Here is a 72089-nt window from a genome sequence, read left to right on the forward strand (position 1 = left end):
TTTATTTTCAAAGTAAAAAGAAGTCGAGTGGAGGGGACTGCTTCTGCTTGGTGCACTACGAGGATCAACACTCCACTAGAGCAACTGTTTATTTCAAATCTGAGGATGGTAAGCAGATCACCACGGATGAATATAGTACGGATGAATATAGTATAGTTGTCATTTTATAGCCTACTGTAGGATATCATAATAGTGAAATAGTGTTAACCATACAAATGTAAATATGTACAAGTGACTTCCAGTAAAGTGACGTGTGCATGATGTCGCATTTGTCTCCACAGTCAGGGAAAGGGTTCTATCGAGAGATAACCATGAAATGACTGTAGACAATGAAACTGTGAAGTTGCGTTTGTCATCATCATCGGGGGAAAATCTGAAAGAGGCTTGCTCTCCGTCGGTGAGTAGTTCATGTCAGTGGTTCACAAACCTTTTATAGTCCCGTACCCCTTCAAACATTCAACCTCCAGCTGAAGACCCCCTCTAGCACCAGGGTCAGCGCAATCTCAAATGCTGTTTTTTTGTAAGCCTGCCACACAGGCTTTTGTAAGCCTGCCATTTATTAAACATAAGAATAGGTGTGAGTTTTTTGTCACAACCCTGCTCGTGGGAAGTGACAAAGAGCTCTTAAAGGACCAGGGCACAAATAATAATACAATAATCAATAATTTTGCTCTTTATTTAACCATCTTAAAACCTTATTTGTTCATTGAAAATTCTGAATAACTCACCACAGGTTAATGAGAGGGGTGTGCTTGAAAAGATGCACATAACTCTACAATGTTGGGTTGTATTGGAGTGAGTCTGTCTTAAATAATTTTCCGCTCACAGTCTGTGCATGTATTTAGTTTTCATGCTACTGAGGGCCGAGAATCAACTCTCACATAGGTACATGGTTGCAAAGGGCATCAGTGTCTTAACAGCACGATTTGCCAAGGCAGGATACTCTGAGCGCAGCCCAATCCAGAAATCTGGCAGTGGCTTCTGATTAAATAACATTTTCACAAAACCGCTTGTTGCAATTTCAATTAGGCTCTCAGTTGTTTGTGTCATCAGTTTCGGGAAAGTACCTGCGTAATTGCACACCCAACTCACTCAGTTGCTTCGCTATATCACATTTGACATTGTACGTAAACTTGAGTTAATTTGCACACAAAAAAATCATACAATGATGGAAAGACCTGTGTGTTGTCCTTGTTAATGCAGACAGAGAAGAGCTCCAACTTCTTAATCATAGCCTCAATTTTGTCCCGCACATTGAATATAGTTGCGGAGAGTCCCTGTAATCCTAGATTCATATCATTCAGGCGAGAACAAACATCACCCAGAATGGCCAGTCGAATGAGAAATTCGTTATCATGCCAGCGGTCAGACAAGTGAAAATTATGGTTAGTAAAGAACATTTTAAGCTCGTCTCTCAATTTTAAAAAAACTTGTCAATACTTTGCCACTTGATAACCAGCGCACTTCTGTATGTTGTAAAAGTGTTACATGGTGTAATGTTGTTCGTCTGAGGAAGAAGGAGTAGACCAAAGCGCAGCACGTGTTCATGATGTTTATTATAACCTGAACACTGAAACAAAAACAAAAGTGGAACAAAACACAACAGTTCTGTCAGGTACTCACACAAAACAGAAAACAACTACCCACAAAACCAACATGGTAAATGGCAACCTAAATAGGCTCCCCAATCAGAGACAACGAGAAACAGCTGTCTCTGATTGGGAACCAATTCAAGCCACCATAAACCTACAAACCGCTAGACCACAAAAAAATCCCCATAGATTTTCAAAATCCCTAGACAACACAAAAACCCTAGAAAATCCCCATAGATAAACAAAAACCCTAGACAAGACAAAAAACCCTAGACAATACAAAAACTAAACAAACCACCCTTGTCACACCCTGACCTAACCAAAAAATAAAGAAAACAAATATAACTAAAGTCAGGGCGTGACACATGGTCGTTGCCCATATCATTGTGTAATGCAGAAAATAGACGAGAGTTCAGGGGCCTTGCTTTAACAAAGTTAAACATTTTCACTGTAGTGTCCAAAACGTTTCAAGCTGTCAGGCATTCCCTTCTCGGTGGATTCTGCAGTGTACCCAAGTGGCGTTGGGAGCAACTGCTTGCACGCGCATTACCACTCCACTATGTCTCCCTGTCATGGCTTTTGCACCAATAGTACAGATACCAACATGAGCAGCAGCTTCGTTTGGCTCCATATGGACCGTGAGTGGAATTCCCGCGAGAGAGTAACGGTTAATGTGATTGAATGTTAGTTATTTGACTAGGCTACCTGTATTTGACATTGTGTTGTTATTTCGCTGAACAGTAGACGGTTTAATTTTATTTTTGGCAGTGAAACGAGTCTACTTAGGCGAGAGAACTCGCCCAAATGTATAGCCCCATTGGAAAATATAAATGGACTGTTTGAAAATGTGAAAAAAGTTAAAAATAAATAAATATATATATTATTATTTTTAAGTGTGTGTGTATATATATTGTTTCATGTGAATCACATTTTTATTTGGCATATTCCCGACAACATTTGTAACGGTTGTCGAAGTCGTTCTCCTCCTCAGACGAGGAGGAGCATGGATCGGACCAACACGCAGAGTGGAAAGTGGTCATATTTTAATGAACGTAGACTGAACACTTACACATACAAAAACAACAAACGTGACAAAACCGAGAACAGTCCCGTGTGGCACGAACACTGACACGAGATACATCACCCACAAACAAACAGTGAGAACAGCCTACCTTAATATGGTTTTCAATCAGAGGAAACGTCAAACACCTGCCTCTAATTGAGAACCATATCAGGCAACACATTAAACCCAACATAGAAACACAATACATAGAATGCCCACCCCAACTCACGCCCTGACCAACTAAACACATACAAAAACAAGGAAAACAGGTCAGGAACGTGACAACATTGCCGGGTACCTCAGTTTGGTAATACCAGGTCTATATGAATTGCTACATTTTAAAACACTAGCTTCAACTGTTGGCAGTGGTGGAAAAAGTACCCAATTTTCATACTTGAAAAAAAGTAAATATACTTTATTAATATAAAATGACTCAAGTAAAAGTGAGTCACCCAGAAAAATTCTACTTGAGTAAAATTCAAAAAGTATTTGGTTTTAAATATACTTAAGTATCAAAAGTAAAAGTACAAATTCCTTATATTAAGCGAACCAAGCAGCATGATTTTCTTGTTTTTTATTATTATTTACGGATAGCCAGGGACCCACTCAAACACTCAGATATAATTTATAAACAAAACATTTGTGTTAAGTGAGTCTGGCAGTTTAGATGCAGTAGGGATGACCAGGGATTTTCTCTTTAAGTGCGTGAATTAGACCATTTTTAAATAAGGATTGTTGTAACAGACTGCTATCTTTAGTTGTAAGCAGTGTTAAAGTAAAGTTTCCACATGAATGTCAACTAACATCATAATTAGGCCTACATGTACTCAGTGGTGTTGTAGTGCTATTCTTTTAGGTGCGGGAGCCAAATATTTTTAAATGATGTCATCATTTCTCAATCAACGTTTCTACCGACAGATGTAGCCCATTGAATATCATTATAGAATTTGGATAAAATGCATCCTCCTCTAAAATAGAAAAAGAAGAATAGCTAAAATAATAAATTTCACTGCACATATCCGGTGTATGTGACAATAAAAACATGTTATCTTACCTGAACTCAGCAAAAAAAGAAAGGTCCCTTTTTCAGGACCCTGTCTTTCAAAGATCATTCGTAAAAATCCAAATAACTTCACAGATCTTCATCGTAAAGTGTTTAAACACCATTTCCCATGCTTGTTCAATGACCCATAAACAATTAATGAACATGCACCTGTGGAACGGTCGTTAAGACACTAACAGCTTACAGACGGTAGGCAATTAAGGTCACAGTTATGACAACTTAGGACACTAAAGAGGCCTTTCTACTGACTCTGAAAAACACCAAAAGAAAGATGCCCAGGGTCCCTGCTCATCTACGTGAACGTGCCTTAGCATGCTGCAAGGAGGCATGAGGACTGCAGATGTGGCCAGGGCAATAAATTGCAATGTCCGTACTGTGAGACGCCTAAGACAGCGCTACAGGGAGACAGGACAGACAGCTGATCGTCCTCGCAGTGGCAGACCACATGTAACAACACCTGCACAGGATCAGTACATCCAAACATCACACCTGCGGGACAGGTACAGGATGGCAACAACAACTGCCCGAGTTACACCAGGAACGCACATTCCCTCCATCAGTGCTCAGACTGTCCGCAATAGGCTGAGAGAGGCTGGACTGAAGGGCTTGTAGGTCTGTTGTAAGGCAGGTCATCACCAGACATCACCGGCAACAACAACGTCGCCTATGGGCACAAACCCACCGTCGCTGGACCAGACAGGACTGGCAAAAAGTGAGGAGTCGCGGTTTTGTCTCAACAGGGGTGATGGTCAGGTTCGCGTTTATCGTCAAAGGAATGAGCGTTACACTGATGCCTGTACTCTGGAGCGGGATACGATTTGGAGGTGGAGTGTCGTCAAGGTCTGGGGCGGTGTGTCACACCATCATCGGACTGAGCTTGTTGTCATTGCAGGCAATCTCAATGCTGTGCGTTACAGGGAAGACATCCTCCTCCCTCATGTGGTACCCTTCCTGCAGGCTCATCCTGACATAACCCTCCAGCATGACAATGTCACCAGCCATTCTGCTCATTCTGTGCTTGATTTCCTGCAAGACAGGAATGTCAGTGTTCTGCCATGGCCAGCGAAGAGCCCGGATCTCAATCCCATTGAGCATGTCTGGGACCTGTTGGATCGGAGGGTAAGGGCTAGTGCTTTTCCCTCCCCAGAAATGTCCGTTAACTTGCAGGTGCCTTGATGGAAGAGTGGGGTAACATCTCACAGCAAGAACTGGCTAATCTGGTGCAGTCCATGAGGAAGAGATGCACTGCAGTACTTAATGCAGCTGGTGGCCACACCAGATACTGACTGTTACTTATGATTTTCACCGCCTCTTTGTTCAGGGACACATTATTAAATTTCTGTTAGTCACATGTCTGTGGAACTTGTTCAGTTCATGTCTCAGTTGTTGAATCTTATGTTCATACAAATATTTACACATGTTAAGTTTGCTGAAAACAAACGCAGTTGACAGTGAAAGGACGTTTCTTTTTTTGCTGAGTTTATTTCAAAATAGTCCGTCATCACTGTCAAGAGTGAAGTCTATTTTTTCACGTTTTCCGGAAAAATGTCCAAACTCCAAACTGCATTTCAATCATTTTATCTCAATCAGTTTCATGGGAATATGCATTAAGATCTTCTTGAATTACTGTTTCATGAGCAAATTAGAAACGATGATGTTACATACTATTTGCCTTGTATTTTGTTTCAATCAAAACATAGGCTGTATCCTGCTTGGTGGCGTGAGCTGTTGAGTTTTGGCCTCATCAGAACTAAAAACATTGACATTTAGCTTCACTGAGCATCCTAAAAGAATTGACAGGTGTTTTTTGTGTAACAGTAATTTAGGCCTACTACTAATCCAAGAGTACAACCAATCCCCCAAAATGGAGGAGGCAGGTGGCAGCGGGAGGAGGTAGGGAACTGGTCTGTCTGCCCAATATAAAGGATCAAAACTGGCGGAGGAATAAAAATACCATAAATAGGAAAGTATACCAGTTTCATTTGAGAACCAGAATGTTGACAACTGTGCCATACAGGTTGCAAAATAGTTGGAAAGAGATTTTTGATGTACCGATTCCATGGTATATGAGTTGATATAAAAAACAACGCAAGATTCAAGACTTCGTGCTTTTCAGCTAAAATTATTATAGAGAATTTTTGCCACCATGAAAATGTAGAAAAATTGGGGCATAAAATCAATGAAGCTCTGCAGATTTTGTTGTGAGGATACAGAATCAATAGACCATTTATTTTGGTATTGCCCTCAGGTAGCCTGTTTCTGGTCTCGGGTTCAGGAATGGCTGAAAATGCATACTGTAGCATTGATCTAAAATTGACCCTAGCAATAGTACTGTTAGGAGATCTGGAGAGACCGGGTCAGTCAATTACTAATATACTAACACTCTTAGTAAAAGTATTTATCTTCAACTCGCAATCTGTGGATTCTATTTGATTAGATAGATTGAAATTGTACATTAAACATCACAGCACAGTTGAAAGATAGTCAAAATAAAACATAATAAAAAGTACGTTTGTATGACACTGAGGGGCAATGTTTTTACAGCTAATGCCGGTTTGCCTGAGGCTGATGCCGTGCAGGTGTTTGTTCACATGCAAATACACACATTCTCATTCAAATAAACGCATACAAGAACACGCACATACATGTAATAGTGCCAGATGGAGCATGAAAATTTTATTGGAAAAAAACGATATATATATATTTTTTTTTATTTATTTGGCGTATCCCTGACGGCATTGCACGTACCTCTGGGGGTAAAAAGTTAATTTGAGTTGCCTCTTCGTTAATTCATCTGCCTTCCCCCTTCATAAAAAACATAATGTAAAAAAATAGATTTTCAGCCCAGGCCTGATATTCTAACATGCTGACCAGTCTGACTGCCCGTCCGCATGTTGATTTTGTCCACCCACACCAGACGCGATCAGGACACACAGGTTGAAATATCAAAACGAACTCTGAACCAACAATATTAATTTGAGGACAGGTCGAAAAGCATTAAACATTTATGACAATTTAGCTAGCTAACTTGCTGTTGCTAGCTAATTTGCCATAAATAAATTATAAAATGGTAAACTGAGTTTGTTTCTAGTAATCTCTCCTCCTTCTTCTTCTTTGGACTTTATATGGCAGTTGGCAACCAACTTTAATGTAGGAGAATATAACACATTGAATCTGGTAAAAGATAATACAAACAAAAAAACATACATTTTATTTCCCCCCCCATCTTTGAAATGCAAGAGAAAGGTCATACATTCAAATATAATTTTAGGTGTAACTTAGATGTTGTCCACAAGATGGCAGCAGTGTGTGTGCAAAGTTTCAGACTGATCCAGTGAAGAATTACATTACTACAAAACATTTTGTATGAAGTCTGCCAGGAGTTTGCCCAAATGTGCCGAATTGGTACGTTTATACATTTTCAAGTAGATAACTATAGAGAACATGCAAAAATGCTATTGTAATAAAAAGTTTACACACTCCCAGGAATGTCATACATTATGGATCATTAGCTTCCCTACAGAAAATACACTAAGCTTCCCACATCTAGATGGCCGGGCGGGGGATGTGGAGCCAGAGACAGCAGTGGGGTCAAACTGGGAGAGGCGGGACGTCCAGCACGTCAAGCTTCACAAATAGAACCAAGTTATATTTTAGCGCCTGACTACGCAGCCGCTTGTGAGTAGTGTGGGTGCAATGATTGAATAACATGTATGTGTACATTTATTTTGCAAAGCTTGCGCATGCTACTCGAGCGGAGTGGTCCACCCACAAAGCTCGCGCACATGTTGATTTTGTCCACCCACACCAGAAGCGATCAGGACACGCAGGTTGAAATATCAAAACGAACTCTGAACCAAATAAAATAAAATAAAAAAAGTATATTTTCCCTGTTATTGTGGGTGTAGTGAAATGCTCCAAGAGTGCAGTAGTATCTAACAGTGCAGTAGTATCTAAAAACGATTCACAACAATACACATCAATCTAAAAGTAAAAGAATCGAATTAAGAAATATATAAATACTAGCTTGAGCAATGTCGGAGTGGCATTGACTAAAATACAGTAGAATAGAATACAGTATATACCAGAGGTGTGGACTCGAGTCACATGACTTGGACTCGAGTCACAAATATGATGACTTGCAACTCGACTTTGACACCAATGAGTCGTGACTTAACTTGGACTTGAGCCTTTTGACTCGAACTGACTTGATACCCTCCCCAAGCCCAAATATTTAAGAAAGTGTGCAGCGCATCAACTCTTAATTTAACGGATTACAGTTTGAATCGGACAGCAGCCAATCAAATTGTCCCAGCTGAGAAAAAGTTGCGCGTGTCAGTGCAGAGGAACGTCGGCGACTGAATTCAGATGGAGCCCTTGGAAAGATGATACCCCCGAAAAAATTGGATATAAAGACTACACTGTATCAACAAAAAACGGATTGCTACTTGCAAAACATGCGGGAAGATAATGACAGACGGAGGCGCAACAACTTCCAACTTTGTTCGACATTTGAAGCTGCACAAAGAACGGTAAGTCGTGGCGAATATAGCCAACAGCTATATCATTCATAACTTTGCCAGTGTAGCATGTTGGCTAACGTAACGTTAAATCAATGAGGCTCCACACAGTCAGTCAGTGCGGGAACGTGATAATTGCACCCAAGATTGAGCTACAACTGGCAAGGCAGTTGGTAGCCTAAATCCTGCCAGATGTTACTGCTGTTCCTAAAGCCATTGACATATGTTAGTCTATTGTAACCGCACACACACATTGTGTGTGTATGTGTGTTAAGGTTGGGCGATTGTGTACAAGCCTACATCGCCCGATTGCACCCCATAGCGATCCTCGATAGTCGATCGCTATTGAGGGGGGTCTTTCTTATGGCTACCCATGTATTTCCATGGAAATATAACGTTTATTTGGAAAGTAATAAATATATTTTTAAAGCATTCATGATTTGCGTAAATGTAATATACTAACTATTAGTCTTGTTAAAAATCTGAAATGGTATTACATTTGGTGAAGAGCACATTATGACTTGTTTAGGACTCAAAACTCAAAGTTTAGGACTTGAGACTTGAGTTGATACTTCTCGGTCTTGACTTGATACTTGACTCGTAGTTGCCTGTCTTGACTTGGGACTTGACTTGGGACTTGAGTGCTAAGACTTGAGACTTACTTGTGACTTGTAAAACAATGACTTGGTCCCACCTCTGGTATATACACATATGAGATGAGTAAAGCAGTATGTAAACATTATTTCAACTCAAAACAAATTTTATTAGTCACATGCGCTGAATACAACAGGTGTAGACCTTACAGTGAAATGCTTACTTACGAGCCCCTAACCAACAATGCAATTTAAAAAAATACTGATAAGAATAAGAGATAAAAGTAACAAGTAAGAGCAGCAGTGAAATAAGAATAGCAAGACTATATACAGGGGAGTACTGATACAGAGTCAACGTGCGGGGGCACCGGTTATTTGAGGTAGTATGTACATGTAGGTAGAGGTAATAAAGTGACTATCCATAGATGACAACAGAGAGTAGCAGTGGTGTGGGGGGAGGGGGGGGGGGCAATGCAAATAGTCTGGGTAGCCATTTGACTAGATCTTCAGGAGTCTTATGGCTTGGAGGTAGAAGATGTTTAGAAGCCTCTTGGACCTAGACTTGGTGCTCCGGTACCGCTTGCCGTGCGGTAGCAGAGAGAACAGTCTATGACTAGGGTGGCTGGAGTCTTTGAAAATGTTTAGGGCCTTCCTCTGACACCGTCTGGTATAGAGGTCCTGGGTGGCAGGAAGCTTGGCCCCAGTGATGTACTGGGCCGTTCGTACTACCCTCTGTAGTGCTTTGTGGTCGGAGGCCGAGCAGTTGCCATACCAGGCGGTGATGCAACCAGTCAGGATGCTCTTGATGGTGCAGCTGTAGAACCAGTTTCCTGACTGGGAATAGGTTTTGTCGTGCCCTCTTCACGACTGTCTTGGTGTGCTTGGACCATGTTAGTTTGTTGGTGATGTGGACACCAAGGAACTTGAAGTTCTCAACCTGCTCCACTACAGCCCCGTCGATGAGAATGGGGGTGTGCTCGGTCCTCTTTTTCCTGTAGTCCACAATCATCTCCTTTGTCTTGGTCACGTTGAGGGAGAGGTTGTAGTTCTGGTACCACACAGCCAGGTCTCTGACCTGCTCCCTATAGGCTGTCTCGTCGTTGTCGGTGATCCGGCCTACCACTGTTGTGTCATCGGCAAATTCAATATTGTTGGAGTTGTGCCTGGCCGTGTAGTCATGAGTGAACAGGGAGTATAGGAAGGGACTGAGAACGCACCCATGAGGGGCCCCTATGTTCAGGATCAGCGTAGCGGATGTGTTGTTACCTACCCTTACCACCTGGGGGGTGGCCCGTCAGGAAGTCCAGGATCCAGTTGCAGAGGGAGGTATTTGGTCCCGGGGTCCTTAACTTATTGATGAGCTTTTAGGCCTAAACAGTCATTTAAACATTATTAAAGTGACTAGTGTTGCATTATTAAAGAGGCCAGTGATTCCAAGTGTATGTATATAGGGCAGCAGCCTTCAAGGTGCATGGTTGCCTAACCGAGTGGAAGCCGGCTAGTAATGGCTATTTAACAGTCTGATGGCCTTAAGATAGAAGCTGTTTTTCAGTCTCTCGGTCCCAACGTTGATGCACCTGTACTGACCTCACCTTCTGGATGATAGCGGGCTGAACAGGCAGTGACTCAGGTGGTTGATGTACTTGATGATCTTTTTGGCCTTCCTGTGACATCGGGTGCTGTAGGTGTCCTGGAGGGCAGGTAGTTTGCCCCCGGTGATGCGTTGGGCAGACCAGACCATACCATCTTCTGGAGAGCCTTGCGGTTGAGGGTGGGGCAGTTGCCGTACCAGGCGGTGATACAGCCCGACAGGATGCTCTCAATTGTGCATCTGTAAAAGTTTGAGGGTTTTAGGTGACAAACCAAATTTCTTCAGCCTCCTGAGGTTGAAGAGACGCTGTTGCACCTTCTTCACCACCACTGTCTTTTTAGGTGGACCATTTCAGATCGTCAGTGATGTGTACGCCGAGAAACTTGACGTTTTCCACCTTCTGCACTGCGGTCCCGTCAATGTGGATAGGGGCATGCTCCCTCTGCTGTTTTCTGAAATCCACGATTAGCTCCTTTGTTTTGTTTGCGTTGAGTGAGAGGTTATTTTCCTGGCACCACTCTCCCAGGGCCCTCACCTCCTCCCTGTAGGCTGTCTCGTTATTGTTGGTAACTATATTAATTTGGGGTCAGGTCGAAAAGCATTAAACATTTATGGCAATTTAGCTAGCTAGCTTCCTGTTGCTAGCTCATTTGTCCTGGGATATAAACATCGGGTTATTATTTTACCTGAAATGTACAAGGTCCTCTACTCCGACAATGAATCCACAGATAAAAGGGTTAACCGAGTTTGTTTCTAGTAATATCTCCTCCAGGCTTCTTCTTTTTCTGACTTTATATGGCGGTTGGCAACCAACTTTAAGGTGCATTACCACTACCAACTGGACTGGAGTGTGGACCTCAGTTCATCTTTCAATCACCCACGTGGGTATATGCTCCTAAAAGCCAATGAGGAGATGGAACATGGGTATATGCTCCTAAAAACCAAGGAGGAGATGGGAGAGGCAGGACTTGCCGTGTGTCAAGCGTCACAAATAGAACCAAGTTCTATTTTAGCGCCTGGCTACACAGACGCTCGTTGATGTGCGAGCAGTGTGGGTGCAATGATTGAATAACATGTATGTGTAAGTTTATTTTGCAACGCCATGCGAGCGGTGTGGTCAGCATGTAAGAGTTGTTTCGGGTTGGGCCGGCCTGAGTTTATGGTTTGCTCAACGGTTACATGCACACAATAATGCGAATATTATAGATAATCAGATTAATATAACAGTTTGAATAAAACGTTTACATGCTTTGCAAGAAGAACGATTACCCTAATAATACTGTTTACATCTTAAATCAGGCGACTTGATGGCACTGATAAATGCAGAAAATCGCCAATCAAAATAAACGTTCTACCACATTGACCATTTTAATTGTGGCAAACATATATGATTCTGAGTTCAGACATATAACGTTTGTATGTGAAAACTACTTCTAAGACGCATACATTCAGTTGTTCCAAACTCACTTAATTTGCGCTATAGAGTGACAGTAGGCTCGCTCCTTTGCTGCTAGTACATCAATTAATCAAATATACCGCTGGAATGCAGATTAAGGTGTTTACATTTCCTAATAATTCAAAAGATTGCAATGATAAAAAGGTGTTTTAATTGACGTGTGCTTACTTCGATTTTGACTTTACGCCGCTAAAATAAGCTACGCCGTTTAAGATAAGCTACACCGTTTAAGATAAGCAGAGTAAGGTGTTTGTAATAGTCATGTAATCTGCCTACTGCCATAATCAGTTTAATATCGAATTACTACTGTGCATGTAAACATAGTGTTATTGTAACTTATGTTTGAGACCAACGCATGACCGTGGCTGTGTGAAAGGTGCCCATGTATCTATCACAGAACTAGAATGAGATTAACTTTCTATGATCTCTCTCCATCTCTCTGCTCTGATAGACATGAGCCTGCAACTCTCATATCCTCCGGCATTGCTCTTCATTTTTATTTCCTTATGGAATCATAGCCGCACGAAGGGTTCTGGAGGAGCTGCAGCACCCCTGATCAATTGAAATACATTTGCCAAAGTCATATAATTACTGCTGTGTGTTCAGAAATAAATTAAATAATTCAGAATAGCCTACTACACCATGAGAAGGTTAGCCACAGAGGATCAATAGATTATTTATTTAAAAAATAGCCCAGCTATGGAGTGTAGTCCAATAACAAGGCATAGCCTACAGTCGGGAACGCGCAGGAAATCTGTCAGTGAAAAAACAGGAGGAAGTATAAACAGGCCTTTCGCCATGTTTCAAATACAGTAACGGTAAAATACAGGTTGCAAAGCAAATGGCTTCTGCTGAAAGAGTAGACTTTAATCTGTCTGCCGTAGGCTACGAAAATATTTAATAGACTTCCAAATACAGTTTTTTACGGCCATCACCAGCGAGTATATTTTTTGGAGTAGTCTATTTACCACTACAAACTGATGTAGGCACTGGGACCACACTCAATGAGCTGTATGGGGCCATGAGCAACCAGGAGAATGTTCACCCAGAAGCGACACTCCTAGTGGCCGGGGACTTTAATGCAATAAGTTTTACCTGATTTCTACCAGCATGTGACATGTGCAACCAGAGGGGAAAAAACTCTAGACCACCTTTACTCCACACAAAGCTCTCCCTCGCCCTCCATTTGGCAAATCTGACCATATTTATATCCTCCTGATTCTTACAAGCAAAAACTCAAGCAGAAAGTACCAGTGACTCGCTCAATACGGAAGTGGTCAGATGACGCAGATGCTAAACTACAGGATTCTTTTACTAGCACAGACTGGAAAATGTTCCGGGATTCATTTGATGGCATTGAGGAGTATACCACATCAGCCACCGGCTTAATCAAAAACTGCATTGACGATGTCGTCCCCACAGTGACCATGCGTACAGATCCCAACCAGAAAACATGGATTACAGGCAACATCCGGACTGAACTGAAGGCTAGAACTGGGACACTAATCTGGACACTTATAAGAAATCCCGCTATGCCCTCCGACGAACCATCAAACAGGCAAAGTGTCAATACAGGACTAAGACGGAATCCTACTACACCGGCTTTGACGCTTGTCGGATGTGGCAGGGCTTGCAAACTATTTTAGATTACAAAGGGAAACCCAGCTGCGAGCTGCCCAGTGACGCAAGCCTACCAGGTGAGCTAAATGCCTTCTATGCTCGCTTCGAGGCAAGCAACACTGAACCATGCATGAGAGCACTAGCTGTTCCGGACAACTGTATGATCATGCTCTTCATAGCCAATGTTAAATAGGACACCAGCTCACCTATTTGGTTTAACATTACTTTGTCCCGCAACGAGCCATCTGTAAACAATGGCTTATTGCGGGGACAAAGCAAGCTATAACGGTACCTGTATGCAACTGTCTAGCTAGCTAGCTATATAGCTAACAATAGCTAGCAATAAAAACAACTTTTTGATACAGTTGAGACAATAACGTATGTACATGTAGCGATCTTGGCATTTTAACTGTAGACTCTTACAGTTAAAATGGATTATGATCATTCACGGCAGACTGAAACAATTTCAAAATCATTTTTCCCACTCGGCTTCGACCAGTCCAGACTGCTTTACCACAGAAGACAGAGCTGTGTTGATACCAGCAGCTGTATTCAGGACAACACTGGTATTGAAATCTGTATCTGCACTTTGCATGTAGTCCATGATGAAAATATTTGTAAATCCAATGGATCTTTCAAATATCTGCAGTAGCAGAGAGCAGGATGTGCCATTTGACAGAGAAGTCTCTGTGTCTAAACAGCTTTGTGATTTCACATTATATTTATATTTACAGGTTACATACAAGTTTGTTATTAAGGCACATGAAAGTTCACATGTTCAAGAAGGCATTTCTGCCCCCCAAAAAACATAATTTGAGGGGATTTTTTTTTTTTTTTTTTACTTTCAAATGCTTCTCCTGTGAAGTAGTGATGTCCATCATATGACCAGCGTTCTGTAATGGGTCACATTTGTATTCATTTTTATTATAGATACCCATTAGTTCCTACAAGCTACTCTTTCTGTGTTCCAGCAAAATTAAGGCAGTTACTCAATTTTAAAAACATTACAATACATCACAACAGATTTCACAGCACATTGTGTGCCCTCAGGCCACTACTCTACTACCACATATCTACAACACACAATCCATGTGTACATGTGTATGTTATCATGTGTGTGTTTATATGCATGTGTATGTGCCTGTGTGTGTCTCTTCATAGTCCCTGCTGTTCCATAAGGTATATTTGTATCTGTTTCTTTAGATAAAATGTTACTGCTTGCATGAATTACTTGATGTGGAATAGAGTTCCATGTAGTCATGGCTCTATGTGGTACTGTGCACCTTCCACCTCTGGTGGCATGTCTTGTGGGGTATACATGGATGTAAGATATGTGTGCTAGTAGTTTAGCTGCAGGGGCAGTATTGAGTAGCTTGGATGAAAAGGTGCCCATTTCAAACGGCCTGCTCCTTAGTCATAGTTCCTAATATTTGCATATTATTATTAATATTGGATAGAAAACACTCCAAAGTTTCTAAAACTGTTTGAATTATTTCTCTGAGATTAACAGAACTCATATTGGCAGGCAAAATCCTGAGTTGAAATTAAAACCGGAAGTCAGAAATCTGAGATTGTCTGTATTCAACAGAGTCCCAAAAGAAGTCCAAATGACGTATGACAGGGGTTGCACTGCCTAGGGGTTCCACTAGATGTCAGCAATCAATAGAAATTCCCATGAGACTTCTATGGTCTTGTTGGAGAGAATGAGGGCAGAATCAGTCAGGTGTCCATCAAGCACCCATTTCCTGATCATGCATTTTCTTCATGCAAGTCATTTGCGTTCCATAGCTCACGCAGACACGAAGGAATACTCCGGTTGGAACTTTATTGAAGCTATATGTTAAAAACATCCTAATGATTGATTCAGTACTTAGTTTGAAATGTTTCTTCGACCGGTAATATCACATTTTGAAGTTTTTGTCCGATATGAAGCTGACCAGAATTAGCGTTTGGATATGTTTACATTTACATTTACATTTAAGTCATTTAGCAGACGCTCTTATCCAGAGCGACTTACAAATTGGATTTACCAAACGCGCTAACAATTGGACATAAATAACGGATTTTTTCGAACAAAACAAACATTTATTGTGGACCTGGAGTTTCTGCTAAGCCTTCTGATCGAAACCAACAAAGGTAATGAAATATTTATAATATATTTTGTTGTTTATAGTGACGCTATCTTTGCAGCTATGATATGCTAATTTGAGCGCCGTCTCAGATTATAGCGTGCAGTTATTTTTCCTTAAAGTTTTTTTTAAATCTGACATTGCGGTTGCATTAAGGAGAGGTATATCTATAATTCAATGTGTATAACTTGTATTATCATCTATATTTATGATGAGTATTCATGTTGAAACGACGGGCTATGCAAAGTCACTTGATGTTTTTGCATTTAGTGATTCTTGTAGCCTCAATGTAAACTCAGATTTTTTTATATAAATATGAATTGAATCAAACAAAAAACGCATGTATGGTGTAACATGAAGTCCTATGAGTGTCATCTGATGAAAATAATCGAAGGTTAGTGAATCATTTTATCTCTATTCTGGTTTTTGTGATGCTATCATTAGCTGGGAAAAATGCTATGATTATTTTTAGTTTTGTGGTGACCTAACATAATCGTTTGTAGTGCTTTCGCTGAAAAGCCTATTTGAAATCGGACAGTTTGGTGGGATTAACAACAAGATTACCTTTAAAATGATATAAGACACATGTATGTTTGAGGAATTTTAATTATGAGATTTATGGTTTTTGAATTTGGCGCCCTACACTTGGACTGGCTGTTGTCATATTGATCCCGACTTAGGGCTTGCAGCCATAAAAGGTTATTAAACAGACAGCTTGGTGCGTTCAACTGGTCTATACTTCTCACAAGCACAAGTGGTGATGAAGGCAATCTCTCCTCTAATTTGAGCCAGGAGAGATTGACATGCATATTATTAATGTTAGTTCTCCGTTTACATTTAATTTGAATTGAAGTCCCACTTTGTGGCACCTGATCACACGACTGGACAGTAGTCCAGGTGGATAAAACTATGGCCTGTAGGACCTGCCTTGTTTATAGATAGCGTTGTTAAGAAGGAAGAACAGTGCTTTATTATGGACAGACCTCTCCCATTCTTAGCTACTTCTGCATTACCATGTTTTGACCATGACAGTTTACAATCCAGGGTTACTCCAAGCAGTTTAGTCTGCTCAACTTGCTCAATTTCCACATTATTCATTACAAGATTTAGTTGAGGTTTAGAGTTGAGTGAATGATTTGTCCAAATATTTAGGACTAACTTATTTCTTGCCACCAATTCTGAAACCGATTGCAGCGCTTTGTTAAGTGTTGCAGTGATTTCACTTGCTGTGGTAGCTGATGTGTATAGTGTTAATTCATCAGCATACATAGACACACAGGCTTTACTCAGAGTGTAACGCTTGTCGTGGTTGGAAGAAGAGGAGGACCAATGCGCAGCGTGGTAAGTGTCCATAATGATATATTTAATAAATCAAACAGAACACTGAACGAAATAACAAAAGTACAAACAACCCGAAACAGTCCCGTATGGTGAAAACACTAACACAGGATACAACCACCCACAAAACACAAATGAAAACAGGCTACCTAAATATGGCTCCCAATCAGAGACAACGACTGACACCTGCCTCTGATTGAGAACCCTACTAGGCCAAACACATAGAAAATCACCTACAGCACAAAACATAGAAAAACACCTCAACTCACGCCCTGACCAAACTAAAAATAAAGACATAAAAAAGGAACTTAGGTCAGAACGTGACAGTACCCCCCTCCCCTCCAAAGGTGCGGACTCCGGCCGCAAAACCTGAACCTATAGGGGAGGGTCTGGGTGGGCATTTACTGCGGTGGCGGCTCTGGAGCGGGACGAGGACCCCACTCCACCATACTCGGCCCACTTCTGTGATACCTTAGGAGCGGCGACCCTCGTCACCAACCCTGGATTAGAGACCCTAGTAAAAGGGCACCACTGGACTGAGGGGAGACTTTGGCAGATCCGGACTGGAGGGAGACTCTGGCAGATCCGGACTGGAGGGAGACTCTGGCAGATCCGGACTGGAGGGAGACTCTGGCGGATCCGGACTGGAGGGAGACTCTGGCGGATCCGGACTGGAGGGAGACTCTGGCGGATCCGGACTGGAGGGAGACTCTGGCGGATCCGGACTGGAGGGAGACTCTGGCGGATCCGGACTGGAGGGAGCCTCTGGCGGATCCGGACTGGCGGACGGCTCTGGCGGATCCGGACTGGCGGACGGCTCTGGCGGATCCGGACTGGCGGACGGCTCTGGCGGATCCGGACTGACGGGCGGCTCAGGCGGCTCCGGACTGCAGGGCGGCTCAGGCGGCTCCGGACTGAAGGGCGGCTCAGGCGGCTCCGGACTGAAGGGCGGCTCAGGCGGCTCCTGACTGAAGGGCGGCTCAGGCGGCTCCTGACTGAAGGGCGGCTCAGGCGGCTCCTGACTGAAGGGCGGCTCAGGCGGCTCCTGACTGAAGGGCGGCTCAGGCGGCTCCTGACTGAAGGGCGGCTCAGGCGCCTCCGGACTGAAGGGCGGCTCAGGACAGACGGGCGGCTCAGGACAGACGGGCGGCTCAGGCAGCTCAGGACAGACGGGCGGCTCTGGAGGGTCCGGACTGGAGGGAGGCTCTGGAGCGTCCGGACTGGAGGGACACACAGGAGACTTGGTTCTTAGAACAGGCACAGTACTCACCAGGCTGGAGAGATCTACTGGAGGCCTGGTCCTTGGAGGAGGCAAAGGATAGACCGGTCCGTGGAGGTGCACTGGAGGTCTCGAACTAAGGGCCTGAACAACCCGTCCTGGCTGGATGTTGATTTTAGCCCGGCACTTGCGGGGCGCAGGCACAGGACGCACTGGGCTGTGCAGACCCACTGGAGACACAGTGCGTAGGGCTGGTGCCATATAACACGGACCGAGGAGACGCACTGGAGACCAGATGCGCTGAGCAGGCTTCATCGCACCTGGCTCGATGCCCACTCTAGCCCGGCCGATACGAGGAGCGGCAATGTAGCGCACCGGGCTATGCGTGCGCACTGGGGACATCGTGCGCTTCTCCGCATAACACGGTGCCTGCCCGGACCACCTCTCTCCACGGTAAGCACGGGGAGTTGGCTCAGGTCTCCTACCTGACTTAGCCACACTCCCCGTGTGCCCCCCCCCCCCCCCAAGACATTTTTGGGGCTGCCTCTCGGGCGGGCTTCTAGCCGCGCTGCCGTGCTGCCTCCTCATACCACCGCCGCTCAGCTTTCGCTGCCTCCAGCTCTGCCTTGGGGCGGCAATATTCCCCAGCCTGTGTACAGGGTCCTTCTCCGTCTAGAATCTCCTCCCATGTCCAAGAGTCCAGAACTCGCTGCTGCCCGATACCACGCTGCTTGGTCCTTGGTTGGTGGGTGGTTCTGTAACGCTAGTCGTGGTTGGAGGACCAATGCGCAGCGTGGTAAGTGTCCATAATGATATATTTAATAAATCAATCAATAAATGGCTCCCAATCAGAGACAACGACTGACACCTGCCTCTGATTGAGAACCATACTAGGCCAAACACATAGAAAATCACCTACAGCACAAAACATAGAAAAACAACATAGAATGCCCACCCCAACTCACGCCCTGACCAAACTAAAAATAAAGACATAAAAAAGGAACTTAGGTCAGAACGTAACACAGAGCCAGTGGCAGGTCATTATTCAAGATTTTAAAAAGTAAGGGGTCTAGACAGCTGCCCTGGGGAATGCCTGACTCTACCTGGATTATGTTGGAGAGGCTTCCATTAAAGAATAGCCTCTGTGTTCTGTTAGACAGGTAAATCTTTATCCACAATATAGCAGGGGATATGAAGCCATAACATACCCATTTCTAGTAGCAGATTATGATCGATAATGTCAAAAGCTGCACTGAAGTATAACAAAACAGCTCCCACAATCTTCCTATTATCAATGTCTCCACGCCAATCATCAGTCATTTGTGTAAGTGCCGTAAATGTTGAATGCACTTCCCTATAAGCATGCTGAAAATCTGTTGTTCATTTGTATACTGTGAAACAGCATTGTATCTGGTCAAACACCATTTTTTTCAAAAAGATAACTAAGGGTTGGCAACAGGCTGATTTGGTCAGCTGTTTGAGCCAGTAAAGGGTGCTTTACTATTCTTGGGTAGTGGAATGACTTACTTCCCTCCAGGCCTGAGGGCACACACTTTCATGTAGGCTTAGATTGAAGAGATGAAAAAGAAGACCAGAGAGCTGTGTAAGGACATCAGGGATAAAATTGTAGACCTGCACAAGGCTGGGGTGGGCTACAGGACAATAGGCAAGCAGCTTGGTGAGAAGGCAACAACTGTTGGCGCAATTATTAGAAAATGGAAGAAGTTCAAGATGACGGTCAATCACCCTCGGTCTGGGGTTCCATGCAAGATCTCACCTCGTGGGGCATCAATGATCATGAGGCAGGTGAGTGATCAGCCCAGAACTACACGGCAGGACCTGGTCAATGACCTGAAGAGAGCTGGGACCACAGTCTCAAAGAAAACCATTAGTAACACACTACGCCGTCATGGATTAAAATTGTGCAGCGCACGCAAGGTCCCCCTGCTCAAGCCAGCGCATGTCCAGGCCCGTCTGAAGTTTGCCAATGACCATCTGGATGATCCAGAGGAGGAATGGGAGAAGGTCATGTGGTCTGACGAGAGAAAAATAGAGCTTTTTGGTCTAAACTCCACTCGCCGTGTTTGGAGGAAGAAGAAGGATGAGTACAACCCCAAGAACACCATCCCAACCGTGAAGCATGGAGGTGGAAACATCATTCTTTGGGGATGCTTTTCTGCAAAGGGGACAGGACGACTGCACCGTATTGAGGGGAGGATGGATGGGGCCATGTATCGCGAGATCTTGGCCAACCTCCTTCCCTCAGTAAGAGCATTGAAGATGGGTCGTGGCTGGGTCTTCCAGCATGACAACGACCCGAAACACACAGCCAGGACAACTAAGGAGTGGTTCCGTAAGAAGCATCTCAAGGTCCTGGAGTGGCCTAGCCAGTCTTCAGACCTGAACCCAATAGAAAATCTTTGGAGGGAGCTGAAAGTCCGTATTGTCCAGCGACAGCCCCGAAACCTGAAGGATCTGGAGAAGGTCTGTATGGAGGAGTGGGCCAAAATCCCTGCTGTAGTGTGTGCAAACCTGGCCAAGAACTACAGGAAACATATGATCTCTGTAATTGCAAACAAAGGTTTCTGTACCAAATATTAAGTTCTGCTTTTCTGATGTATCAAATACTTATGTCATGCAATAAAATGCAAATTAATTACTTAAAAATCATACAATGTGATTTTCTGGATTTTTGTTTTAGATTCCGTCTCACAGTTGAAGTGTACCTATGATAAAAAATTACAGACCTCTACATGCTTTGTAAGTAGGAAAACCTGCAAAATCGTCAGTGTACCAAATACTTCTTCTCCCCACTGTATATAATTGAAGTCAGAAGTTTACATACACCTGAACCAAATACATTTAAACTTCGTTTTTTACAACTCCTGACATTTAATCCAAGTAAATATTTCCTGTCTTAGGTCAGTTAGGCTCACCACTTTATTTTAAGAATGTGAAATGTCAGAATAATAGAAGAGAGAATGATTTATTTCAGCTTTTATTTCTTTCATCACATTCCCAGTGGGTCAGAAGTTTACATACACTCAATTCGTATTTGGTAGCATTGCCTTTGAATTGTTTAACTTGGGTCAAACGTTTCAGGTAGCCTTCCACAAGCTTCCCACAATAAATTGGGTGAATATTGTCCCATTCCTCCTGACAGAGCTGGTGTAACTGAGTCAGGTTTGTAGGCCTCCTTGCTCACGTATGCTTTTTCAGTTCTGCCCACAAATGTTCTGTGGGATTGAGGTCAGGGCTTTGTGATGGCCACTCCAATTCCTTGACTTTGTTGTCCTTAAGCCATTTTGCCACAACTTTGGAAGTATGCTTGGGGTCATTGTCCATTTGGAAGACCCATTTGTGAACAAGCTTTAACTTCCTGACTTATGTCTTGAGATGTTGCTTCAATAGATCTACATAATTTCATGATGCCATCTATTTTGTGAAGTGCACCAGTCCCTCCTTCAGCAAAGCACCCCCAAACATGATGCTGCCTCCCCCGTGCTTCACGGTTGGGATGGTGTTATTCGGCTTGCAAGCATCCCCCTTTTTCCTCCAAACATAGCGATGGTCATTATGGCCAAACAGTTCTATTTTTGTTTCATCAGACGAGAGGACATTTCTCCAAACAGTACGATCTTTGTCCCCATGTGCAGTTGCAAACTGTACTCTGGCTTTTTTTACGGCAGTTTTGGAACAATGGCTTCTTCCTTGCTAAGCGGTCTTTCAGGTTATGTCGATATAGGACTCGTTTTACTGTGAATATAGATACTTTTGTACCTATTTCCCACAGCATCTTCACAAGGTCCTTTGCTGTTGTTCTGGGATTGATTTGCACTTTTCGCACCAATGTACGTTTATCTCTAGGAGACAGAATGCGTCTCCTTCCTGAGCGGTATGACGGCTGCGTTGTCCCATTGTCACGTTCCTGACCTGTTTTCTGTTGTTTTTGTATTTTGTTTAGTATGGTCAGGGCGTGAGTTGGGGTGGGCATTCTATGTTATGTGTTTCTATGTTGGTTTTTGTTAACTAGCCTAATATGGTTCTCAATCAGGGACAGGTGTTTTACGTTTCCTCTGATTGAGAACCATATTAAGGTAGGCTGTTCTCACTGTTTGTTTGTGGGTGATTGTTCCTGTGTCTGTGTCCGTTGCACCACACGGGACTGTTTCGTTTGTTCATTCGTTTGGTTAGTCTTTCCTGTTCGTGCGTTCTTCGTGTCTATATGTAAGTTCTCAAGTTCAGGTCTGTCTACGTCGTTTATTGTTTTGTAGTTTGTGTAAGAGGTTTCGTCTTTCTGTAATAAATCATTATGTCATCGAACAACGCTGCGTTTTGGTCCGATCCTTACTCCTCCTCCTCATCCGAGGAGGAGGCATTAGACAGCCATTACACCCATGGTGTTTATACTTGCGTACTATCGTTTGTACAGATGAACGTGGTACCTTCAGGCGTTTGGAAATTGCTCCCAAGGATGAAACAGACTTGTGGTCTACTATTTTTTTCTGAGGTCTTGGCTGATTTCTTTTGATTTTCCCATGATGTCAAGCAAAGAGGGATTGAGTTTGAAGATAGGCCTTGAAATACATCCACAGGTACACCTCCAATTGATTCAAATTATGTCAATTAGCCTATCAGAAGCTTCTATAGCCATGACATCCTTTTCTGGAATTTTCCAAGCTGTTTAAAGGCACAGTCAACTTAGTGTGTGTAAACTTCTGACCCACTGGAATTGTGATACAGTGAATTATAAGTGAAATAATCTGTCTGTAAACAATTGTTGGAAAAATCACTTGTGTCATGCACAAAGTAGATATCCTAACCGACTTGCCAAAACTATAGTTTGTTAACAAGAAATTTGTGGAGTTGTTGAAAAACGAGTTTTAATGACTCCAACCTAAGTGTATGTAAACTTCTGACTTCAACTCTATATATACACTACATGACCAAAGCTGTTAGAACAGCTTCTAATCTTCTCGGAAGGCTTTCCACCAGATGTTGGAACATTGCTGCAGGGACGTGCTTCCATTCAGCCACAAAAGCATTAGTGAGGTCAGGCACTGATGTTGGGCGATTAGTCCTGGCTCGCAGTCGGTGTTCCAATTGATGGGGGTGAGGTCAGGGCTCTGTGCAGGCCAGTCAAGTTGTTCCACACCGATCTCGACAAACCATTTCTGTATGGACCTTTCTTTTTGCACTGGGGAATTGTCATGCTGAAACAGGAAAGGGCCTTCCCCAAACTGTTGCCACAAAGTTGGAAGCACAGAATCGTCTAGAATGGAATTGTATGCTGTAGCGTTAAGATCTCCCATTACTGGAAGTAAGGGGCCTAGCCCAAACCATGAAAAAGAGCCGCAGACTGTTATTCCTCCTCCACCAAACTTTACAGTTGGCACCATGCATTGGGGCAGATAGCGTTCTCCTGGCATCCGCCAAACCCAGATTTTTCCGTTGGACTGCCAGATGGTGAAGCATGATACATCACTCCAGAGAACGCATTTCCGCTGCTCAAGAGTCCAACGGAGGCAAGCTTTACACTACTCCAGCCGACGCTTGGCGTTGCGCATGGCTGCTCGGCCATGGAAACCCATTTCATGAATCTCCAGACCAACAGTTCTTGTGCTGATGTTGCTTCAAGAGGCAGTTTGGAACTCGGTAGTGAGTGTTTCAAACGAGGACAGACAATTTTTACATGCTACGTGCTTCAGCACTCGCCGCTCCGTTTTGTGAGCTTGTGTGGGCTATCACTTCGAAGCTGAGCCATTGTTGCTCCTAGACGTTTCCACTTCACAATAACAGCACTTACAGTTGGAGGCAGTTTATATACAGTACCAGTCAAAAGTTTGGACCAGCTACTCATTCAAGGGTTTTTCTTTATTTATACTATTTTCTACACTGTAACCAAAAAGTGTAAAACAAATCAAAATATATTTTAGATTCTTCAAAGTAGCCACCCTTTGCCTTGATGACAGCTTTGCACACTCTTGCCATTCTCTCAACCAGATTCACCTGGAATGCTTTTCCAACAGTCTGGAGGAGTTCCCACAGATGCTGAACACTTGTTGGCTGCTTTTCCTTCACTCTGTGGTCCAACTCATCCCAAACCGTCTCAAAATCAAATCAATTGGGTTGAGGTCAGGTGATTGTGGAGGCCAGGCCATCTGATGCAGCACTCCATCACTCTCCTTCTTGGTCAAATAGCCCTTACACAACTTGGAGGTGTGTTTTGGGTCATTGTCCAGTTGAAAAACAAATGATAGTCCCACTAAGAGCAAACTAGATGGCGTATCGCTGCAGAATGCTGTGGTAGCTATGCTCGTTAAGTGTGCCTTGAATTCTAAATACATCACAGACAGTTTCACCAGCAAAGCACCATCACACCTCCTCCTCCGTGCTTCACGGTGGGAACCACACATGCGGAGATTATCCGTTTACCTACTCTGCGTCTCACAAAGACATGACGGTTGGAACCAAGAATCTCAAATTTGAACTCATCAGACAAAAGGACAGATTTCCAGCAGTTTGTCCATTGCTTGTGTTTCTTGGCCCAAGCAAGTCTCTTCTTCTTATTAGTGTCCTTTAGTAGTTGTTTCTTTGCAGCAATTCTACCATGAAGGCCTGATTCACGCAATCCACTCTGAACAGTTGATGTTGAGATGTGTCTGTTACTTGAACTCTGTGAATCATTTATTTGGGCTGCAATTTCTACGGCTGGTAACTTATGCTCTGCAGCAGAGGTAACTCTGAGTCTTCCTTTCCTGTGACGGTCCTCATGAGAGCAAGTTTCATCATAGCACTTGATGGTTTTTGCGACGGCACTTGAAGAAACTTTCAGAGTTCTTGAAATTTTCCGGATTGACTGACCTTCATGTCTTAAAATATGGATGGACTGTCCTTTCTCTTTGCTTATTTGAGCTGTTCCTACCATAATATGTACTTTGTATTTTACCAATTATGGCTATATATCTTCTGTACCACCACAACACAACTGATTGGCTCAAATGCATTAAGAAGGAAAGAAATTTCACAAATGAACTTTTAACAAGGCACACCTGTTAATTGAAATGCATTCCAGGTGACTACCCATGAAGCAGGTTTAGAGAATGCCAAGTGTGCAAAGGGTGGCTACTTTGAAGAATCTCATATATAAAATATCTCAAAATAATAAATATATTTTGAGTTGTTTAACACTTTTTGGGTTACTACATGATTCCATATGTGTTATTTCATAGTTTTGATGTCTTCATTATTATTCTACAATGTAGAAAATAGTTTGGTGTGTCCAAACTTTTGACTGGCACTGTATATCTATATATTTAGCTGAAATTCTCATGATTTTACAATCATTTCAGACCAAAAACTAAAATCTAAGCATGCAGCTGTCCAAATTTTGCAAGATTTTACTTTTGCCAAAACAGAGTTTAACTGTAGGCTGTAGGCTTTAACTGTAGGCTAGTGCTGTCTTAGCTCGACAGGCTAGTCAGGGCTTCAAACTGATTTATAATACATTCTTTTTATGGCTAATATTAAAGAGCATACTTGAAAAGTTTCCCATTGGTTAACTATTTGACATATACAATTGGTTTGTTTTGCTTGTTTTCCAGCTTGGTGCTACAAGCATTGACTTGTCAGGTAACATCTTTTCCTTGCTTCTGTGGTGACTAGACAGAACAGATCAGACTTGTTGATGCATTCCCTTGACCTAATATTATTATATTGAATGTTTTGCCTAATACATTTCATAATAATCCTTATTGGCGTATCATTAGACAGTGTTGCAAAATGTAGCCTTATCAGGCCATATCTCCTTGTAAATTTGTCGTAGGCAGAAATGTGCCAGTGAAGTCAGAGAAAGGTGAAATTATGAATGAGGTTATTGGATATGAATATCCAGTGTGTTTAATCCCAGGTGTGTCAAGTGAAGCACAGGAAGCTCCCAACTCTGGAGAGGGAGGTGGAGCTGAGGTGTCTCCTCAGAGCTCTGCTGTGGTGCTGGAGAGAGTTCCTGATACCATGCCGAGAGAGATGCTGATGTTGCTGGTGGAGACCCTTTCTGGCCTGGAGGAAGACAACTTCTCCCTGGAGGTCATCAGTGAGACAAACAGAGCTGTTGTGACCTTCAATAATCCCAATGGTTGGTCACTATTTCAAATTGTCGATTTTTTTTAAACGACACAAAATAAACTATGAATTTCACTTCTTAACTATTTTAAACAGATCTCTCCCTCACACGAAGGGATTATGTTTTCAAAAACTGTTGTGCATGATATTAAGGATATGATTGCTGTCTGTCTTTAGATGTGGAGCATTTCCTCACTGAGAGCAAGAGCAACAAGAGTTTCCAGAAGCAGGGTATGATTGGCCGGTTGCTAGAGAGGTGCCAGAGTGTGAGACTGGAGAACCTGGCCTCCAACATACTTCAGGATATGCTGGAGCTCTACATTGAGAAGTGGGCTGGCCCAGCAAAGGACATCACTGTGTTTCGTGAGGAACAGGCAGCCATTGTCACCTTCCATGCACCAGAAGGTAAAACCTGCTGTTTGAATGAGCTGTTTTATTAAATAAATGTTAATAAATTTGTTTATTTGGTCATCTATTTATTTCTATTATAAGAATATTTGAATGTAGCTATTCTGTTGCTGCAGCAGTCTCTTGGCCTCTACAGAAATATTCAGTTTCTGCCCTCAGTTCATGCTATAACAGACAGTTCGTTATCTATGTCATTTCAGATGTGCAAAATACTCTAAATGAACGTCTTGTAATTGGCAAAGTCCCAGTCAACGTGTATCCATACTACGAGTCCTTAGGAACTGCCTTGTATGGAAAGGAGAGGCCAATGTGGAAGATGCCTGACCCTTTCATAGAGTGTGTGCATTCTGCCGTATGGAAATTCCTCTCCACGAAGAGACAGTTTTCCCGCATCACTGACCAGATGAAGGTCCACTTCTGTCAAGTAGACATGGATACTCCTGAGGTTAAACTCAGTCCTTTGCCAACCCTGCTAAGGCAGAAAGGACTAACAAGCAAACATGTAGATGGATGGAAGCAGAATGCCTTGATCGTCTTCCGTGACATAATGGCCAAATTTGCTGTGTTTGAGTGTTTTGTAAGTGCCCCAGCATGGAAGGCAGTCGAGAAAGAAGTCCGCTCGGTGGTGAAAGAGGATGCTGTCCTAGCTATGGATGCCTCCAAAGGGTCTCTGACAGTTGCAAGTCTGGCCGAAGACACAAAGCGACTCCGGGGGCTGGTGGAAGACCTCATGCAGAGGGCCATGAGTCGGATAGAGAGGCAGAGGGACGGCATCTCGGAGGAGCTGGACGTGTCCCCTGCCATGTTCTATATCCTGCAGCAGGAAGGACTTCGGAAGCGCGCAGCAGACGAAGCCCCAGAGATGGGTTTTTCCTACACAGACGACACCAAGAAGTTGGTTCTCTCAGGTCTTGTTGCAGAGGTGTACAAGGTGAAGAACTGGATCCTGGAGAGGGAACTCAAGATGAATAAGAAGCAGCTGAAGCTGGACCCTTACCTCCTGGACTTCCTGCGGTCAGTGGACAGTATGGAGATGTCCCAGGACATCTTCACGTCCCGGGGCATCAGTGCTGAGTACAGAGTGGAGGGTGGAGAGGTACTTCTGACTGGTAGCTCAGACAGAGCCTTGGCTGATGCAGAGCAGAGGGTAAAGACTGCCCTGTCCCTGCAGAGCCTTAAGGTGGAGGACCAGGAGGTGCTGAGAAAGCCTGAGTGGAAGGATCTGAACAACAAGCTGATGGATGCCTACAACTCCCTAAAGAAAAGAACGGTGGTAATAAAGCATTACCCAGAGAACAGAGACAGAATCATTGTGTCTGGCTTCCTGGACCCGGTCAGAGAGGTCAGCAACAGTCTACGGGTCTTTGTTGAAAACTACTCACGAGTCGAAGAGGCTGTCCGTCTCAAGTCCTGTGCCGTTGTTAAATTCATCCTGGAGTACAAATCTAAGGACTGGAAACATTTTGCCAAGCGTGATGAGCTGCATATCCACTTTGACCCCAGAAGGCCCAAAATTGTCCTTTCTGGAGCCCGTCTCTACGTCAAGAAGGCCAAGGGGTCATTTCAGAAGATGGTAGCAGCCTACTGCACTGATGAGCTCACCATCATGAAGCCTGGAGCAAGGAAGTACTTCCAAGAGAAGGGAAGCATGTTTCTTTCTATGGCGATGAAGGAGTACGGCTGTGTGGTGCTGCTGCAGGAAGACTACATGCTGGAGGAAGAAGAGGGCGATGATGAAGATGATGAGGAAGGGTTTGGCCCGTCATCCTGCTATGAGGTGAGGACACCCAATGGAATCCTGGTCTCCGTCAGTAAGGCTGACATCTGCAAGTTCAAAGTGGACGCAGTAGTCAACGCAGCCAATGAAGACCTGCAGCATATTGGAGGCCTGGCTTTAGCATTACTCAAGGCTGCTGGTCCACGGCTGCAGGAGCTCAGTGATCAACATGTTCGTAATAACCGCCGACTGCAACCAGGAGACGCCATTGTGACAGATGCAGGCAATCTGCCCTGTAAGTATGTGATCCATGCAGTTGGTCCACGGTTCACAGACTTTGACCAGCGAACAGCCATACAGCGTCTGAAACAAGCTGTGAATGAGAGCCTGAGGGAGGCTGCGAAGGTTAACTGCTCAACTGTTGCCGTCCCGGCCGTCAGCTCTGGGATATTTGGCTTTCCTCTGGACCTGTGCACTGAGACCATTGCTGTGGCAGTGCGTGACTACTGTGAGAACCTAAGGGGTCAGACCTCTCTGACTGAGATTCACCTGGTGGACAACAATGACAACATTGTGAGAGCCCTGGCCAGCGCTGTCCAGAAAACGTTCAATGACCTGCACCCAAAAATAACCATGCCTCTGCAGGGTGCACATAGGGGAAGTGGAAAACGGGGACGTGGACAACAGGGAAGTGGACAATGGGGAAAAGGACAGCATAGTTACGTACATCAAGGAACTGGATATCAGGGACAGCCACCATGGGGACATGGCAGAAGAGGTGGAGGTAGAGGTGGAGGTAGAGGTGGAGGTAGAGGTGGAGGTAGAGGTGGAGGTAGAGGAGGAGGTAGAGGGGGAGGTGGAGGGGGAGGTGGAGGTAGAGGTAGAGGGGGAGGAGAAGGTAGAGGAGGATGTGGAGATAGGGGAGGAGGAGTTAGAGAAAGCGGAACTCAAAGAACTTATCATGAAAACCGAGAGGAGCAGAGGAGAGAGTATGGCCAAGAGAGGAAGTTTGAGGGGGCAGGCAGTGGGGAAATCCTACAGACCAATCGCACACAAGAGGGTCTGAAGATCATTCTGAGGAAGGGAAATATCCAGGAGGAATATGTGAGTACACATACCGTAGTTATCAGAGCACCAAGTAAACAATTGTTGTATAATACATGTATTATAAGTAGTACATCAGGTAGAAGTCATAATTTATGTTTGAAAATAAATACGTAGCTGTTCCCTTCTCGCTTCATGAATGTTTGGTCATTTGTTTTGACACCTCTAGTCTGAGGGCATCGTCAACACCATCTCTGAGGATTTGGACCTGAGTAAAGGTGCTGTGTCCAATGCTATCCTAAAGGCAGCCGGTCCTGGGCTCCAATCAGCAGCCACAGATGAGGCTCGCGCCATCAGATTGGCCTATGGTGACGTTGTGGTCACCGACGGTTACAACCTGCGATGTCAGAGGGTGATCCATACTGTCTGCCCCCATTGGGACCAGGGAGCTGGCTCAGCAGAGAAGGTAAGCTATGAGTTATTGACAGTGTTTAATTTGTAAATCGGGAGGTTCCGGAAGGGGTGGGGGTATCCGGAGGGCTCTCAAGTGCTGGAACACATTGAGAAAAAACGTGTCAAACACAACGTAGCAGCGCAGCAGACAGAGTAAACAGCCAAGTACAGTAGCCTACTGTCTATGTTGGTGAAACGGACAGCACTCTCCAAGGTGCTGATTAATTCAAAGCATTTTAGACATCACTGCAGTATGCCCACATACTTGAGTATAGTTGCAGGGCTTGCACAAGTCCAAATTTCTGATAGCCTATTTTTCTAGACATCGATGTACAGCAACATTTTTAGATGACACTGCAGAACACCCGTCATATGCACACAAACTCAGCTGTGGGGTTCACAAGAACCCAATGTAATATCATTTTCAAGACATCAATGTAGCAGTAGAACAAATATCACAATATCAGAATATAACTTCAAGTAAAATAAATCTCTGTAGGCTACAGCAGAACACACATATGAGAATATATACGCCTCCTGCCTATGTGATAATATGAAGCACATATTCAGATAACCTTCACAGTACAGAACAAGTTTGTAAAGGGAAAAAAATGTCCTACCTTAGTTTTCCAAACCTCCAGCAATGACTCTCCCCATGTCAAGTCCATTTAACTCCTGAGAGTCCATTTCTTGCTCAAAGCCATGAGCGGGCCTGTGGCTGTGACCTTTAGCCTCCTTCTAAGGCTGTTCTGAAGACTGGCAATTTTTTTTATTTTGAGTGTCAACTATAACTTGGGTGTCCTCTTTAGCCTCGTCTAGAAGGCTTGCTGCCACCAAATGTGCCCTGGTTCGGGCATGTTCAAAAACCTTGTTTTACGTCTGAGGCATAGGATGTTAACTTACTGTACATTCCACCCACTCTTTTGCTAGTTTAATCCCTCCAGTCATTTCTAGACCCAAGCTCTCTACCTTTTTGCATGTTGTACAGCCCAATTTTGAATTATGAATGACAAGCCAGGGGTTATGTGTTTGCTTGAACTGCAAATTACACCTGCTCCGAGCCCTTAGTCTGTGGATGCACTGCCCCCCTCCTCCCAGCTCCCCGTCTGCCTCTCCCTCTGAGTCTGACTCTCTAGGGGGCCTTCTAGCTAGTGGAGGTGCCGGTGGTGATGTTGAACTGTTGGGATTATCAGCGCTGCTAGCTTAGGCATTGCCATCAGGAACAATTTGCACCTCACACCTCCTGCACTGACAGTTCTCTGGTTTGTTCTGGGTTCAATTCACCATCTTTCTCTAGATTTTTGGACTTGAAAAATGTCATCAAACTCGATTGCCTTTTCTTATCCATTTTATTTGGCGTTCCCACAATTCAAATTCAGTAGTGAGACGACTAATGTGATTAATGTGATTACGTAAGGACCTCTTCACTAGCTGACCACCACTACCAAGACCTGTGTCGAGATCAGTTACTTACCCCACCCTCGCTCCACATAACCTTTATGTACAAATAAAAGAGCAGGTCTGGAATCAGTGTGGCAGGAAAGGATGAAGGATCCCCACGCTTTTACATGATGGTCTTTCTGTTGGGCAGGAGAAATAACGAGGAGGCAACTTGATTTAACGCTGATCGCTTTTATTAGAATGTATACAGTGCGAACAGTGAAACAATTAATAAATCATGTTGTGAGACGTACCGGATCCGTCCAAATAGGTGCCGGAACAAACAAAGTCAAATCTGATAGATGCCGGAACAGGTTCCAGCTCAAATTAAGCACTGATTATTGAGAGTGGGAGTGCATCGAAAGGTTTTAGTAACATGTTTCTAAAATTGTCCATGTGTTTGTGATTTAAGATATTGATAACGATGATCAGAGATTGCCTGAGTGAGGCAGAGAAGCATAGGCTGGCATCCCTGTCTTTCCCTGCCATTGGAACTGGGAACATGGGATTCCCTAAGGGCCTGGTGTCCAAGCTTCTTCTGCAGGAGGTCAAAGACTTCAGCCAGAGAAGAAACTCAACACACCTAAAAGAGGTGGCCATCGTGGTCCACCCCAGCGACACCCAAACTGTGAATGTAAGTTTGAAGATGGAAAATGGTTTAAAGGGGGATTCAGTGTTTATCATCACACAGAGGTAGTATTGTTGCATAACCTCACCTGTCCGTGTTGTGCTCTTAGATATGTTTGATAAATGCTCCACACTTTTATATCTCCTGTTTACAGTGCTTTATCAGGGAATTCAAAGGTCAGACACAAGGGTATACTTGGCAGAGTTCACAAGGTTCCGGCCAATCACAACATTCCAAATCTTATGTTGGCCAATCACAACATCCCAAATCCTATGTTGGCCAATCACAGCAGCCCTCTGGTAAGCTTAATTCACAGCCTTCAAAGTCTCCCCAAAAAGACCCTGCTGCCTCTTTAGAACGTGTCTGTTTCCACAGAACCCCCTTGTCTAAACATGTTATTTTCATTAGGCGCAGGCTTCTTTGGACAGGTGTCATCCCCTTCTCTGGGTGTGTACAGCATGCAGATTGGTCACATTACTTTTGAAGTGTCATCAGGAGACATCACCAAGGAGACCAGTGACGTCATTGTCAACTCCTCCAATAAGGACTTTAACCTCAAATCAGGTGACTTGTACCTCTGACAATAGCATAGGTGTAGTAACCAATGTTTCATGTTTATGAGGCTACTAAGACAAATACTAAGGAACACCTTATAAGGATGTTTAACATGTACACATCTGAAATGTTAGAAATCCAAATGAACAGTGTTTACAGCTACACAATCAGGAAGCAAGCTAAATCCCATACACCCACAGACACACAACTTATTTAATGGTTAAATTGTTGACTTAAAATAAAGAGCCATATTGTACTAATGTCTTTTTTTCTTTAGGTGTATCCAAATCCATTTTAGAAGGAGCTGGATTGAAGGTGGAGTCGGAGTGCTCAGAGATTGGTGTGTATCCATGTCCTTGAGTCAACATATACTGTAGTCATGTTACTGGTCAAGGAGACTGGTAGTCATGTTGGATATGAATGAGATGACATTTCAGTACTGTTTGATACTGTCTGGTTAAAGTCTAAAGTCAGTTTCCAATCCATGGGTCCTACAACACTGGTGTGCATTGATTGTACAATTTAGTAACTTAGATTCTTGACATCTAAATCTTTCCTCTTATGCTTTTCTACAGTCAAATCCCCAAGCTTCCAACCGTGCAGGATGATCGTGACATCAGCAGGATCTCTCCCATGCAAACACATCATGCACATTGTGGGACAGAATGACCCTGAGATCATTAAAGAGACTGTGTACAATGTTCTCAAGAAGTGTGAGGAGCGAAAGTTCACCTCAGTGTCCTTCCCAGCGCTTGGAACAGGTACTCTGCTTTAATGGTCTTTATTGGAATACACTGTCTTGTGTAGTTGCATGTCTTTATTGTACTTGTTGCCTGTTCTGTTGTGTTCTTTGTTTCTACCGTGAGGTTGTAAAGTGGCCATATGCTTTGCTTCCATGTGCTCTGAAAGGGACTACCTGCTACTGATAATGACTACCTGCTACGTTTCTTAGCCTAATTTAAAAAAAAATCCTGTTCTTTCTTCGTCTTTATGCTTTCCCCCCAAACATACTTTGCCTCGCTCTTTACCTTGTTTTGTTCTCTTCCTTGCATCTTTCTTGTCTCCTTCCCTTCCTTTCATCTTTTCTTGTCTCCTTCCCTTCCTTTCATCTTTTCTTGTCTCCTTCCCTTCCTTTCATCTTTTCTTGTCTCCTTCCCTTCCTTTCATCTTTTTCTTGTCTCCTGCCCTTTCATATTTTCCTTTTCTCCTTCCCTTCCATATTTTTCTTGTCTCCTTCCCTTTTTAAAATATTTTCCTTGTCTCCTTCCCTTCCATATTTTTGGGGGATTAGTCACTCAGGGACAGATTTGCTTCCATCATGTCATTGTCTGTCTGTAATTCTGTCTCCATGTAACGTTCGTCATATTCCTCCTCCTCGGACGAGGAGGAGCATGGATCGGACCAACACGCAGCGAGGTATGTAGACATAATGAATATTTATTAAAGCAAAGACGAACATACGAAGAACACTTGAATAGAAACAAAACGACGTAGACAGACCTGAACTTGAGAACTTACATAGACACGAAGAACGCACGAACAGGGAAGACTAGCCGAACGAACAAACGAAACAGTCCTGTGTGGTGCAAACAGACACAGACACAGGAACAATCACCCACAAACAAACAGTGAGAACAGCCTACCTTAATATGGTTCTCAATCAGAGGAAACGTCAAACACCTGCCCCTAATTGAGAACCATATCAGGCAACACATTTAACCCAACATAGAAACACATAACATAGACTACCCACCCAGCTCACATCCTGACCAACTAAACAAAGTTCAAAAACAACAGAAAACAGGTCAGGAACGTGACACTCCATCTATGTCTTTCTGTTTGCCTCCATAGCCATGTCATTGTCTGTCTGCCTCCATCTGTCTGTCTGTCAGGCCAGGGTGGGGCGAGTCCCTCTGCTGTTGCGGACGCCATGATTGACGCAGTGGTGGACTTTGTGAAGAAGAAAAACGGACAGTTTGTGAGAAGTGTGAAGATCCTGATATTCCAGACTGCCATGGTGACTGAGTTCCACAAGAGCATGAAGAGGAGAGTGGGAGAAGGAGTGGAGGAAAAGGGCATTTTAACCAGGTTAAAAGGTCAGTGAGAATGGAAGTGTGCGAGGTAGAAGACAATATGAGCTCAATGTGTACTAATACAATATAGTTGTTATAATCATAAGTAACACTTTGTCAAGGAGTTTATATTGTGTGTGCTCTTTCTTCATAGATACAGTGACAACCTACTTTATGGGACCCAGTGATGAGCACTCTGCCCGTGAGAACTTTGTCATGGAGGGAGAGGAGTTTGCCCCAACCGTGTTCCAGCTGTGTGCAGAGAGCCCCCAGGCTGTGAGCCGTGCCCGTGACTGGGTTAAAAACCTCATAGTGAAGGAGCAAACTGAGAAAACCATCAAGAACCCGTACATCAGCCAGCTGAGCCAGGGGGATGTAGAGAAGTTGCAGGCCATGCAGAGGGAGCTGACGGTCAGGATATGCCTGGAGAAGAAGGGCCCCGACTCCCTGATCCGCCTGGAGGGCCTGAGCCGCGATGTGCTTACAGCAGACGACCTCATCAGCAACATGGTCCTGGACCAGGAGAGGGCAGAGAACCGCAGACAGGCAGCTTTCCTGGTGAGCAGCCTGGTGGAGTGGCAGTACAAAGACCACAGTGGGACAATGGTGTCTTTTGACATGTTCACCAACTACATCCTGGAGGAGGCTGTGAGAGACAACAGCAAAGTGACAATCAAGATCAACAATAAGGATTATGAGGCAAATGTAGCCCACAAGAGAGCTGTCAAGATTGGGGGCAGAATAGAAATTGAGTTACTGAGAAAAGACCTGAAAGGTGGGTCCATCCATAATAAAAACTCATCTGTCTAGACTGCATTAAAATTAAAGTATGGAGAACGGTGATATTAAATATAAAAGAATGTGTTATTTTTAAGAACACATTTTTTGTGTAATTTTGTGGATGCATACAGTATATCAGGGGTCTCCAATCATTTTTATCACAATAGCTACTTTATAGCTTTAATATAGGCACATTCTTCTCGTATCCTCTACCCTACAACTCGTCCCCGGGTTCTTGGTGTACAAGAGATGTTTTCTGTCAATATGCCTTGTAAAATAATGGTCAATAAGCAGTATTTGGCATGACAGGACCCATAATATTCTCCATTTAAATTCTCTTGTATTTTATATAATTTTGTTTTCTGTTTTAACTATTTTTGTCTGTTTTTTACTCTCAATATTGCAATTATTCATAGATAAACAACTAAAATAGAGTTTCTGAGTGCAGGTCAATGCTTACCTCACATCAGAAGACAATTTTTTAGGTAAAAAAATAAGACAAAAAAAACATAAGAACATGTGTCGTTCTAGCGATGTTTTTCTGCGGTTAGGCCTACTGCTGCAGCACATGTCATGGAACTGAGTATGTCATCAATATGCATTTAAAGTTGTGAATCTTTTTAATGACAATACTTATTGCGGAATTAATTGACACCTAAATGCCAAACTCTACTGTGTTTTGTCCAGACGATACATCTGCGTCTCTACCTGCACACTGGGATGACATGAAGGGTTCCCTCTTAATGCTGGTTCCACTAACTCCAGGATCCAAGGAATACAATGAAGTGGAGAAGGAATTTCGGAAGACTTTGCTCACTGACACCATCATTACAGTATGTTTGTGAAAATGTATACCTGAATTTCATTTGCATTCCACAATAGACTGATTTTCTATGATGACGTTATATGAAAGCCTCACATTTTGTGACATTGATGTTAGAAATCCCTCAACTATCATTTAAAAAAAAAAATACATTAAAGGCAACAGCTTTGTGGATTTTTTTTAAAGAATGTAACTGTAATTCCTGGAACCAGTGAAATGTGTAATTCCTATTCCTTTGCTGTTCGATACATATTTAGCTAGGTGGGATTGCACTTGTCGATTTCTACATGTGTTTTGTTTGCTATTCGAAGATTGAACGAGTCCAGAACGATTCACTGTGGAAGAGCTACCAGATAAGAAAGAACCTCCTGGAGGAGAAGAACCAGCACACAAACAACGAGAAACTGCTCTTCCATGGCATCAGTTCCAACTCCATCACCCAGATCAACAGCCATGGCTTCAATCGCAGCTACTCTGGAACACATGGTATGAGAATGGTCTAATGGAAACATGTCTGATGACCAATATTCTTTACTGTTATGTTGAGACCTCTTCCTAAGGGAGGAGGAGCTTGATGTTGAGACGTAAATCAATCTGATCAATTCGGTATCATTGTTCATTTTTTTACAACTCTTTAAGTACAATATGTTTTTCGTCCAGGTGCGGCTATTGGCAATGGGTCATACTTTGCTGTGGACTCCAGTTATTCAGCAGGAGGATATTCTACAGCTGATGCACAAGGGAACAAGCGCATGTACCTGGCCAGGGTTCTTGTTGGAGACTACACTCTGGGACAAGAAGGCTTGATCGTTCCTCCTGCCAAAGCTTCAGGGAAGGATGACGATTTGTACGACAGTGTCACAGACAACACCTCCAATCCAACCATGTTTGTGATCTTCAATGATGTGCAGGCTTATCCAGAGTTCCTCATCACATTCCAGTAAATCATATTTAACTGTACCTTCATTAGTATATCAATACTTCACAACAAATTCCATATGTCTGTGTAAAGGGTTTTAATGGTATGTGGGTTAGTTGTTATAGCCATGTCTGAGGTTAGACATCCTTAGAGTAACCAGTGGTGTAAAGTACTTAAGTAGTACTTTAAAGTATTTTTTACTTAAGTTTTTTTGGGGGGGGGTTTCTGTACTTTACTTTACTATTTATATTTTTGTCAAATTATACTTTTACTTCACTACATTCGTAAAGTAAATAATGTAGAGGAGACTGGGGATGGTTGTAACACGGGACAGTTGTAACCCTTGCAATTCCTCCAATCAGGAGCGAGGTAGAATCATATGATTCCCTGTGCACATGCTCAGTTTAGTCCTGAACCCTCATGTGAAAAAGTCCTTGTGATTACCTCTGGAGATTCTATTGACAGAAATCTGATTTTGAGGTAAGAAAGTAATTATTTTGAAAAACATTGTTTTTGTAATGCATAAAGTGCTTTGTTGTTCCATTCACCAAACTTATATCAGGTTTATAACCAGTCTGTGTAGAGATATTTGATGCAAGTTAGCAATGCTAAAGTTTTAACATTTTAGCTCAAATGGAAGCTAGCTAATGGCTGGAAGGGTCAGGGTTAGTTGTAACAACTGGATATTTTTGGTACATGTTTTCTTTTACTTTCAGCATGCCTAGATCATGGAAAATAAAGACAGACAGGGGAGTACCTCTCCACACTTTGAAAAGAGCATCAAATTATGTAACGGAGCAGGGGAAATCAATCAGATCAGTTGCAAAGTTGTATGGTATATGTCATGTGATGCTGTGCAGATTCTGCAAAGAGAGAAGAAGCTACTGGAGAAGGGGTCGAGAGAGCTTGTAGGCTACCGTAGTGGAAATAGGGTCTTCATTGATGAGCAGGAGCAGAAGTTATCAGAGTATCTCTTGAGGGCAGATGATTTATGCCCACTGCTATCCAGGCCACCTCTCCGGATGCCTCCCAGCCCAGCTATCCAGCTGCCTCCCATGTCACCTCCAACTGCCTTCCAGGCCATCTCTCCAGCTGCCTTCCAGAACACCTCTCCAGCCGCCTTCCAGGCCACCTCTCCAGCCGCCTTCCAGGCTACCTCTCCAGCTGCCTTCCAGGCTACCTCTCCAGCTGCCTTCCAGGCTACCTCTCCAGCTGCCTTCCAGGCTACCTCTCCAACTGCCTTCCAGGCCACCTCTCCAGCCGCCTTCCAGGCCACCTCTCCAGCCGCCTTCCAGGCCACCTCTCCAGCCGCCTTCCAGGCTACCTCTCCAGCCGCCTTCCAGGCTACCTCTCCAGCCGCCTTCCAGGCTACCTCTCCAGCCGCCTTCCAGGCTACCTCTCCAGCTGCCTTCCAGGCTACCTCTCCAACTGCCTTCCAGGCCAGCTCTCCAGCTGCCTTCCAGTTCACCTCTCCAGCTGCCTTCCAGTTCACCTCTCCAGCTGCCTTCCAGTTCACCTCTCCAGCTGCCTTCCAGTTCACCTCTCCAACTGCCTTCCAGTTCACCTCTCCAGCTGCCTTCCAATTCACCTCTCCAGCTGCCTTCCAGTTCACCTCTCCAGCTGCCTTCCAGGCCAGCTCTCCAGCTACCTTCCAGGCCAGCTCTCCAACTGCCTTCCAGGCCATCTCTCCAGCTGCCTTCCAGGTCACCTCTCCAACTGCCTTCCAGGTCACCTCTCCAGCTGCCTTCCAGGCCACCTCTCCAACTGCCTTCCAGGTCACCTCTCCAACTGCCTTCCAGGTCACCTCTCCAACTGCCTTCCAGGTCACCTCTCCAACTGCCTTCCAGGTCACCTCTCCAACTGCCTTCCAGGTCACCTCTCCAGCTGCCTTCCAGGTCACCTCTCCAGCTGCCTTCCAGGCCACCTCTCCAGCTGCCTTCCAGGCCACCTCTCCAACTGCCTTCCAGGCCACCTCTCCAACTGCCTTCCAGGCCACCTCTCCAACTGCCTTCCAGGTCACCTCTCCAACTGCCTTCCAGGTCACCTCTCCAGCTGCCTTCCAGGCCAAAACAAAATGTGCCCTGCCTAAAAAACAGCTGGAAATAAGCAAGCCAAAACAAACCACACAGTACAAAACTGTACTGCTTAAGAGAAAAGACAAAACAAAGCAGATTGAACCAGAAGAATCAGATTCCTCCAACGAGGAAAACTTCTGCATTGTGTGCATGGAGCACTTTAACAATTTCATGTCCAAGGAGGTCTGGTTGCAGTGCTGGGAATGCAAATTATGGGCCCACCAAACCTGTACCACTGTCACAACTGTGACTGATTAAGTGTCCAACATTCAGTCACACACACACACACACACACCAAAGATGTTCAGGTGTTTAGTTTAGCCTAATTGATGTTTAGTTGAGAAACATAATTTAGTGGAGGGTTAAATAATAAACATTTTATTATTTATATGTATTATTATTTCTGCCAAATAAACATGGCAATGTTGCTCTAATGGTCTCAATAAAGGCATTCAATAATTAGTTGCATGTCATGATTTATGCACTTTTTCAATCTGTTACAATTCACCCCAAGCACTGTTACAACTAACCCAGACCACTCCTTGTATTTATGACCACACCATGCATTTGCAGTTTGATTTACATAATAACCACACCAATTTGTAAAGGACAAATGTAGGTTGTTTGTATCAAGTTTTGAATACACTACCATAAACAATCTCTGAGAAACTGACAGAAAGGTGAGAAGTGTTACAGCCATCACTGGTCTCCCCAACTATTTACTCCATACATTTTCCCTGACACCCAAAAGTACTTGTTACATTTTCCAATTCACACACGTACTGTATCAAGAGAACATCCCCGGTCATGCCTACTGCCTCTGATCTGGTGGACTCACTAAACACATATGCTTCATTTGTAAATTATGTCTAAGTGTTGGTGTGCCCCTGGCTATCCGTAAATAAAAAAGCTGTGCTGTCTGGTTTGCTTAATGTGAAGAATTTGAAATGATTCATACTTTTACTTTTGATACTTAAGTATATTTAAAACCAAATATTTTAGCCTTTTACTCAAGTAGTATTTTACTAGGTGACTTTCACTTTTACTTAAGTCATTTTCTATTAAGGTATCTGTCACGACTTCCGCCGAACTCATCTTCCCTCCTTGTTCGGGCGGTCGACGTCAGCGGCCTGCTAGCCATCGCCGCTCCATTTTACATTGTTCCATTTGTTTTGTCTTGTTCCCCGCACACCTGGTTTATATTCCCTAATCACACTGCATATATATATATTCCTCTGTTCCCCCCATGTCTTTGTGTGAAATTGTTTTGTGTTTGTTGTATCGCACCAGTCTGGTTTTTCACCCTGGGCATCGCCTGTACCCTATTTGGGGAATTATTGGTTAACCTTATTGTTATATTATTGACTGTATTTTGCGCTTGTCACTTTTGCCGGTTGGCTTGAGTTGTAGCTGTTTGCGCCCGTCGGTTTGTTGCTCTTGGCTAATAAAGTCGCCTGATCACCTATTCTCTGCCCTCCTGCACTTGACTCGAATGACCAGCAGCGAAACCCTGACAGTATCTTTACTTTTACTCAAGTATGACAATTGGGTGAGAGTAACTACTCTTTATTGACATATAACTTATATTGCTTAGCGGCCCGGTTGCATAAAACGTCTTAAAACATTTGTTTAAGATTACCAAGAAACACTCTGTGCGCCCCTGATTTAGCCCACTGAAGTAAAAGGTTATTTAGGTTAGCATTAAAATGGGACCATCTTTACAATAACCCATTCAAAAGAGGATGGCGTAATTGACAGAGACATACAACGTACATTCCATCTTCGGGCGCCAGACATCCTTGGACCTTCCCAACGGACATCCTCTAAAAAAAAATGTTGTTTGGGGGTACCCCTTGTGTACAGTCGTGGCCAAAAGTTTTGAGAATGACAAATATTAATTTCCACAAAGTTTGCTGCTTCATTGTCTTTAGATATTTTTCTCAGATGTTACTATGGAATACTGAAGTATAATTACAAGCATTTCATAAGTGTCAAAGGCTTTTATTGACAATTACATGAAGTTGATGCAAAGAGTCAATATTTGCAGTGTTAACCCTTCTTTTTCAAGACCTCTGCAATCCGCCCTGGCATGCTGTCAATTAACGTCTGGGCTACATCCTGACTGATGGCAGCCCATTCTTGCATAATCAATGCTTGGAATTTGTCAGAATTTGTGGGGTTTTGTTTGTCCACCCACCTCTTGAGGATTGACCACAAGTTCTCAATGGGATTAAGGTCTGGGGAGTTTCCTGGCCATGGACCCAAAATATTGATGTTTTGTTCCCTGAGTCACTTAGTTATCACTTTTGCCTTATGGCAAGGTGCTCCATCATGCTGGAAAAGGCATTGTTCGTCACCAAACTGTTCCTGGATGGTTGGGAGAAGTTGCTCTCGGAGGATGTGTTGGTACCATTCTTTATTCACGGCTGTGTTCTTAGACAAAATTGTGAGTGAACCCACTCCCTTGGCTGAGAAGCAACCCCACACATGAATGGTCTCAGGATGCTTTACTGTTGGCATGACACAGGACTGATGGTAGCGCTCACCTTGTCTTCTCCGGACAAGCTTTTTTCCGGATGCCCCAAACAATCGGAAAGGGGATTCATCAGAGAAAATGACTTTACCCCAGTCCTCAGAAGTCCAATCCCTGTACCTTTTGCAGAATATCAGTCTGTCCCTGATGTTTTTCCTGGAGAGAAGTGGCTTCTTTGCTGCCCTTCTTGACACCAGGCCATCCTCCAAAAGTCTTTGCCTCGCTGTGCGTGCAGATGCACTCACACCTGCCTGTTGCCATTCCTGAGCAAGCTCTGTACTGGTAGTGCCCCGATCCCGCAGCTGAATCAACTTTAGGAGATGGTCCTGGCGCTTGTTGGACTTTCTTGGGGACCCAAAAGCCTTCTTCATAACAATTGAACTGCTCTCCTGGAAGTTCTTGATGATCCGATAAATGGTTGATTTAGGTGCAATCTTACTGGCAGCAATATCCTTGCCTGTGAAGCCTTTTTTGTGCAAAGCAATGATGACGGCACGTGTTTCCTTGCAGGTAACCATGGTTGACAGAGGAAGAACAATGATTCAAAGCACCACCATCCTTTTGAAGCTTCTAGTCTGTTATTCAAACTCAATCAGCATGACAGAGTGATCTCCAGCCTTGTCCTCATCAACACTCACACCTGTGTTAACGAGAGAATCACTGACATGATGTCAGCTGGTCCTTTTGTGGCAGGGCTGAAATGCAGTGGAAATGTTTTTGGGGAATTCAGTTCATTTGCATGGCAAAGAGGGAAATTGCAATTAATTGCAATTCATCTGATCACTCTTCATAACATTCTGGAGTATATGCAAATTGTCATCATACAATCTGAGGCAGCAGACTTGGTGAAAATTAATATTTGTGTCATTCTCAAAACTTTTGGCCACGACTGTACATATAATGAACATCAACAGTTGTTGACCATTCATATGGATTTGCTGAGAAGTCTTTTTGAAAGGTTAAACAGGTTCATTACAGTACGTTCTCGGACACTCTGGCCGGACATAACTGTTTTCAGACAGTAGTTTCAAAGACCCTCCACACACCCACACACACACCCAAAGATCCAATTGGCTCTTGTAGTAAACCTTGCTGTCTGTCTCTCCAACATTTGCAATATTGTTTCAATATTCAAATTCGATCTCCAGCTGTCCAATAGTAATCAAAGTGTCTGGCGTCGGGACGAGACAAACAGGCAGACAGCGTTTCTCACCCAGTCAAAATCACGAATCAGCTGGCAGAATTTTTATGGATATATACAAAGAAATGAAAATTCAAAAAAATGTAATAAGAAACGAAGTGCAGCTAATTTGCAGTCTTTCCAGCTTCAGTTTGAAGTGATTGTGTTAGCTGTGTTGTTGGATAGCTCCTGTGAAAAAAAAGTGTCCTGACGAGAGAACACATTTTCTATACCAGGCGAAATCGCGCCTCATTAGCTCATTGTTATGGACGTGTCCAAATAAATGTCACTAGAAAACAGCTTAAACAAACGCAAATGCAGCTACTGTTGTTACTCTGGCCGTACTGTTTGACGTGACTATCATGACACAAGGCGAGACCCAGATGCAGACACAGGAGGCAGGTGGTTGGAGTCTTACAATATGTATTAATCCAATAGGGTAAGGCAAGAGAATGGTCATGGACAGGCAAAAGGATCAAAACCAGTTCAGAGTCCAAAAGGTACCAAAGGGCAGGCAGAATCAAGTTCAGGGCAGGCAGGATGATCAGGCAGGCAGGAAAGTAGTCCACAGTCAGGCAGGGGTCAAAATCGGGAAGACTGTAAAAAAGAGAATAGCAAACGGAGTACGGGAAAAACACGCTGGTTGAATTGACTAACATACAAGACGAACTGGCACAGAGAGACAGGAAACACAGGGATAAATACACTGGGGAAAATAAGCGACACCTGGAGGGGGTGGAGACAATCACAGGAACAGGTGAAACAGATCAGGGCGTGACAGTGGCTGTAAGTTAGTTGGCTAGCTAGCAAGCAAGGGATAAGAACGTTGGCAGCCAGTATGGCAATGGAACATTTAGAACGAAGGACATAGATACAGAACAAAACGTCTCTGGCAACCGAACCGATAGAACGAATGACCAGCCGGTTTGGGTAGCAAACCTAAATTTGTGTCGGGACTATATATTGTGGAAGGATGAAATAGTATAAATAAATTCATTAAACTAACATTTTTTCATTATTTGAATATGTTGGTAACCCTTTGTATAAAATTGACAGGCTGGTGTTTGGAGGATACACTGTCACAATTTTCCGGTCCTCGACTTGGTCTCTGGCTCAACTTTTTATGGCTGCAGGGGCAGTATTGAGTAGCTCTGATTAAAGGTGCCCATTTCAAACGGCCTCGTACTCAATTCTTGCTCGTACAATATGCATATTATTATTACTATTGGATAGAAAACACTCTCTAGCTTCTAAAACCGTTTGAATTATATCTGTGAGTCAAACAGAACTCATTTGGCACAAACTTCCTGACCAGGAAGTGGAAAGTCTGAAATCGATGCTCTGTTCTACTTCCTGCCTATACATGGGCATGATACATAAGAGTATACGTGCACTTCATAGACCTTCCCCTGGATGTCAAGAGGCTGTGAGAGAAGAAATTTCGTGTTTATCTTGGTCTGAATTGGAATACAAGCTCTTTGTATGACGTGTCCCTCATTTCCGGTACTCTTGGGAGCGCGAGGTGGACAGTGGGATTGCCTTCTGTTTAGCTGCCGTTATGGACGACTACTATCTCCGGCTCTGATTTTATTTGATACATGTGACCATATCATCGTAAAGTATGTTTTTTCAATATAGTTTAATCAGATTATTGAAATTTTTCCGGGAGTTTTGCCGTGTTCCGTTCTCTGACTTTGTTGACGATGGAGAGATCCGTGCCACTTGGCTAGTGCGCGTGCTAAATGAAGAGGGAAAGTTGCCGTTCTAAATCCAAACAACGACTGTTCTGGACAAAGGACACCTTGTCCAACATTCTGATGAAAGATCAGCAAAAGTAAGAAACATTTTATGATGCTATTTCATATATCTGTCGTAGTCGTCGGCGCCCAAGTGTTTCTGGCTATTGTGCTAAGCTAATATAACGCTACATTTTGTTTTCGCTGTAAAACACTTAATAAATCGGAAATATTGGCTGGAATCACAAGATGCCTGTCTTTCATTTGCTGTACACTATGTATTTTTCAGAAATGTTTTATGATGAGTAATTAGATATTTGACGTTGGTGTCTGTAAGTTTTATGGCTGCTTTCGGTGCAATTTCTGATTGTAGCTGCAAGGTAAACTATGATTTATACCTGAAATATGCACATTTTTCTAACAAAACATATGCTATACAATAAATATGTTATCAGACTGTCATCTGATGAAGTTGTTTCTTGGTTAATGGCTATTTATATCTTTATTTGGTCGAATTTGTGATAGCTACTGATGGAGTAAAAAACTGGTGGAGTAAAAAAAGTGGTGTCTTTTGCTAATGTGGTTAGCTAATAGATTTACATATTGTGTCTTCCCTGTAAAACATTAAAACAATCGGACATGTTGGCTGGATTCACAAGATGTGTACCTTTCATATGCTGTATTGGACTTGTTAATGTGTGAAAGTTAAATATTAAAAATATATATATTTTGAATTTCGCGCCCTGCACTTGAGCTGGCTGTTGTCATAAGTGTACCGACGTCGGGCTTGCAGCCATAAGAAGTTAACAACACCTGTGACAATATATCCTCCTAACACCAGCTTCTCAGGCATTATCACTTCATTAGACAAGTTGTAAATGCAACAAGTACTGATATTGTATCATATAATAGCACTCTCAGCAGAGAGAACATAGTATACGGTATGTGTCAAAATGTGATTGATGAATTATTTCTGTGTCTTATGTTTATGTCCTTTTAAGGACATCCTGTCCAGATGTCCTCATGCTATTTAGGGTGTGCTTATGTAACATGATAGTGCAGCTGTTTCTTCGAAGTAAAGCACATGTTTTCAATTAAAAGTAATGGCCTGATGATTGGTGTGTAGTGACCTTATAGAAACTGAAATAAAATGTGTTTTTTGAGTGAACTTATGGAGCTGCTGGGTAGTGAGCTTGTGACCCCTTGTAGAAAAAGTAATTTCTGGGGTCGGTCTGCCTGAGTATAAGTAAGTGTTGGACTTGTCCTGTGACAAGTCTAACACAGATCAACCACAAAAAAACTATAGAAAACATGTTTCCTAGACTAATTCTAGGTGTATTGTGTCCTTCATGTCTGGGTCACAATGAGAAAACCATCGATGACATTCTTTGTGATGCACCTGATTGTTTTAATGGTGTGCTTGATATGATGAAACAAGTGCAGCAGTTTTTCCACCATGGTGAACATTTATGAAGATGGTCCCTTCTGTCCTCAAGACATAACTTGGGCTTAACTGCAAGGTTGATCTATCACGGAAAAGAGAACATAAAAAACCTGGAAGGCCCTGGAGATCCAGTGAGGAAGAGACAATGTCTGAGGCCCTCACAACTTGAAACGGGGATTTGGAGACTGATGGAGACTGTCTCTTCCTCACTGGATCTCCAGGGCCTTCCAGGTTTTTTATGTTCTCTTTTCCGTGATAGATCAACCTGGGTTACAATAGGCCTTGTTTTTCTCTAAGAAAGGTATTTTTTAAAGTATGAATATAAACATGTATTGTGTAGTAATGTGTAGTATTGTTTAATAATAATTGTAATATGTATGCATTTCGGTACTAAAGATTTTAAAATAAAATTGTATTTACCTTCATTGAATGAAATATCTCTTACTCTGGCCCTCTGTCTCTCCTCAAAGAGTGTGTGTGTGTGTGTGTGTGTGTGTGTGTGTGTGTGTGTGTGTGTGTGTGTGTGTGTGTGTGTGTGTGTGTGTGTGTGTGTGTGTGTGTGTGTGTGTGTGTGTGTGTGTGTGTGTGTGTGTGTGTGAGGCCGGGTGTCAGGTTACACACTAGGAGAGCGAGAGAGAGGGCACAGCCCCAATCTTTCCTACAACAAAATAATAATTGTAATATGTATGCATTTCGGTATTAACATTTTTGAAGAAAATAAGGAGTTTTAAAAATAATTTACCTTTAATGATTGAAATCTCTATTCGTCTGGCCCTCTGTCTCTTATCAAGTTGGTGTGTGTGTGGGTGTGTCAGGTTACAACCAGAGAGAAACGTACTGAAAACATTATTTCTATGAACAAAATATATTTAGAATCTTTCCTACAACAAAATAATAATTGTAATATGTATGCATTTATTTACTAAATATTTTGAAGAAAATAAAAGGGCTTTAAAAATAATTTACATTCAATTAATGAAATCTCTCCTCCAAGAGGTGTCTGTCTGTCTGCCGAGAGAGATCCCTGAGCAAAACCTTACTTTCATGAACAAAATACATTTTAAAAACTGTCTTTCCTATAACAAAAAATAATTATACATATAGACATTTAATGCGTATTAAAGTGTAGTATTATGTGTTAATAATATGTATGATTTATATACATTTTTTGGGAGAAAAAAAACGTGATGGCTATATATTCATAGTTAACTTTAAGAATTGTAATATGTTTTAATGCCTGTACTAAAGATTTAGAAAAAATAAAAAAGGGGTTTAAAATAAAATTGTATTTACCTTTTAATGAAATCTCTCTGTCTCTCTATGTATGTCTCCCTGATCTGTTTATCTCTATCTCTACACATCTCCGCTGTTGAAAACAAAATGTTAGTCTAAAAGAAATATGAGATAATGTCTAAATGCTTTTTACAGTGGAGATCAAGTTTATAAATTGCCTGACTGGGCTGATGAGACAGTGGATTGCGCAGTCAAATGGCACAGAGTAAATAGGCATTTTAACGTCATAGATTTATCCAGTGGTAAGTTGTGGAATAGACACTGTCTGGAATGCGGTTTTAACCAATCGGCATTTAGGATTATACCCACCTGTTGTATAAATCCTTTAAAATCAAATTGTATTTGTGAAATGCGCTGAAAACAGGCCTCAATGTAAAATGCTTACTTACAAGCCCTTAACCAACAATGCAGAGTTTTTAAAAAGTTTGAAGATATTTTCAACAACAAAAAATTATATAAATAAATAAATAGACTAAAGTAAATAAAAGTAACACAATAAAATAACAATAACAAGGCTATATTATATACAGTTGAAGTCGGAAGTTTACATACACCTTAGCCAAATACATTTACACTCAGTTTTTCACAATTCCTGACATTTTATCCGAGTAACAAGTCCTTGTCTTAGGTCAGTTAGGATCACCACTTTATTTTAAGAATTTCAAATGTCAGAATAATAGTAGAGGGAATGATTTATTTCAGCTTTTATTTCTTTCATCACATTCCCAGTGGGTCAGAAGTTTACATATACTCAATTAGTATTTGGTAGCATTGCCTTTAAATTGTTTAACTTGGGTCAAACGTTTCGGGTAGCCTTCCACAAGCTTCCCACAATAAGTTGGCTGAATTTTGTTTCATTCCTCCTGACAGAGCTTGTAACGGCTTTCGTCAGTGAACTTATGGAGCTGCTGGGTAGTGAGCTTGTGACCCCTTGTAGAAAAAGTAATTTCTGGGGTCGGTCTGCCTGAGTATAAGTAAGTGTTAGCTGCCCCTCATGACTGAGGGGCAGCTCATGACTGAGGGGCAGCTCATGACTGAGGGGCAGCTCATGACTGAGGGGCAGCTCATGACTGAAGGGCAGCTCATGACTGAAGGGCAGCTCATGACTGAAGGGCAGCACATGACTGAAGGGCAGCTCATGACTGAAGGGCAGCTCATGACTGAGGGGTAGCTCATGACTGGCGGGCGGCTCTGGCGGCTCCTGACTGGCGGGCGGCTCTGGCGGCTCCTGACTGGCGGGCGGCTCTGGCGGCTCCTGACTGGCAGGCGGCTCTGGCGGCTCCTGACTGGCGGGCGGCTCTAGCGGCTCCTGACTGACGGACGGCTCTAGCAGCTCAGGACAGACGGGCGGCTCTGACGGCTCAGGACAGACGGGTGGCTCAGGCGGCGCTGGACAGACGGGCGGCTCAGGCGGCGCTGGACAGACGGGCGGCTCAGGCGGCGCTGGACAGACGGGCAACTCAGGCGGCGCTGGACAGACGGGCAGCACAGGCGGCACTGGACAGACGGGCAGCTCAGGCGGCGCTGGACAGACGGGAAGCTCAGGCGGCGCTGGACAGACGGGCAGCTCAGGCGGCGCTGTACAGACGGGCAGCTCAGGCGGCGCTGTACAGACGGGCAGCTCAGGCTTGCCGAGGCGCACTGTAGGCCTGGTGCGTGGTGCCGGAACTGGTGGTACCGGGCTGGGGACACGCACCTCAAGGCTAGTGTGGGGAGCAGGAACAGGGCATACTGGACCCTGAACAGGGCATACTGGGCACTGGGCGAGTGCGGGGAGGAGGAACAGGGCACACTGGGCTCTCGAGGCGCACTATAAGCCTGGTGCGTGGTACCGGCGGTAGCGGGCTGAGGGCACGCACCTCAGGGCGAGTGCGGGGAGAAGGAACAGTGCGTACAGGGCTCTGGAGACGCACAGTAGGCCTGGTGCGTGGTGCCGGAACTGGTGGTACCGGGCTGGGAACACACACCACTGGGCGAGTGCGGAGAGGAGGAACAGGGCGCACTGGACTCTGGAGACGCACACGTACCTCAGGGCGAGTGCTGGGGGCTGGAACTGGAGCCCTGGTACGTGGTGCTGGCACCGGAGGGCTGCTGCGAGGAGGTGGCACAGGACGTGCAGGGCTAGGGAAGTGCACAGGAGGCCTGGTGTGTGGGGCTGGCACAGTCTTCACCAGATGGCTAGCACGCACCTCAGGACGAGTATGGAGAGCTGACTCAGGTGACATCAAATCCCCGACACGCTCCGTCGGGCAGATGTCGTGCCTTATGCACCAAACCAGCACCTCCCTCATAACTCTCTCCTCCAATCTCCCCATTAACCTCCCTGGGATAGCGGGACGCTTGCGTCCCAACTGACCAATAGCCTGGGAAAATGTAGAGCGCCAGATTTTAAAAAATTATATAAAATCAAACTTTCATTAAATCACACATATAAGATACCAAATTAAAGCTACACTCGTTGTGAATCCAGCCAACATGTCATCTCAAACAAAACACAAGACGTTACTCTACTTCCTGGTGTTTTTCTTCTTCATTGCACAAACGAATAACCTCAACCTATTTTCATACACTGGTGACATCCAGTGGAAGCAGTAGGAACTGAGAGTAGAGTGATTAGAATTCTGGCCTGCCCATAATAATTCATTGAACAGACAGTGACTTAAAAAAAAAAAAGGTTAGTCCTCAGGGTTTTGCCTGCTACATTAGTTCTGTTATACTTACAGATATGATTCAAACAGTTTTAGAAACTTCAAAGTGTTTTCTATCCAAATCTACTAATAATATGCATATCTTATATTCTGGGGATGAGTAGAACGAAGTTGAAATTGGGCACGCTATTTTTCCCTAAGTGAAAACTCTGCCCCCTATCCTAGAGAAGTTAACTCCTTTACTGTCTCTGCTTCGCTCACCTCCAATACCGCCCTGACCGGCTCTGGTTCCATCCTTGGCTCCTTACGGTAAGCAGGGGGAGTTGGCTCAGGTCTGACTCCTGACTCTGCCACACTCCCCGTGTCCCCCCCCCCAAGAAATTTTGGGGCTGCCTCTCAGGCTTCCAGCCGCGCTGCCGAGTTAGCTCCTCATAATGACGCCTCTCTGCTTTCGCTGCCTCCAGCTCTGCCTTGGGGCGACAATATTCGCCTGGCTCTGCCCAGGGTCCTTTACCGTCCAACTCGTCTTCCCATGTCCATTCCTCCTTCTCGCGCTGCTCCTGCTGCCGCTGCCTGTTACCACGCTGCTTGGTTACAACGCTGCCTTAGAACAAAACAATAAACAGACAAAAACCAACGAAGCTACAGTCCCGAACTAGTGAACACAGACAAAACAGGAACACACTAACAGGAACAATCACCCACAAAACACACTACAAAACAGGGTACCTAAATATGGTTCCCAATCAGAGACAACGCAAAACACCTGTCTCTGATTGAGAACCATATCAGGCCAAACACAGAAATAGACAAACCAGACAAACAACATAGAATGGCTACACAGATCACACCCTGACCAACCAAAACATAAAACATACAAAGCAAACTCTGGTCAGGGCGTGACAGAGCTGGTGTAACTGAATCAGGTTTGTAGGCCTCCTTGCTCGCACACGCTTTTTCAGTTCTGCCCACACATTTTCTATAGGATTGAGGTCAGGGCTTTGTGGTGGCCACTCCAATACCTTGACTTTGTTGTCCTTAAAACCTGCTTGGGAAAGGGGGCAGTATTTTCACCTCCGGATGAAAAGCGTGCCCAAAGTAAACTGCCTGTTACTCAGGCCCAGAAGCTAGGATATGCATATAATTAGTGTATTTGGATAGGACACACTCTAAAGTTTCCAAAACTGTTAAAATAATGTCTGTGAGTATAACAGAACTGATATGGCAGGTGAAAACCTGAGGAAAATCCATCCAGGAAGTGCCATTATTTTGAAATGGGTGTTTTTCCATTGAAAGGGATATGACCCAGATTGCTTTCCTTATGGCTTCCACTAGATGTGAACAGTCTTTAGACATTGTTTCAGGCTTTTATTCTGAAAAATGAGGGAGAATGACTACTTTGAATGAGTGGCCAGTGGAAAGTCCCATAGCTGTTTGGTGCGCGCTCGCCTTTCGTTGTTTTTCCTTTATATTGACGACGCTATTGTCCGGTATAAATATTATTGATTATTTAGACAAAGAACAACCTGAGAATTGATTATTAACATCGTTTGACATGTTTCTACGAACTTTACTGGTACTATTTGGATTTTTGGTCTGCCTGTTGTGACCGCCTTTGAGCCAATGGATTACTGAACAAAACGAGTCAACAAAAGGTTTTTGGACATAAAGAGGGACTTTATCGAACAAAACAAACATGGAGACTTGTGAGTGCAACCATATGAAGATCATCAAAGGTAAGTGATTAATTGTATTGCTATTTCTGACTTTTGTGACTAATCTACTTGGCTGGAAATTGTTTGTATGTCTTTTGTGTGCTGGGCGCTGTCCTCAGATAATTGCATGGTTTGCTTTCGCCGTAAAGCCTTTTTTTAATCTGGCACAGCGGCTGGATTAACAAGGAGTTAAGCTGTATTTTGATGTATTACAATTGTGATTTTATGAAAGTTAAATATTTATAATACTGTCATTTGAATTTGGCGCTCTGCAATTTCACCGGATGTTGACGAGGTGTCCCGCTAGCGGCATGCCTTTCCCAAACAGGTTTTTAAGCCATTTTGCCACAACTTTGGAAGTATGCTTGGGGTCATTGTCCATTTGGAAGACCCATTTGCGATCATGCATTAACTTCCTGACTGATGTCTTGATATGTTGCTTCAATATATCCACATAATTTTCCATCCTCATGATGCCATCTATTTTGTGAAGTGCACCAGTCCCTCCTGCAGCAAAGCACCCCCACAACATGATGCTGCCACTCCCATGCTTCACGGTTGGGATGGTGTTCTCGGACGGGGGGTACCGGGGGTATCGTCGGACGGGGCCACAGTGTCTCCTGACCCCTCCTGTCTCAGCCTCCAGTATTTATGCTGCAGTAGTTCATGTGTCGGGGGGCTAGGGTCAGTCTGTTATATCTGGAGTATTTCTCCTGTCTTATCCGGTGTCCTGTGTGAATTTAAGTATGCTCTCTAATTCTCTCTCTCTTTCTCTCTTTTTCTCTCTTTCTTTCTTTCTTTCTTTCTTTCTTTCTTTCTTTCTTTCTTTCTTTCTTTCTTTCTCTCTCTCGGGGGAACTGAGCCCTTGGACCATGCCTCAGGACTACCTGGCCTGATGACTCCTTGCTGTCCCCAGTCCACCTGGCCGTGCTGCTGCTCCAGTTTCAACTGTTCTGCCTGTGGCTATGGAACCCTGACCTGTTCACCGGACGTGCTACCTGTCCCAGACCTGCTGTTTTCAACTCTCTAGAGACAGCAGGAGCGGTAGAGATACTTTGAATGATAGGCTATGAAAAGCCAACTGACATTTACTCCTGAGGTGCACCCTCGTCAACCACTGTGATTATTATTATTTGACCTTGCTGGTCATCTATGAACATTTGAACATCTTGGCCATGTTCTGCTATAATCTCCACCCGACACTGCCAGAAGAAGAATGGCCACCCCTCATAGCCTGGTTCCTCTCTAGGTTTCTTCCTAGGTTCTGGCCTTTCTAGGGAGTTTTTCCTAGCCACCGTGCTTCTACACCTGCATTGCTTGCTGTTTGGGGTTTTAGGCTGGGTTTCTGTACAGCACTTTGTGACATCGGCTGATGTAAGAAGGGCTTTATGAATAAATACATTTCATTGTTCTTCAGCTTGCAAGCCTCCCCCATTTTCCTCCAAACATAACAATGGTCATTGTGGCCAAACAGTTCTATTTTTGTTTCATCAGACCAGAGGACATTTCTCAAAAAAATACGATCTTTGTCCCCATGTGCAGTTGCAAACATATAGATACTTTTGTACCTGTTTCCTCCAGCATCTTCACAAGGTCCTTTGCTGTTGTTCTGGGATTGATTTGCACTTTTCGCACCAAAATATTTTAATCTCTAGGAGACAGAACGCGTCTCCTTCCTGAGCGGTATGACGGCTGTGCGGTCCCATGGTGTTTATACTTGTGTACTATTGTTTGTACAGATGAACGTGGTACCTTCAGAAGTTTGGAAATTCTTCCCAAGGATGAACCAGACTTGTGGAGGTCTATACATTTTTTTCTGAAGTCTTGGCTGATATCTTTTGATTTTCCCATGATATCAAGCAAAAAGGCACTGAGTTTGAAGGTAGGCCTTGAAATACATTCACAGGTACACCTCCAATTGACTCAAATTATGTCAATTAGCCTATCAGAAGCTTCTACAGCCATGACATAATTTTCTGGATTTTTCAAGCTGTTTCAAGGCACAGTCAACTTAGTGCATGTAAACTTCTGATCCACTGGCATTGTGATACAGTGAATTTTAAGTGAAATAATCTGTATGTAAACAATTATTTGAAAAATTACTTGTGTCATGCACAAAGTAGATGTCCTAACTGACTTGCCAAAACTATAGTTTTTTAATTAACAAAAAATGTGTGGAGTGGTTGAAAAACAAGTTTTAATGACTCCAACCTAAGTGTATGTAAACTTCCCACTTCAACTTCAAATTCATTATTTTGCACAATATCTTATCCCTGTACTGGCTAACCATAGTTGACCAACTCCCAGACCAAAATGTCTGACCTTTATCCCATCATAATAAGGTTCATATCCATTCTAGTATTCTAATTCCTAATTCTCCAGTTGGCCCCCCAGACCCCGTAACCCCCCCCCCCCCCCCCCCCCCCCACTCGCCAGTGTCTCCATCCCTGTCAGAAGGATCTAGCTTCTCCAACAGGCAGAATGAAATAGACTGTTATGCCTTAATCCTGGAAAGAGAGGGAGAAGAAAGGGATAGATTGAGGTAAAGAAAGAAGGAAATTAAGGACATCTGTGGCAGTGAAGGCAATTTAATGTTCAATGTTGACCTGTATTCTCTGAAAGACTATCATGGATATATGGAGTGTGGTGCTAGGTTAGCATGCACTGGTTCTCAGTACTGGATTTGTATGGGGTATAGGCCTATCCTTGTGGGATTAAAGTCTTACTGTGTTGCGAGAGAGCGTGAGTGTGTGTGCGAATGTTAAGCGAATGTAAAGCAGACTATGGGATGTCTCTGTCACATCCCATAATGCCACACACCGTTGACTGCTAAACTCCTGGAAGCGGCTGGAGATCCGGGGGCCAGGTTCCTCTAAGCGCTCTCAGTGTGGGGGCTTGGCACACTCATGGTGGATTCTGCTGCTGGCACAGATTGTGTGTGTCTACCCCCTTAGTGTATGGATGATGTATGTACTGTATTTATTTCAGTCTCAGTGTATGCTGTGTCATAAATCTGTTCTTTAGTGCCATGCAGATTAGTGTCCTCATAGCGGGAGACAGTAACTCTACATCTGTTTTTCCAGTCGCTTGAAAGTTGATGAAAGTCCAAAGCCAAATTTCAACTCTAAAACGTTAAACTGTGGTGAACTATCATATTGTCCTACACTCTCTTTTCTTGTTTATTGTCTCCCTCCTTTTGTACTTCCTACTCCAGCTCTATCTGTCATTGGCGACGTTCCCTCCAGCTCGTTGCTCATCCAGTTGAGCTGGCAGTGGCAGTTAGTGCAGTTGATGGATAGTGGAGGGAAGGGTTGGCTGTTGGCTGTTTGCCAAATCGACTCAGTCATGTGTATGAGCTTCCTCTCTTTTGAAATGTGTTTAATAATACGACTATGGTTTTACTCTACACAACCCCAAGACTTTTCTATTTCTCTCACTCCTTTATGCAAAGACTCATTCTCCCATCTAATATATTCATGTCTTCATCTTTCTTTCTTTTTGCTCACCATTCATTTAATTTCCTCTAACTGATCCAATTAACACCCATTTCAGTTGTATCTACCTTTCATAATAGCTACACACTTTACAAAAGCTGCTTAAAGCAAACTTTCAAAGAGGAGGTTTGACTGGATTAGTGATATGCTGTATGATATGCTGGTACTGGTTCTGACAGTGTGGCTGGCTATTTTTGGAGTGCTATTTTTACTCTGACTCTCTTGGTAAAGTGCTCCTCTCCTGGGAGACAGGGTTGTGTGAACCACCTCAGGTCATGAAAGAAGTGTGTGTGGGGGGGTTTATAAATAGAATATAAACACTTAATATATTTCAATGAACTGTTGGTATTTGTCAGTGACAAGAAAAGGTTATTGTGGGGGTAAAATTGTCTGAGCAATAATTGTCAGCTTTTCTAGACAGAGAAAGGTGGAGATAGAATTAGACGGAGTGAGAGAGCAGCCTCCTGCATTGACTGACTAAGCATTTCCCCAGTTCAGTGGAGTGAGAAACAGAATGTGGTCTAAAAGCTCTATGTCTCCATACAGAGCCAGTTTACATAATGGGTCCCAATTCAATGTGTGTATGTCTCTCTGGGTGTATTGTGAGTGTATATTTGTATGCCTTTGTGAATGAATCTCTTGGTGTGTGCGTGTGACCGCAGGCATGCGTGTGTGTCCTCTGTGTCCCCAGCAGCTTCCTGCTGCAGCCTGTATGACTGCATTCTGTAGATTCACTGTATTTGTGAAAGTTTGCATTATTAATGATGGTAAAACTCATTGCTCTGCTGTTTAGGAGGCAAACTTTTCTTCACGCAATTTCCCTTTTCTGGTCAAGGGCTCAGCTTCCACTGACAATTTAACACATAACATCACAAATGTCCTCTGTGTCTTTACTGTGAGAAACAGTTCAATCATACAGTCATATTGGACGCGTCATCAGAGGCGTCATGCCCATAGGGGGCACAGGGCCACGTGCCCCCTCAGATTTGTCTTGTTAACCCTTTCATGCGTGAGTTCCAAATATCTCTAACGGTCACCCCAGCGTGAGTTGTTTTATGCACGTGATGTTAGAACGTTCTCTCCATTCCAGAATGTGATTGTTACGCAACGGTACATTTAATCCACGCTGCCCTCGAACCAAAGCACGCAGCCTGTTTTTATTTATAGGCTGTTTCAACTTCAATTTCAAATGATTTTCTAACAAGTTTTTATTTTCTAAGAACAGTTTGAATTGAGGTGTGTTCCGCCTCCTCATTCATTCACATAAAAATTGTAATTTGAACTTTTGCTGACAACTTCATTTTTGGGACATTTCTGACCCGGACAAAATTCCCCAAGCACTTCCCAATTGTTTGTGCAGTTCAAGTCTGCAGACATTTGCGCATCTCCCGTCAGAACAGGATCTGCACACGTGTTCACATTTTCCATCTGTTGCCCGCATCGCAGTCATTGTTGTTTCGTTACTAATAATAACTTTGGAAATGTGTGCGTTTCTATCAAAGTAAGTGCCTTATTACGTTGTAATAGTTTCTGTATGTCGTTTCTATTGTAGCTTACTGTATGTATGGAGCAAAATATTTTTGTGTATATTCCTCTAGCACTGCATCTCAGTGCATATGATATCAATACATATCATTGGGAGTCCCATAGGGCGGTGCACATTTGGCCCAGCGTTGTCTGAGTTGGGCCAGTGTAGGCCATCATTGTAAATAATAATTTGTTGTTAAATGACTTGCCTAGTTAAATAAATAAAAAATATGACCATGGTTTGTTTATTTGGTCTATTCAGCATAGCTCTGTTCTGCCCTGTCTTGCCCTCTTGTGTGGAGCTCAAAAGTTAGTTTCTTACTGTTATAACTCAAATTTGGGATTTTGTGTCACGTTCCTGACCTGTTTTCCTTTGTTTTGTATTTATTTTAGTTGGTCAGGGCGTGAGTTGGGTGGGTTGTCTATGGTTGATTTTCTATGTTGGGATTTTTTGTTCGGCCTGGTATGATTCTCAATCAGAGACAGCTGTCAATCGTTGTCCCTGATTGAGAATCATACTTAGGCAGCCAGGGTTTCACTTGTGTTTTGTGGGTGTTTGTTCCTGTGGAGGTTTTGTTGCCACACAGGACGGTTTCGGTTTTGTCACGTTGGTTGTTTTTGTATTTTGAAGTGTTTTGTTGATTTTCATTAAAAGAATGAACACTAACCACTCTGCGTTTTGGTCCCCACCTTCTGTCAGCGAGGACAGCCGTGACATTTTGTCAATGCAATATACTATTTTTATAGCAGTGTTTATTATGTTACTTCTTTGTAATATTGTTTTATTGCTATATCCTTATATTGTATTCTAATTAATAATTCCTCTTTATTCTGTACTTTCAGAAACCACAAACAGTATTTGCCAATATCATAACTGGAACTGGACATATTTGGAGCTGAAGATTGAGGCCAGCTTTAGTATGCTAGCATACACTCCTTAACAGTTTTACTGGATGACAACACAGCAAGAAAACACATAGGCCAATATGTAATAGTCGTCTATTTTATTGCAGTATTGGTGGTTGGTTAAACAACAACTTGTTTTACTAGAGGGAAAAAAACAGAATATACATAACTCATATTTATTATTCATGCAGTGACTGAACAACAACTGCATTTCCACCCCCACCTCCAAAGGCAAAGTATCATGGCAGGTCACCTGTCAAGTCACCTGTCAGGTCAGTCAGTCACTTATTGCTGCAGATGTGCTCAATAGTGCTTGAGCATATGATACTCCTCAAAGCATGGTGAAATACATAGAGGTGTATCACAAGCTAAACACATGTATTTTGTCAACTTCCTCTGCTTACTTCTCCTGGTGCCAGACAGGCAGACTTTGAAGTGCCTCCGTGTGTGACTACCGTGAGCAGCAGTTTGAGGGAATTTGCAGGGAAAATGCCATGCAGTGAGGCGTAGGGGATTGTCCGCAGCAGGGCGACCCCCAGTGGATGGGCGTCGAGGGGTGTGGTGCTCCTCCAACAGCTCTCTCATGAGTTCTCTCTGTGCTTTTGGTAGGTAATTACTTTACCTATGAGGGAGTGGGGAGGATGAGGGAAGGGAGAGGATGATGAGGCAGTGGGTAGGTGGGTGAGATATTGTCACTATAATTGCACAATGGATTTGTATGAGAACTGTACATCCAATTACAAAAATACCTTGTTCAGTAATCATCTCACCTGTTAGTTGGCGGTGAACTATGCTGCCGTTGAGGGCAGCAGTGTCGATCAGATGGAAAAATATCTTCTTATACCACTTGGTCGTTTTCCGAGTGCATTCTACAAAGCTGTTTATCATGTCCGCCTTATCCACTGCCCCCATTTTGAGGTTATAGTCAAGCACACAGTCTGGTTTGATTTTTCTCTCTCCCGTCAGGTGGTTCACCTTTCCTGTGTCCGACATGGTTGCTGTATAGACAGTGGAGAGGACATGGACGTCTCGTTTGTCATGCCACTTTACTGCCAGCTGTTGACTGTTCTCCTTGAACTCCACCTCCCCTCTCTGCATCTTCCTGCATCCGAATGCCGGCATCCCCTTCCTGTTCGACCTGACTGTGCCACAGGCCCCTGTGCTGTTGGGAAGCAGATGCTGGAAGAGTGTGGGACTGCTGTACCAATTGTCCACGTACAAAGTGTGTCCTTTGCCGAGATGAGGAGCCAGCATGGTCATCACCACGGACCCGGACACCCCAAGCCCCTCATAATGTTGGATGTCAGTGGTGGACCCTGTGTAAACTATAATGTCCTGGACAAATCCGGTCTTCACGTCGCACATGAGAAAGAACTTGACCCCAAACCTGTGCCTTTTGGAGGGAATATATTGACGGAACGCCAGCCTACCTTTCCATAACATCAGGGACTCATCAATGCATAGGTCCTTGTATGGCACAAAGACCAGACCAAATGCTGACGTCAGGCTGATAAGAACATTTCTTATTTTGTATAACGGGTCACTTAGGATGGCAGTAGCACTGTTGACTAAATGCAGGCATCGCAGCAGAACTAGGAAGCGGTCTTGGGAAAAGAAGGTGTCAAAGAAGGGAGTTGCAAACATAGGATCTGTGCTCCAGTATTCTCTTAGGAAGTTCTTCTTTACTATCCCCATGAGAAGGACTGTCACCAGGAAGGTATACATTTTACTAATTGTGGTTGTCACCCATTTAGCAAGTTTCCCCCTCACTCCTGGCTCTCTTATCCTGTAGCTCCAAGGCATAGCGTTTGGTCTCCTCTACTATGTTTCCCACCAGCTCCTCTGTCAGAAACAACTTGAAGCACTCTGCCTCAGTTGGAAATGGCAAGGGGCGTTGCACTCCAGACTGGGACTCATCAAAGCAAACAGCAGGGCCACAGGAGGGGTGAAATGGCTGGCGGCCTTCCAGCTACCACAGAACTCCTGTACTTCATCCACTGTCGGTCTGCCTCCATCACGACCAGCATCTTCAAAGGGACCTGGGACTTCATCAGTGGACAAGGGAACCTCAGATTCATGGTTCTCAATGGCTTCAAGGTTGGGGGGCAACTCCTCACTGTCACTGTCAGAATCTGATTCCTGACTTTCATACTCAGACTCATTGTCAGAATTGTAAAAAATCTCCAGAATTTCCACATTTGTGAGTTGTCTCCTTTGAAAAGACATTGCTAATGCTACAGCTTAGCTCACTAGCTACATACATAAACAACAACACTGAATGGCTCAGAGTGGGAGTGAGAGGTTACGTGGTTGACTGCAGTCACGCACCACTTGTATCAATAAATCACTATCAGAAAATATTTTGTGTGGTAATTATTTACAGTGGGACTGTCACGTTCCTGACCTTATTTCCTTTATTTTGTCTTTGTTTAGTATGGTCAGGACGTGAGCTGGGTGGGCATTCTATGTTATGTGTTTCTATGTTGGGTTCTTTTCAATTAGCCTGATATGGTTCTCAATCAGGGGCAGGTGTTTTACGTTTCCTCTGATTGAGAACCATATTAAGGTAGGCTGTTCACACCGTTTGTTTGTGGGTGATTCTTCCTGTGTCAGTGTTTGTACTACACGGGGCTGTTTCGTTTCGTTTGTTAGTCTGTTCCTGTTCATTGCGTTCTTCGTTGTCTGTAAGTTCACATGTTCAGGTCTTGTAACGTCATTTATTGCTTTGTAGTTTATTAAGTGTTTTTCGTCTTCGTTATTATTATAAAAATAAATATGGAAACATACCAAGCTGCATTTTGGTCCGATCCTTGCTCATCCTCAGACGAGGAGGAGAACGAACGTTACAGAATCACCCACCAACCAAGGACCAAGCAGCGTGGGATAAAGCAGCAGCAGCGATCGCAGGATTTCTGGACATGGGAGGAAATTCTGGACGGTAAGGGACCCTGGGCACAACCTGGAGAATATCGCCGCCCTCGTGAAGAGCTGGAGGCAGCTAAAGCCGAGAGGCGGTGGTATGAGGAGGCAGCACGGAAGCGAGGCTGGAAGCCTGTGAGTCAGCCCAAAAATTTATTGGGGGGGGCTACAACGGAGTGTGGCGAAGTCAGGTAGGAGACCTGCGCCAACTCCCGTGCTTACCGTGGAGAGCGAGAGTACGGGCAGACACCGTGTTATGCGGTAGAGCGCACGGTGTCTCCTGTACGTGTGCATAGCCCGGTGCGGTACATTCCAGCTCCTCGTATCGGCCGGGCTAGATTGGGCATTGAGCCAGGTGCCATGAAGCCGGCTCAACGCGTCTGGTCTCCAGTGCGTCTCCTCGGGCCGGCATACATGGCACCAGCCTTACGCATGGTGTCCCCGGTTCGCCAACACAGCCCAGTGCGGGTTATTCCACCTCCCCGCACTGGTCGGGCTACGGGGAGCATTCAACCAGGTAAGGTTGGGCAGGCTCAGTGCTCAAGGGAGCCAGTACGCCTGCACGGTCCGGTATATCCGGCGCCACCTCCCCGCCCCAGCCCAGTACCACCAGTGCCAACACCACGCACCAGGCTTCCAGTGTGTCTCCAGAGCCCTGTTCCTCCTCCACGCACTCGCCCTGTGGTGCGTGTCTCCAGCCCAGTACCACCAGTTCCGGCACCACGCACCAAGCCTCCTGTGCGTCTCCAGAGTCCTGTGCGCCCTGTTGCTGCTCCCCGCACTAGCCTTAAGGTGCGTGTCCTTAGCCCGGTACCACCAGTTCCGGCACCACGCACCAGGCCTACTGTGCGCCTCAGCCGGCCAGAGTCTGCCGTCTGCCCAGAGCCGCCTGCACTGCCCGTCTGCCCAGACCCGCCTGCACTGCCCGTCTGTCCTGAGCCTTCAGAGCCGCCCGTCTGTCCTGAGCCTTCAAAGCCGCCCGTCTGTCCTGAGCCGCTAGAGCCGTATGTCAGTCAGGAGCCGTCAGCCAGCCATGACCAGCCAGAGCCGTCAGCCAGCCATGACCAGCCAGAGCCGTCAGCCAGCCATGACCAGCCAGAGCCGTCAGCCAGCCATGACCAGCCAGAGCCGTCAGCCAGCCATGACCAGCCAGAGCCGTCAGCCAGCCATGACCAGCCAGAGCCGTCAGCCAGTCATGACCTGCCAGAGCCGTCAGCCAGTCCGGAGCTGCCCCTCAGTCCGGAGCTGCCCCTCAGTCCGGAGCTGCCCCTCAGTCCGGTGCTGCCCTTATTTCCTTTATTTTGTCTTTGTTTAGTATGGTCAGGACGTGAGCTGGGTGGGCATACTTATTTTCCACCATAATTTGCAAATTCATTAAAAATCCTACAATGTGATTTTCTGGATTTTTTTTTCTCATTTTGTCTGTCATAGTTGAAGTGTACCTATGATGAAAAGTACAGGCCTCTCTCATCTTTTTAAGTGGGAGAACTTGCACAATTGGTGGCTGACTAAATACTTTTTTGCCCCACTGTATATATTTACTGTTTTATTCACATGTTTTCAATTACAGTTGACAAATCATGCATTCCGATTCTTGCATAGATTGTAATTGGCACATATTATGTGTGTAAAAAACTTTTTTGAAGGTTGTACTGATTATGAGCTAAGCTAATTCCAGCTATGTAGCCATGTTTGTTGACATACAATGCATTCTGGGTTTCACATAATCGTCTGTTTGACCAAAGATGTTATAGCAAAATGAGGTGAGTAAAGGTTCACTCATTTTTTGAGGACTTTCGGAAATGAATGGTGGGATGTGAACGATGGTAGACGACACACCCCTTCAACATGCATACTATAAACAGACCAAACTCATCTTGTCTTCTCTTATTATCTTTGGTTTCTGTGAGGAAGAAAAGCATGGCTGCACGCTGAAACTAATCATTTTCGGATTACTTTCGATTTCTAGAAAGTGTTTTACTCAATTATTTCAATCAATGGTGAGCTCACCTGTGATGTGATTAATTATACATAGTAAATGCTATTAGCTAATTCATATTGTAGTTTATGTCAGCCGAGAGTTAGAAAATATGACCGCTTGTGTTGTGTCAATCTTTCCTCAGTTATCGCTAGGTGTCACGATCGTCGTATGAAGGAGACCAAGGCGCAGCGTGGTATGCGTACATTCTCTTTATTAAAAGAACGAACACCGAACAAACTAACAAAATAACAAACGAAACGTGAAGCTATTCAATATAGTGCTGACAGGCAACTACACATAGTCAAGATCCCACACCAGAAAGTGGGAAAAAGGGCTGCCTAAATATGATCCCCAATCAGAGACAATGATAAACAGCTGTCTCTGATTGGGAACCATATCAGGCCAACATAGACATACAAAAACCCCTAGACCTACGAAAACATCAGACATACAAAAACCCTAGACATACAAAAACTAGAGTACCCACCCTAGTCACACCCTGACCTAACCAAAATATATACAAAACAGAGATATCTAGGGCGTGACACTAGGACAAATGTAGCCTACATTTTCTCCGGTTAGGATGATTGTGTTATGATATAGATACTTCTGTGAATATCTGAACATTGCATCCAAAAATAAACTGCTCACATTCTGGACATAACTTTGTAAAGCCTATGTTTGTGTAAATAGTTTCTGAAAAAAGGTGTGGCCAGCTCAAATGCTGATTGTTGCGTCAATCGAAACTGGCCGTTCTAAATAAGCGTTCGAATCACACGGGTGTGATCGTACGCTTCATGGACCACTGTAGAGCGATCACACCCGTGTGATGGTATGTGTGAAAGGGTAAAAAAAAACGACATATTTATTGCAATTGGTTGTTGTTTCTCTTTATTACTACTAGCCACCTAGCAATTATATGATGTTATAACGGCTAAAGCTAAGACCTAGATGCAGACACAAGAGGCGGATAGTACGAGTCTCAGAGTTTCTTATAGTACAAGTGGCAGGCAAAAAGGGAAGTCAAGGCAGGCAAATAGTCGTAATCCAAATGAGTCAGGCAGGTACAGGACGGCAGGCGGGATCAGGACAGGCAGAAAGGTCAGAACTGGGAAGACTAAGAAAACCAAAAACTAGAGCACAGGAAACACGGGAACACGCTGGTAGGACTTGATGGGACAAGACGAACTGGCAACAGACAAACAGAAAACGCAGGTATAAATACACAGGGGATAATGGGGGAAGATTTGACACACCTGGTGGGGGGGTGGAGACAAACACAAAGACAGGTGAAACAGATCAGGGTGTGACAGAAGTTGGTTTTGCTAGCCCAGAAAGATACCTAATTTCCCAACCTCATAACTAGCTACCATGAAGCCATTTCAGGCTATCAATCAAGTTAGAGTAGCTAGCTAGTCTAACAATTATCTTAGCTGGCATGCCTGCTGGCAAGGTTGATAAACTTTTACCCAATCTTTTACCCAGATTTTAGCAGAGATGCGTTGAAGCATATTTAGTATATTTTAAATAAGAACCACCAGTCAGGAGGATACAGACAGCACAAGAGGGATGCTTACATATGCAGAAAAATACATACATATTTTTGACATTGAATTAAGTATAATGATTATGGCTCTAGATTGCAGGAAAACACTGTTTCAGGTCAGGGAGGCTCCCCTCCGGACCACCCCTCAGCCATCCTCACGTACGTTGTACCCCTTAAGATTTTTGGGGTGCTTGTCATTACAGCATAGTATGCAGGGGAGAATTGTGTCAGTTGTATTTGATGTGCTTTTTTTGTTTACCTTGATGTGGAGAGAATATATCTTCCAGAGAGTAGTGTGATAGACAGTGCATTCGGAAAGTATTCAGACCCCTTGACTTTTCCCACATTTTGTTACGTTACAGCCTTATTCTAAAATGTTTTAAATAAATAAAAATCCTCATCAATCTACACACAATACCCAATAATGAGAAAGCGAAAACAGGTTTTTAGAAATTTTTGCAAATGTATTAAAAATAAACAGAAATACCTTATTTACATAAGTATTCAGACCCTTTGCTATGAGACTCTAAATTGAGCTTAGGTGCATCCTGTTTCCATTGGTTATCCTTATGTTTCTACAACTTGGAGTCCACCTGTGGTAAATTCAACTGATTGGGCATGATTTGGAAAGGCACACACCTGTCTATATAATTTCCCACTAATACAGGATTGTGTCGAGGCACAGATCTGGGGAAGGGTACCAAAAGAATTCTGCAGCATTGAAGGTCTCCAAGAACACAGTGTCCTCCATCGTTCTTAAATGGAAGATGTTTGGAACCACCAAGACTCTTCCTAGAGCTGGCCGCCCAGCCAATCTGAGAACGGCCTTAATCAGGGAGGTGACCAACAACCCGATGGTCACTCTGACAGAGCTCCAGAGTTCCTCTGTGGAGATGGGAGAAACTTCCAAAAGGAAAACCATCTCTGCAGCACTCCACCAATCAGGGCTTTATGGTAGAGTGGCCAGGCGGAAGCCACTCCTCAGTAAAAGGCAGATGACAGTCCGCTTGGAGAATGCCATGGGGCACCTAAAGGACTATCAGACCATGAGAAACAAGATTCTCTGGTCTGATGAAAGCAAGATTGAACTATTTGGCCTGAAATGCCAAGTGTCACGTTTGGAGGAAACCTGGCACCATCCCTATGGTGATGGTGGCAGCATCATGCTGTGGGGATGTTTTTCAGCGGCAGAGAATGGGAGACTAGTCAGGATCGAGGGAAAGGTGAATGGAACAATGTATAGAGAGATCCTTGAAAACATGCTCCAGAACGCTCAGGACCTCAACTGGGGGTGAAGGTTCACCTTTCAACAGGAAAACGATCATAAGCACACAGCCAAGACAACGCAGGAGTGGCTTCGGGACAAGTCTCTGAATGTCCCTGAGTGGCCCAGCCAAAGCCTGGACTTGAACCCGATCGAACATCTCTGGAGAGACCTGAAAATAGCTGTGCAGTGACGCTCTCCATCCAACCTGAGTGGAGCTTGAGAGGATCTGCAGAGAAGAATGGGAGAAACTCCCCAAATACAGGTGTACCAAGTTTGTAGTGTCATACCCAAGAAGACTTGAGGCTATAATCGCTGCCAAAGGTGCTTCAACAAAGTACTGAGTAAAGGGTCTGAATACTTATGTAAATGTGATTCTTTGCAATAAATTCTAAAAACCTGTTTTTCCTTTGTCATTACAGGGTATTGTGTTGAAATTGATGAGGGAAAAAAATAATTGAATCAATTTTAGAATAAGGCTGTATTGTAACAAAATTTGGAAAAAGTCAAGGGGTCTGAATACTTTACGAATGAACTGTATGATCAGGGCATTATACATTTCAAGCGCGCTACGCAGTCCATCAGCATCACAGTCTGCTGTAGGTCCCTAGACTACCTTCAGATAACAGAGGAATATTCTTCTCTCATCCAGTGGAAACAGCTGAAAACACAGGGCCCCAAGTCTAATATACATAGCACAAAGGACATAATCTATACAGCACATTATGTAGTGCAAAGTCCTTACCTTGCTATTGTCAAACTAAGAAGTTGTTACGGTTCTTGATCCAGTTGGTTAAGTGGATGGCCTCCACAGATTGCAGTTTCTTTGCCTGGTGTCTGTCCTCATTTGGTTAACTAGATGGAAATGTTAAGAAACAGTACGTTTTTGCCTCATTTCATGTATAGATGATGTATATCTGTTGGTACGTGCGTTTGTTGAATTTGTGTTTACTTAATTTTGTTTATGCATTGGGAGTAAGTGTTTGAGCGTGTGCATGTGTGTGGATATGGGTGTGTGTTTTTGGAAGTGGGTGTGTGTGGGTGTTGGCGTGCTTGCGTGAATGTGTGTTCTGCCAAAGCTGCAATACTCCATTATGGTGATTCCTTTGGGGAACACAGGGGAAAGGCAGAGGTGAAAAGCACAGTCGCTCCATAAAGATTCAGCTCCATTTAAAAAGCAGACATTTAAAAATGCACTACCGTTCAAAAGTTTTAGAACACCGACTCATTCAGGTGTTTTTTTTCATCTTTACTATTTTCTACATTGTAGAATAATAGTGAAGACACCAAACTATGAAATAACACATATGGAATCATGTGGTAACCAAAAAAGTGTTTAAACAAATCAAAATATATTTTAGATTTAAAATCCGTCAAATAGCCACCCTTTGCCTTGATGACAGCTTTGCACACTCTTGGCAATTTCTCAACCAGTTTCACCTGGAATGCTTTTCCAAAAGTCTTGAATGAGTTCCCACATATGCTGAGCACTTGTTGGCTGCTTTTCCTTCACTCTGCGATCCGACTCATCCCAAACCATCTCAATTTGGTTGAGGTCGGGGGATTGTGGATTAAATAATAATATAAACAAATTCAAAAAGACTGCTTCCAAATTTCTTCACTAAATGTAGTGTGTCCACCCACTCTGAATCGTTCAGATCTTTCTGTAACATATCATTAACATTATATCCCAAAAGTCAGATTTCGTAACCTAATACATCTGATAATAAGCACTGAGCTCTGTTGACATAGCGGAGCAGATTTCTCGTAACAACTTTTGAGGATTTTACATTTTGTGGTCATCGTCTTCAAAGTTGTTTCCGCATGTCGTAGAACGCTACATTTGCATGACACGAACTAATTTAATTGTAATATGCTTTGAAAATTAAAAGCTTGTTATTACCATGTTTTTGTGAGAGATCTTCGGGAAAAGAACAGGAATTTCAAAATAATATGAAAGCGTATAATAAAAAATGTCTCAGAATCGATATCCATCTTACCTCTATATTGTGTTATGTTCTGCAGATTCGAGAAGAAAGATGGTGAGGTTAACAGGAAAGTGAGCCTGTCAGGTTGACCACTTTTTCTCTGGCCTCCATTGATTTAGTCACCCTAATTCTGGCCATTCTACAAGGGTGAAACCTCCAATAACTTTGGAACAGATTATGATAGAGGCATTGGTTTTCTTAGAGAACTATATACACAATTAACATATTATCTTACATTGGTCAAAATATGTGTTTTTGACACCGTACTAAATGGAAAACAAAAACCCACTAAAGCACCTCTGCAATACTACATTAATAAGTTCATTTTAACAACCCTGGGCTACTTGAACGGAGAACAGGAATGATGAAAAGGGTGAAGGTAATGGATGGCAGGTGAAGGGAAAGGAAAGATTCAAGAATTGTTACCTTTATTTTACCAGGAGATCTCTTGAAGTTATATTTTTCAAGGTTTTTAGAAGCCGGGAAGAATTTGAAATGTGAGCGATAGGAGAAGGAATAGAGCAGTCCAGAAAGGTTTACTAGGAAGGGTAAAGATGGACATGATATTACACTGGAGATATGTATGAGAGGATGCAGAGGCGGTGGAACAAGGAACAGATGAGAAGAGTTATCATAGAGGGTTATACTGTAGATGTGCTTAGGACACGTCAAGATTTCACTGCAATGCTAGACTTAGTGGGCTGTTTCACTTGGACATCAACTGAACCGCTGAGGTGTGATGCATTAGTCTTATGTTTTGGGGAAGAGTTACAAAGGGACTATCTTTAAAGACATTCTCCGGTACTTTGGCGACTAAAAATATAATTTTTAAACCTCCCCTTTGGGCTGGATGTGTCAATGTGTAGTTCATATATGCATAATCTTTTAGCAGTGGTGTAAAGTAACTAAGCAAAATACTTTGAAGTACTACTTAAGTCGTGTTTTGGGGTATCTGTACTTTACTATTTATATTTTAGACAATTTCTACTTTTACTCCACTACATTCCTAAAGAAAATATTTACTTTTTACTACCATACATTTTTCCTGACACCCAAAAGTACTTGTTACATTTCGAATGCTTAGCAGGACAGCAAACTGGTCCAATTCATGCACTTATTAAGCGGATGCGCGGTCATCACTACTGCCTCTGATCTGGTGGACTCACTAAACACTAATGTTTTGTTCGTAAATTATGTCTGCTTGTTGGAGTGTGCCCCTGGCTATCTGTAAATTTAAAAAAATGAAAATAGTGCTGTCTGGTTTGCATTTGAAAGTATGTACAGGATTTACTTTTACATTTGATACTTAAGAATACTTAAAACCAAATATCTTTAGACTTTTACTCAAGTAGTATTTTACTGGGTGACTTTCACTTTTACTTGAGCCGTTTTCTATTAAGGTATCTTTTACTTTTACTCAAGTATGACAATTGGGCACTTTTTCCACCACTATCTGAGCATAATTATGAGATGAGGGAGACATGGCAGAGGAGAAAGGATCTGAGGAGAGAGAATGCAGAAACAGTCAGTGGTGGAAAAAGAACCCAAATCTCATACTTGAGTAAAAGTATAGGTACCTTAATAGAAAGTTACTCAAGTAAAAGTGAAAGTCAGCCAGTAAAATCCTACTTTATAAAAGTATTTTGCTGTAAATATAATTAAGTATCAAAAGTAAATGTAATTGCTAATATATACTTTAGTATCAAAAGTAAAAGTATAAATCATTTAAAATTCTTTATATTAAGCAAAGCAGAAGGCACCATTTTCTTGTTTTTAAAATGTATGGACAGCCACTCAGACATTATTTACAAACGATGCATTTGTATTTAGTGAGTCCGCCAGGCCAGAGGCAGTAGCGATGACCACGTGTTCTCTTGTAAATGCTTGAATTTGACAATTGTCCTTTTCTGCTAAGCATTCAAAATGTAACGAGTACTTTTGCTGGTCAGGAAAAATGTATGGAGTAAAAAGTACAGTATTTTCTTTAGGAATGTAGTGAAGTAAAAGTTGTCAAAAATATAAATAGTGAAGTAAAGTACAGATAACCCCAAAACAACTTAAGTAGTAGTACTTAAGTAGTACTTTAAAGTATTTTTTATTAAGTACTTTAAACCACTGGAAACAGTAAAATAGATGCGAACAGTATTTTATCTACAATATGACTCCTGCACTTAAGACAATAAAAACAGACTTGTATTCCTTTTTGTGAGAGGCACGAATCATCGCAAGGAACATCAAGGGAAGGAATAATCCACCAATCAAACCAAAAACAACCCACTGCTGGTTTACATCCTCTGACGGGAAAACACTGTAATTTCCATGCAGGTTTTCAGCATTATCTGTTCTCCTTACCTACTCTCCACTGCCACCCACCGTGTTTCCAACCTTGTTAATTTCTTGTCAGTTTCATGGATATATGCAGCCTGGAGTGTTTTATTTAATATTTTAATGAATCTATTCAGCAGACAGGAGAGAGTCAGAGTTTCTCTGCTCACCCTCTCCAATTAAACTCAGGCCTCCAGGTGTGAGGAAGGCTGGTGGAAGGTGTGAGGAAGGTGGGAGGGAGGAAGGGAGGAAGGGAGGGGGAGACGGAGAGGAGAGGCAGGGGCTGTGTGGAGGATGAACAAGGAACAGAGAAATGTAAGGTGCTGCTGATGAAGGGACTTTAAAACGCATTCACATACTGTACATGCACAGCTTGTATTTCAAACGTCTTGTTTTGCTATGCTTAACTACTGTGCCATGGTCTATTTATCGTGCTAAGCTAAAGTGTCATGGTCCATTTATAGTCTTGAATCTAGATACTTTGTTTTCAGTGTGTTTTTTGAGCATATGTAATTATTAATATTGATGACTATGTTGTGAATTTATGAGCTAGCCAATGAGGGAAGGTTCTACAGCACCAACCTTCCCTCTCTGTGCTCTCCCCACAGCTCTGAACTTCAAGGCTTTCCAGCAGCGTTTGCAAGTCTGTTGAAGCACAAACTTAGAGCATTATTTATAACTTTCCTCCTTTGTGTCCAGTCACAGTGAGAGGAGGCTACCGTCGACTTCTCCCACTTTCCATCCCTTTCATGACAAGATCAGAGATTACTTTGGATGATTAAGTAATGACAAGGTAACATCATGCTAGTTACATACATATTAACCATCATATGATTCCTGATCTTTGATTTAATTTTAATTTTATTTCACCTTTATTTAACCAGGTAGGCCAGTTGAGAACAAGTTCTCATTTACAACTGCGACCTGGCCAAGATAAAGCAAAGCAGTGCGACAAAAACAACACAGAGTTACACAAACAAACGTACAGTCAATAACACAATAGAAAAATCTATGTACAGTGTGTGCAAATGTAGAAGAGTAGGGAAGTAAGGCAATAAATAGGCCATAGAGGCGAAATAAATTACAATTTGGCATTAACACAGATAGATGTGCAGATGATGATGTAAAAGTAGAGATACTGGGGTGCAAAAGAGCAAGAGGGTAAGTAATAATATGGGGTTGAGGTAGTTGGGTGTCCTATTTACAGATTGGCTGTGTACAGGTACAGTGATCGGTAAGCTGCTCTGACAGCTGATGCTTAAAGTTAGAGAGGGAGATATAAGACTCCAGCTTCAGTGATTTTTGCAATTTGTTCCAGTCATTGGCAGCAGAGAACTGGAAGGAAAGGCGGCCAAAGGAAGTGTTGGTTTTGGGGATGACCAGTGAAATATACCTGCTGGAGCGCGTGCTACAGGTAGGTGTTGCTATGGTGACCAGTGAGCTGAGATAAGGCGGGGCTTATAGACTTATAGATGACCTGGAGCCAGTGGGTTTGGCGAAGAATATGTAGTGAGGGCCAGCCAATGAGAGCATACAGGTCGCAGTGGTGGGTAGTATATGGGGCTTTGGTGACAAAACGGATGGCACTGTGATAGACTACATCCAGTTTGCTGAGTAGAGTGTTGGAGGCTATTTTGTAAACGACATCGCCGAAGTCAAGGATGAGTGGGATAGTCAGTTTTACGAGGGTATGTTTAGCAGCATGAGTGAAGGAGGCTTTGTTGCGAAATAGGAAGCCGATTCTAGACTTAATTTTGGATTGGAGATGCTTGATGTGAGTCTGGAAGGAGAGTTTACAGTCTAACCAGACACCTAGATATTTGTAGTTGTCCACATATTCTAGGTCAGAGGCGTCGAGAGTGATGCTAGTCGGGCGGGAGGGTGCAGGCAGCAAACGGTTCAAGAGCATGCACTTAGTTTTACTTGCATTTAAAAGCAGTTGGAGGCCACGGAAGGAGTGTTGTATAGCGTTGAAACTCGTTTGGAGGTTTGTTAGCACTGTATCCAAAGAAGGGCCAGATGTATACAGAATGGTGTCGTCTGCGTAGAGGTGGATCAGAGAATCACCAGCAGCAAGAGCAACATCATTGATATATACAGAGAAAAGAGTCGGCCCGGGAATTGAACCCTGTGGCACCCCCATAGAGGCTGCCAGAGGTCCGGACAACAGGCCCTCCAATTTGACACACTGAACTCTGTCTGAGAAGTAGTTGGTGAACCAGGCGAGGCAGTCATTTGAGAAGCCAAGGCTATTGAGTCTGCCGATAAGAATGCAGTGATTGACAGAGTCGAAAGCCTTGGCCAGGTCGATGAAGACGGCTGCACAGTACTGTCTTTTATCGATGGCAGTTATGATATCGTTTAGGACCTT

At 43.4% G+C, this 72089-nt stretch overlaps 2 protein-coding genes across 2 annotated transcripts in view; both read left to right on the plus strand.

The window, feature by feature from the left end:
- The window catches only part of LOC120021025 (protein mono-ADP-ribosyltransferase PARP14-like), a gene marked incomplete at its 5' end in the record, with an annotated part of 629 nt that extends 136 nt beyond the window's left edge, over positions 1–493 (plus strand). The window contains 2 exons of the mRNA XM_038964680.1: positions 1–108; positions 282–493. The exon at positions 1–108 is cut by the window's left edge and continues 136 nt beyond it. Of these exons, the coding sequence (XP_038820608.1) occupies positions 1–108; positions 282–436 (263 nt within the window). The remainder of the gene's footprint in view (positions 109–281) is intronic.
- Positions 494–26103: 25610 nt separating this feature from the next.
- Positions 26104–38323, plus strand: LOC120021027 (protein mono-ADP-ribosyltransferase PARP14-like). The gene is made up of 15 exons (XM_038964681.1): positions 26104–26318; positions 26483–26710; positions 26914–29214; positions 29329–29534; positions 29704–29940; positions 31780–32001; positions 32150–32294; positions 32404–32559; positions 32828–32890; positions 33126–33311; positions 34443–34646; positions 34777–35397; positions 36090–36235; positions 36537–36711; positions 36886–38323. Exons 1-15 carry the CDS (start codon positions 26198–26200, stop codon positions 37167–37169), a joined length of 5295 nt encoding a protein of 1764 aa, XP_038820609.1. The 5' UTR covers positions 26104–26197; the 3' UTR covers positions 37170–38323.
- Positions 38324–72089: the final 33766 nt, after the last annotated feature.

This window comes from Salvelinus namaycush, chromosome 26 (genome assembly GCF_016432855.1).
Source record: "Salvelinus namaycush isolate Seneca chromosome 26, SaNama_1.0, whole genome shotgun sequence".
NCBI lineage: Eukaryota > Metazoa > Chordata > Actinopteri > Salmoniformes > Salmonidae > Salvelinus > Salvelinus namaycush.

What these genes read in the sequence shown, in the direction of transcription:
- LOC120021027 (XM_038964681.1), top strand. Translation starts at nt 26,198, where the DNA reads ATGCCGAGAGAGATGCTGATGTTGCTGGTGGAGACCCTTTCTGGCCTG. An exon ending in ACATGGCAGAAGAGGTGGAG is followed by an intron (nt 29,215 to 29,328) that starts GTAGAGGTGGAG and finishes GGGGAGGAGAAG; the next exon opens with GTAGAGGAGGATGTGGAGAT. An exon ending in ACTGAGAAAAGACCTGAAAG is followed by an intron (nt 35,398 to 36,089) that starts GTGGGTCCATCC and finishes TGTTTTGTCCAG; the next exon opens with ACGATACATCTGCGTCTCTA.